The 72,089-nt window shown below is 42.8% G+C and overlaps 2 protein-coding genes and 1 pseudogene across 2 annotated transcripts in view; all 3 read right to left on the reverse strand.

Annotated features, from left to right (window-relative positions):
• Positions 1-1,059: 1,059 nt before the first annotated feature.
• LOC139457921 (sushi, von Willebrand factor type A, EGF and pentraxin domain-containing protein 1-like) lies at positions 1,060-28,363 on the reverse strand. Its single transcript, XM_071239261.1, has 14 exons — positions 28,285-28,363; positions 23,194-23,325; positions 21,109-21,219; positions 20,193-20,387; positions 18,560-18,736; positions 17,291-17,455; positions 15,984-16,160; positions 15,291-15,467; positions 12,066-12,242; positions 10,734-10,910; positions 9,302-9,478; positions 8,135-8,311; positions 2,896-3,075; positions 1,060-1,325 (listed from the first exon to the last, which is right to left on the reverse strand). Exons 1-14 carry the CDS (start codon positions 28,340-28,342, stop codon positions 1,060-1,062), a joined length of 2,346 nt encoding a protein of 781 aa, XP_071095362.1. The 5' UTR covers positions 28,343-28,363.
• Positions 28,364-53,301: 24,938 nt separating this feature from the next.
• On the reverse strand, positions 53,302-64,653 carry LOC139457428 (uncharacterized; annotated as a pseudogene).
• The window catches only part of LOC139458447 (POU domain, class 2, transcription factor 3L-like), a 54,471-nt gene continuing 43,474 nt past the window's right edge, over positions 61,093-72,089 (reverse strand). Inside the window, exons 8-9 of the mRNA XM_071239885.1 lie at positions 69,418-69,487; positions 61,093-68,202 (exon numbers count right to left, since the gene is read on the reverse strand). Of these exons, the coding sequence (XP_071095986.1) occupies positions 67,430-68,202; positions 69,418-69,487 (843 nt within the window). The 3' untranslated portion in view covers positions 61,093-67,429. The remainder of the gene's footprint in view (positions 68,203-69,417; positions 69,488-72,089) is intronic.

Consider the following 72,089-nt stretch of genomic DNA (forward strand, 5'->3'; position numbering starts at 1 on the left):
CGAACCCACAATCATAGGTTTCTGGCGTGCCCAAAGGACGCAACTCTGCACAGCGAATCGCGGCGCCCTAGACGACTGGGCCATCCGTTCCCCCCTTTTGTTGGTATAACATGACTGTCGTTTGTGAAGACAGGTTATTCGGGGATTGACAGACGTTAAGAAGACATACATTATAATATGAAGAGTGGTGAGTGAGTATTGTTTTACTCCGCTTTTATTCCAGCAATATCACAGAGGGGGACACCAGAAATAGGCTTCACACATTGTACCCATGTCGGGAATCGTGACGAGGGAAAGCTTTAGCCACTAGGCTTCACCACCCACCCCCTACTGCCGACCCAAGCCTCTGAGCTGTATGTGATGTCACCCCTCCCCCTACTGCCGACCCAAGCCTCTGAGCTGTATGTGATGTCACACACACACACACCCCCCCCCCCCCCCACCCCCCACCCCCACCCCACCACACCCCTCTACTGCCGACCCAAGTCTCTGAGCTGTATGTGATGTCACACCTCCCCCTACTGCCGACCCAAGCCTCTGAGCTGTATGTGATGTCACACCTCCCCCTACTGCCGACCCAAGCCTCTGAGCTGTATGTGATGTCACACCTCCCCCTACTGCCGACCCTAGGCTCTGAGCTGTATGTGATGTCACACCTCCCCCTACTGCCGACCCAAGTCTCTGAGCTGTATGTGATGTCACACCTCCCCCTACTGCCGACCCAAGTCTCTGAGCTGTATGTGATGTCACACCTCCCCCTACTGCCGACCCTAGGCTCTGAGCTGTATGTGATGTCACACCTCCCCCTACTGCCGACCCAAGCCTCTGAGCTGTATGTGATGTCACCTACCCACCACCCCCCCCCCCCCACCCCTCCACTGCCGACCCAAGCCTCTGAGCTGTATGTGATGTCACCCCCCCACCCCTCCCCTACTTCCGACTCAAGCCCCCACACACACACTCCCCCCACCCCCCACCCCTCACCCCACCCCTCCACTGCCGACCCAAGCCTCTGAGCTGTATGTGATGTCACCCCCCCACCCCTCCCCTACTTCCGACTCAAGCCTCCGAGCTGTATGTTCTGTGCTTCTCGGGGAGTGAGATTGACCGGGCGGGTCTCCTGCTCTCCCAGAAGTCCTTCACGTTCTCCTTCATGTACATGAGATGCTTGTAGAAAGTAGCCAGGTCCAGCAGCAGCATCACGAGCAGCAGGACTCCCATGATGCTGTACGCCACCACGCCGAATCCAACGGAACCGGAAGCCTCGACAGCTACAGGTTCAAATTTCTTGATGACCCCGATGGCTTCAGCAGCCGATGGCCTCTCTAAATGAAACAAAAACATTCATTTCAATGACGTATGAAACACGTTTGTTTATTGATTATACAAAATGTATATTCTTTATAAACGGTCCACTTATTAAACGTGACCAACAGCAGCCAAAACATTTGTTTACACTGCTTGTATGCGTGTGAGTCTGCTGGATGGACGTCGTTTGAACAGTGTATAGGTTTGTTTGTTTGTTTGTTTGTTTGTTTGTTTTGTTTTTTGTTTAACGCCGCACTCACCATTATTCGTGCTATGTGACGGCGGTTTGAAATAATCGAGTCTGGACCAGACAATCCAGTGATAGACAGACATATGAGCGTCGATCTACGCAAATACATATGGATACGATGACATGCATCAACAAAGTCAGCGAGTCTGACCACCAGATCCCGTTAGTCGCCTCTTAGGACAAAGATGGTTTGCTGAAAGCAAATTCCAACCCAGGATCGTCACAGGTCAACATGTCGCATATCTCAGTCGCTTCCTACTTCTATGAAACTTACGAGCACAGTATGGCGCTGTCTAACCAAGAGAATAAGCAGCCATTAGAACCCAGGATTAGCGGATCCCTAGGTAAGGGAGGCTACTCTTCATTAGGTCAACCGGAAACACACACTTAAACTACGCTGTTGTACTCACTGGTCAATAGGTAAAAAGTTACGATGCGGCACTAACGAATACTCACTAACTGACTCACCCTTTCTCACTCACACACTCACCCTTTCTCACTCACTGACTCACCTTTTTTTCACTTACTGTCTCACCCTTTCTCACTCTCTGACTCACCCTTTATCAGTCACTGACTCACCCTTTCTCACTCACACACTCACCCTTTCTCACTCACACACTCACCTTTTCTCACTCACACACTCATCCTTTCTCATTCACTGACTCACCCTTTCTCACTCACACACTCACCTTTTCTCACTCACACACTCATCCTTTCTCATTCACTGACTCACCCTTTCACACTCACACACTCACCCTTTCTCACTCACACACTCACCTTTTCTTACTCACACACTCATCCTTTCTCACTCACTGACTCACCCTTTCTCACTCACTGAATCACCCTTTCTCACTTACTGACTCACCCTTTCTCACTCACTGACTCACCCTTTCTCACTCACTGACTCACCCTTTCTCACTCACTGACTCACCCTTTCTCACTCACTGACTCACCCTTTCTCACTCACTGACTCACCCTTTATCACTCACTAACTCACCCTTTATCACTCACTGACTCACCCTTTCTCACTTACTGACTCACCCTTTAGAGTGTCAGAGTGTTCAAGTTTGATTGTTTGTTGTTTAACGCCGCACTCAGCAATATTCCAGCTATATCACGGCGGTCTGTAAATAATCGAGTCTGGACCAGACAATCCAGTGATTATTATCATGAGCATCGATCCACGCAATTGGGATCGATGACATGCATTAACCAAGTCAGCGAGCTTGACCAACCGATCTCTTACGACAAGCATAGTCGCTTTTCATGGCCATCATGAGTTGTTGAAGACCTATTCTACCCCGGATCTTCACGGGAATGTCCTGGGTAAAACCCACCTTTACATTTTAACCTCATCCCATACCACACGCCCTCCTCAGTGCAGACAAGCGTGGTGTTCCCGCCATCTTCGTCGTAACCAAGGTCACAGGAATACGTGGCGGTTGATTGGTATGTAGGCGTATAGTTACCGGTCAGGTGGGCGTGGCCTATTTCCGGTGCTTTGGCACAAGTCACGACTGGAAGTTTAAAATTGTCATCAAATTCTTTATTCGGTGAATGACAAGGGTATCAAAATTGTCTTATAACTTATAAACCTACGGTGTTTTTAAATTTGACGAAGTCTCACTGAAGAATTTATACCTCTAATTTTAATATGCAACCGAGCGCTTTTACACTTAAGACACTGTTGTTCTCCAGATATATTCAACCGCCTTCTTAATGCTAAATAAAGACTCTACATAATACAAACATAATACAGAGAACATTTCTGCTTATCAAATAACACGTACAGTAAACTACGGTTATATCGAACTCAAAGGGACTACTTATTTTAGTTCGTTATAACCGTAGTTCGTTATAAGTACATATACAGCATGACTACAGCAAGTAGTCGGGACCAAAAAGAAAGTTCGCTATATCCGTCAGTTCGTTATAAGCGTGTTCGTTATAACCGTAGTTTACTGTATATCTGAGCGAATTACCTGATAAAGTTGGTAGTTCTGAGCAGAGCAAAGTAGCCAAATACAGTAAACTACGGTTATAATGAACACGCTTATAACGAACTAACGGATATAACGAACTAACTTTTTAGTCCCGACTATATGCTGTAGTTATGCTGTATATATGCTTATAACGTATTACGGTTATAACCAACTAAAATTAGTAGTCCGTTTGAGTTCGTTATAACCGTAGTTTTCTGTATCCAAAATTTGAAATATGACTGGCAGTAAGCCATATATGTCTGAACACAAGCCTGTATTTCCATCTATAGACTCCTATACATGTGAGTTGAATTTATCGATGCTCTAATATATGAGTGAGAGGGCACGGGTGGCCCAGTCGTTGTGCAGAGTTGCGTCCCTTTGGTATGCAAGAAACCTATGATTGTGGGTTCGAATTCCGGTTCGCCCCAATTATGTTTCTAGGTTTGTCAGCACCATACCCGTGCTCGTGGGTTTCACTGAAGTGGTAAAGGTCTGAGACCTGCATCACTTCGGGCTTTCCTCCCACATTAAGCTGACACGCCGCGATATAACTGGAATACTGTTAAAAGCGGCATTAAATCCAACTCACTCACTCACTAATATATGAGTGAATGAGTTGGGTTTAACGCCCCATATGATATGTAAGTGAGTATGGTTTTACGCCGCGTTAAGCAATATCATGACAGAGGACAGCGGGGGACCTCAAAAATAGGCTTCAAACATTGTACCCAATGGGGGAATCGAACCCGGGACTTCGGCATGACGACCGATCACTTTAACCACTAAGCTACCCCACCACCATCTGATATAAAACTACAAGCATGTTGTAAAATATAATAGAAACATACTACTTTCGGACATAATTCTAATGAGGTAGTGAGTGAATATTGCTTAACGCCGCATCAGCAATGTTGGAGCTGGTCGCGGCAAGGAACTCATTCTAAATGTTCTCACATAACGGCGGTGGGGTAGTCTTATGGGTAAAGCTCGTCACCCCGAAGACCCAGGTTCGATTCCCAACATGGGTACAATGTGTGAAGCCCATTTCTGGTGTCCCCAGGGGCGGTCGGGTAGCCTGGTGGTGAAAGCGTTCGCTCGTCACGCCGAAGACCCGGGTTCGATTACCGACATTGGTACAATGTGTGAAGCCCATTTCTGGTGTCCCCTGCCGTGATATTGCTGGAATATTGCTAAAAGCGGCGTAAAACCATACTCACTCACTCACTCCGGTGTCCCCAGCCGTGATGTTGCTGAAATATTGCTAAAAGCAGCGTAAAACCACACTGACTCACTCACTCACTCACTCACTCACTCTGGTGTCCCCCGCCTTGATATTGCTGGAATATTGCTAAAAGCGGCGTAAAACAATACTCACTCACTCGTTCACTCTGGTGTCCCCAGCCGTAATGTTGCTGAAATATTGCTAAAAGCGGCGTAAAACCATACTCACTCACTCGTTCACTCTGGTGTCCCCAGCCGTGATGTTGCTGAAATATTGCTAAAAGCGGCGTAAAACCACACTGACTCACTCACTCACTCACTCACTCACTCTGGTGTCCCCAGCCGTGATGTTGCTGAAATATTGCTAAAAGCGGCGTAAAACAATACTCACTCACTCGTTCACTCTGGTGTCCCCAGCCGTAATGTTGCTGAAATATTGCTAAAAGCGGCGTAAAACCATACTCACTCACTCGTTCACTTTGGTGTCCCCAGCCGTGATGTTGCTGAAATATTGCTAAAAGCGGCGTAAAACCACACTCACTCACTCACTCACTCACTCACTCACTCACTCACTCACTCACTCACTCACTCACTCACTCTGGTGTCCCCCGCCTTGATATTGCTGGAATATTGCTAAAAGCGGCGTAAAACCATACTCACTCACTCGCTCACTCTGGTGCCCCCAGCCGTGAGGTTGCTGAAATATTGCTAAAAGCGGCGTAAAACCATACTCACTCACTCGTTCACTTTGGTGTCCCCAGCCGTGATGTTGCTGAAATATTGCTAAAAGCGGCGTAAAACCACACTCACTCACTCACTCACTCACTCACTCACTCACTCACTCACTCACTCTGGTGTCCCCCGCCTTGATATTGCTGGAATATTGCTAAAAGCGGCGTAAAACCATACTCACTCACTCGCTCACTCTGGTGCCCCCAGCCGTGAGGTTGCTGAAATATTGCTAAAAGCGGCGTAAAACCATACTCACTCACTCGTTCACTCTGGTGTCCCCAGCCGTGATGTTGCTGAAATATTGCTAAAAGCGGCGTAAAACAACATGTGTGTGGCACTAGAGATTACAAAGGAAAGTCACGTATATTTTTTTACTAAAAGGAGAGCAATACAAGGAAACATTCACTGATTTGGTTTATAAGCAGAACCGGTGCAGCGTTCTCAATGTAACACACCTGTCAGGAAATATGACCCGAATGTATTTGATCTCTGGTGCACGTAACACGTTTAGCTTGTTTGACCAGCTACCTTTGTGGGCGCGGCACTGACCTGTCCGACAATGTCAGACGATATAACACATTAGATCTCATCCAGGACACGGCGGGTTCACCACATCGGCAAGTTAAGTTATATATCGTCGCCTCAGAACCAGGATGCCCTATCTCCATTTTTACAAGTTTTGAGTAAATAACATTTAATGATAGAACGATATATATATATATTTATGAGGTAAATGTTCACTCGGTGTACATGTAATAAATAATAAAATAATAAAGTCGTCGCTAGTCCATCATCTTCTATATATCAGTTTCAAACAGTACTTTCGCTGTCTCATGACAGCTCTTCAGTGTAACTGACAATGACATATAATGACGTCATACTTATAAATGACGCAATAGAAAAGTCGTTAATAATTCCAAGACATACTCTCCTGAAACCTAATGAAAAATCTGTGGGCGATCACATTATACCGTTTGTGTCCTCCTTCAATCCTAATAATTGCGATATCATGCCAGTCATAAGGGACAACCTCCCAATTCTACAGCAAAGTGCTAAAATGAAACAAGGACTGAATGAATTTAAAATTATAAAAAGTATCAGGCAACCAGAAGATCCCAAGCAAATTCTTTGTCTATCCAAAAATTCTTGTACAGAGAGTGTACCATGTGTAAGTAGATGTAACACACCAAGATGCGGCACGTGTAACATCATAAGTGAAGGTACTACTCTCCTTTTTGCAAATGGCAAGGGTTTCATTGTGAAAGCCGACATGAACTGCCGCAGCAAAGATGTGGTGTATGTTATGAGATGTTCGGGATGCGGCGAAAACTACATCGGTGAAACCGGCATGGAATTAAAAGATAGAGTCACTGTACACAAACAGCAGATAAGAGATCCTGATGTTCGATGCTTAGGTGTCAGCAAACACATTGATGATTGCGGAAACGGGATATTTACTATTTTTCCGTTTTATAAATTGTATACAAGTAACAAGCAGCTGAGACTGGAAAAAGAACAAATGTTTATCCAATTGATAAAACCCAAATAGAACTCTAGAATGTATTAATAGATTTGTCATTTCATCCGTAAATGTTGCACTGTTACTCTGTGTGTGTGCGTGCGTGCGTGCGTGCGTGCGTGGGTGCGTGGGTGTGTGCGTGGGTGTGTGTGGGTGTGCGTGCGTGCGTGCGTGCGTGTGTGTGTGTGTGTTATAGTATTAAGATTTTAAACCCACCCGCCTGTACCCTTCTTGCAGTTGATGACAATAACCCGTCTGTAGTCAATATTCAGTCATGTTTATAGAATAATTATACAAAGAAGTTAGACACAACGAAGTGTAAAATTGAGAGAATACACATACATATTTTAACAGTTAATGCACGTAAAATGTGTATATCAACCAGTTGTCCAGTACAAGACAACCAAATCCAAACCTCTACCAGACAATATAATGCCCCGCTGTCACGAGGATGGCTGGTAGAAACGTGTAATATGTACAAAGAGAATGATCCCTCGACCCCATCAATGTATTTCTTGTCATAGTCCTCTGACTGTCAAGCACATTTCGTTGGAATGTGAGCATTTTGTGATAATTCAGCATCGTTTTTATACTGTTCAAATTATTTCTGATGTTTTAATACCGTTTCTAACCATGTGAGTGAGTGAGTGAGTTTGGATTTACGCCGCTTTTAGCAATATTCCAGCAGTATCCCGGCGGGGTACACCAGAAATAGGCTTCACACATTGTACCCATGTCGGGATTCAAACCCGGGTCCTCGGCGTGACGAGCGAACGCTTTAACCACTAGGAAACCCGACCGCCCCTCTAACCATGTAATTGATGCAATTTTGAAGGAAATTAAACTGTATGGTAAGATGTAGATTCTTAGTTTTGAATGTCAGTTTTTACTGCTTGCTGTGATAATGGACTTCAGTTTTAGTGATCTTTGTCATCACTTTAATCTTTGTTCTTCCAATGTAACTCCCAATGTTTGTGTGAATGGCCAGGATCCTAAATCGAAGAATATTAGAGACATCCCATCGGGATTGAATAATAACTCATGTCTGCTCCCCATTTATCTGGATGCAAAAATCAACGGTCTGGATGAACGAGGTCCCTGGAAAAGTCCATAACTCACTTGTACAGTTGAGATCCTCACCGCTCCATCTGCCGAACTCCGTGCACACTTTCCTGACGCGGCCACCAGCTTCCTTGTATCCCACAATGCAAGAGTAATTGGCACTGGCCTCATACGCGCTTCCGGTACTGACGTACTTCGCCTTGTTTACATCCGGCGCAGGTCCGCAGTCCACAACTGTAAAGGTATTGGTTGGATGAATCTGCACTCACTCGAAGACGGGTGTTTATTCAGGGTGTGTCAACGTTTTTAGTTGTTTAGGGTTGTTGTTGTTTTTTTGTGGGTTTTTTAATAATTCACATTAGAGTTCCACGATTTTACAACAGACACTACAGGATCACGTTTTCTTTGGACCAGGGTGCCGTTGTACAAAACAACCTTAGCGCTACGACTGTCGTAAGCCCATGTTAATTGTATTGTTTGCTGTTTAACGCTGCACTCAGCAATATTCCAGCTATATGACGGCGGTCTGTAAATAATCGAGTCTGGACCAGACAATCCAGTGATTGATATCAGGAACAAGCACAGTCGCCTTTTATGGCAAGCATGGGTTGCTGAAGACCAATTCTTCCCCGGATCTTCACGGGTCAAGTCCGTGTCAAGGTATGGGAGTTGCGAACACCTTAGCGCTAAGACCGCTTTGTACAACCGCACCCAGGGAGAAGTTGTGAAGATGGTGTACTCTGGATGAGGTGTGATAACCTCACAGGTGGCTGTATTCGGGATTCAGCAGTGCAGTTCACGGGACGCAAACAAAATGCTATTTGATACTCAGATTAAACAGTTATTATTATCTGCAACACTTAAATATCAACTATCAGAAATATGAGAAGATTTTGCATACTAACCATATTCTCTGGGTTGCGCGCAAGGACAATGTGTTCAGAAAATGTCGAGTCAGCAACAGCTTGATTGATTCTCGTCGTTTCCTGAAGACATTGTCCACTCGTACTCAAACCAGCTATTTTGTGTGTTAAATAGACAAATAGTATACATCTCAATGGTTTTCAACACAAATTGGTATTTTACCTTGGAAGGCCTGAAATAGCCACAAACAGAGTTTGTGCTGATTTTGGACAAATGTTATAATTTTCTTTTACATTTGCGCCAAAATAAATATATCGAATGTAGAGCAAATGTAAATCTGTGACGTATAATCACACATACTTTCACAGCTGAAGTCGGCACTCTCCCAGTGACCAGTGTCTGCGCATGTCTTCTTGCTGCTTCCGCCCACCAAGTTATATCCCTGGTTACACGTATAGGTCGCTTCTGATTGGTAGGTGGTTCCCCGCACTGTGACGTCAGCCATCGCTACTTCCGGTGGGCTGTTGCAGTCAATAACTGAAATACATGCATGAACACGTGACACACTGACGCTAGGACGCTATACCCGTAGTTCCTGTAGGGGTCTATGTAGACGTACACACTGACGGTAGGACGCCTTACCTGTAGTTCCTGTAGGGGTCTATGTAGACGTACACACTGACGCTATACCTGTAATTCCTGTAGGGGTCTAAGTAAACGTACACACTGACGCTAGGACGCTATACCTGTAGTTCCTGTAGGGGTCTATGTAGACGTACACGCTGACGCTAGGACGCTATACCTGTAGTTCCTGTAGGGGTCTATGTAGACGTACACACTGACGCTAGGACGCCATACCTGTAGTTCCTGTAGGGGTCTATGTAGACGTACACACTGACGCTAGGACGCCATACCTGTAGTTCCTGTAGGGGTCTATGTAGACGTACACACTGACGCTAGGACGCTTTACCTGTAGTTCCTGTAGGGGTCTATGTAGACGTACATACTGACGCTAGGACACTATACCTGTAGTTCCTGTAGGGGTCTATGTAGACGTACACACTGACGCTAGGACGCTATACCCGTAGTTCCTGTAGGGGTCTATGTAGACGTACACACTGACGCTAGGACGCTATACCCGTAGTTCCTGTAGGGGTCTATGTAGACGTACACGCTGAGGCTAGGACGCTATACCTGTAGTTCCTGTAGGGGTCTATGTAGACGTACACGCTGACGCTAGGACGCCTTACCTGTAGTTCCTGTAGGGGTCTATGAAGACGAACATACTGACGCTAGGACGCTATACCTGTAGTTCCTATAGGGGTCTATGTAGACGTACACGCTAACGCTAGGACGCTATACCTGTAGTTCCTGTAGGGGTCTATGTAGACGTACACACTGACGCTAGGACGCTATACCTGTAGTTCCTGTAGGGGTCTATGTAGACGTACACACTGACGCTAGGACGCTATACCTGTAGTTCCCGTAGGGGTCTATATAGACGTACACGCTGACGCTAGGACGCCATACCTGTAGTTCCTGTAGGGGTCTATGTAGACGTACACACTGACGCCAGGAGGCTATACCTGTAGTTCCTGTAGGGGTCTATGTGGTGGGGGGATCGCCATGCGTCCCTAGTTGTCATGGCTACGGCACGCAACAAGACAGACAGGTAGAACAGGTATTGTCAATCGAAACGGACTCAAAACGAAGCAAAGAAATAAAGAATAAAGTCCGCAAACAATCGAAGATGATTTTAGATTGAACCAGTTAGGTTGATAATGATACCTACTATAACACGTCGGTAGGGCGCCCACCCATTCTGTTGTCTCGTTGCAGGTGATGGTCCAATTGGTCATGGAAGAGTTATATCCCTTGAGACAGCTATACTCTGCAATTGACCGGTAGGTGGTGTTGACGTACACCCTGTCGGTGTTGGGCACACTGGGTGGGATGCTGCAATCCACGGCTGCAGGAGAACGGTTGGCTTGTTATCTTACAAAGTATTTTGCAACTAAAAACACGATTTGTCCTGAATCTATAAACTGAGTAAGAACCACGTGTGGTCCTGGGCTGACCTGCACAATGCCATCTTAGTGTAAAGATTATCGCAAGCCTATGTTAAAGTATAGGAGTTACAATCATCTTAGCGCTAAGTTCGCTTTGTGCAAGTCAGCCCTGTTGTCTAAAGGGCCTTAATTCGCAATGCAGAGTTGCGTCCCTTTGGCGGGCCAGAAACCTATCATCTTGGGTTGGAAACACAGATAACGGTTTCAAAAAAGTGGTAAACGTCCAAGATATGCAACACTTCTGAATTCGCTCCCACATCAATTGACAAGCCATGACACAACTGAAATAATGTTCCAATCGGCCTTAAACAAAAGTCCCCTACACGCTAAGAATTGGGACCCGTGAAGATCCGGGTTAGAATAGGTCTTCAGCAACCCATGATCCGTAAAAGGCGACTATGCTTGTCGTAAAAGGCGACTAACGGGATGGGGTGGTCAGGCTCGCTGACTTGGTTGATACATGTCATCCTATCCCAATTGCGTGGATCGATGCTCATGATATCAATCACAGGATTGTTTGGACGCGATTATTTACATACCTCCGTCATATAGCTGGAATATTGCTGAGTGCAGTGTTAAACAACAAACAAACAAACAAACACTATTACATTGTAGTTGGACGTGAGCATTATATTTAACACTTGTGCCCATATAACACAGATATAGCCCACGTGTATGTCTGTGAGGTCACAAACTTTGAAGTGAGATTCTGAATATATTAACAGGTAATGCCACGTTAATTAATCTTCAGTGAAACGATTGTTTGAACATTTACGGTATATGCCAACAATGTCTGACTATTTTAATCTTAACAACCGTATTTTCTCAATTAAACTCCCGTGAGTATTTTCCTTTCAGACACTCTTTACCCCCGACGTTTAATCGCGAAAATAATAAATTGAAGAAAATTCCGTCCGTTAATCAATACCCTGAGTTTATTCGAGGAAGGTGCTTATTCGAGGGAGGTGTTTAATCGAGGAAATATGTTTAACTCAGTTCAGTTCATGAGTAACATAAGGAGAATGTATTAACGCCGGTAACATCCAAATCATTACCTGTACACACGATATCAGACCCTTGCCAGCGGCTTGTCTGGTCACATGACTTGGTGACGTCACCTCCGGTGCGGTTATAACCTGTTTTGCACGTGTAGGTGGCCTCAGAGAGATAGGTGTCGTTGGTGTTCGTGACGACAGCGTTGGCTACCAATGGCGGAGTACCACAACGTCTGACTGAAGACACAGGTTATATGTTCTGTTAACGCTTTGGTGAGAGTGAGTGAGTGAGTGAGTGAGTGAGCTGGGTTTAACGCCGCTTTTAGCAGTATTCCAGTGATATCACGGCGTGTCAGCTTAATGTGGGGGGAAAGCCCGAAGTGATGCAGGTTTCAGACGTTTACCACTTCGGTGAAACCCACGAGCACGGGTATGGTGCTGACAAACCGAGAAACATAATCGGGGCGAACCGGGATTCGAACCCACAATCATAGGTTTTTGGCGTGCCCAAGGGATGCATCTCTGCACAGCGAATCGCGGCGCCTTAGACGACTGGGCCACCCGTGCCCCCACTTTGGTGAGAGACTAACTACGGTTTGAGGTAAGGTGAAATGGGGTTTAACTTCGCGTTCAAGATTATTGCACTTATAGAGCGACGTGCATGCACGTGCGCGTGTGCAACAGTCCGGACGTATACTAATTTTATAGTGCTAGCCCACCGAGATTCAATGACGCAGTTTAACATGAACACCACACTCAGACACAAAATACTGACTCCGATCAGACCAGTCCTTGTTTTAGCCCCTTAATGTCGAGCGTTAGGCAGGGCAACAAAAAGTACCATATTTTAACGTATTTTGGAATGACGCGGGCGGAGGACAAACCACGAACCTTCCGCTCTCCGTGCAGAGCTCCACCCACTACGCCACGGAGGCGGTGAATATTGTTGGGAACTGGTCAGACATAGTCATGACGTCACAGGTTTTGTTTTCCTTCGCTCTTCTATCACCCGATTGTACATACGGCCGTTGTGCGATGTTATGGTGACGCGTGTCTATATTTAGTATGCTAATGACATGAGTCCTTTTCCAGACTTAGTGCGAACCCTTCCGTTGCCATCCTCTATATCCCAAGGGTTCACATTTCACATAATCTACACTAAGCCCTGGTTCTCGCAATCTCAAATTACCCGCCCTTGATATCAATTTGCCAATTTGATTGGCTACGCTACTAGCTCTAACGTACCAATCAGAATGCGAGTTACAAACCATGTGGGGTTGGCCAGTCCCATTGATTATGATGGAGTCTGCGAGAAAAAAAACGTTGAAAAACTGACTGACACACAAAAGAAAGCCCTAAAAAATCCTTGGATGGAAAGGGTGTCTCCAAGACCCGTGAAGATTCCGGGGTAGAACAGGTCTTCAGCAACCCATACTTGCCGTAAAAGGCGACTAACGGGATCGGGTGGTCAGGCAATTAGGATCGATGACATGCATCAGCCAAGTCAGCGGGCCTGACCACCCGATCCCGTTATTCGCCTCTTACGACAAGCATAATCGCCTTGTACGGCAAGCATGGGTTGCTGAAGACCTATTCCACCCCGGATCTTCACGGGTCTTGTCCTCTGGTCCTGCTGTACCCAGGTGACACTTTTGTTTTATGAGGTTCAAGATTAGGTTACATCAGTGGCTTTAATTATACTTTATTCTTTAGTGAATACGACACATCAAATTATACAGCTTATCATGACGTTACATTATACGACATATGACGTCGTTATCCCTTGTAATAGGTGAGGTGAGGTGAAATGGGGTTTACGTCGCGTCCAAGATTATTGCACTTATATAGTGACGTGCATGCACGTGTGTGTGTGTGTGTGTGTGTGTGTGTGGCTGCTTGTACTGGTCCGCACTGATGCCGATTTATAGCGATAGCACACTGAGATACCATGCCGCAGTTTAACATGAATACCCCACTCAGACACAGTATACTCCGAGCAGACCAGTCCTTGTTTCAGCCCCTGATGCCGAGCACCAGACAGGGTAACAACAAGTACCATCTGTTAACGTCTTTTGGTATGACGCGGCTGGGGATCGAAATCGGACCTTCCGCTCTCCGGGCGGACGCTCTACCACTAGACCACGGAGGCGGTCATCCCTTGTAATGAAGAATATTATATACTTCAGTGTGAACTGAGTTGAGAAATGTGATATTTTTATTGCAGTGAACATAACAGTTGATATTTAACTGCAGTGAACAAAACACTGACGGAACTATTGTCATACAAGACATTTCTCATTTAATTCGTCAAGCGAAAAAGGTTCGTTTCGCAAAGCGCCATTTTTGTTACTTGACCAGCGTGTATTCTTTCGCTTTCTTTATTATCCATTTTTTCTTAATCCTTTTCAGCTCCCCTTTAGAAAACCGCAGTGATCACCACCGCTGTCCTAGAAAACCACAATTTGTCGAATGATGTCAACAATCTTCAGCTTTGACGTCGTTTCTAGTGTGACGTCATTCCGACCTTGCGTAAGATTCGAATGACGTCATCAATGCCGCCTTGACGACGAAACCAATACACTGGTTTGCGAGAACACACTCCGGCGCAGTGGTGACTCAGCGGTACTATGCTGGCTGGCTGCCGGCAGCATGGAACTCTGGGTAGGAGAGTGGTGAGAGAAGAGACATTTGCACTAGTGCACCTACGATTTTTAAGACTTCGGTTATTTCTAAACCTGTGGGAAATAAAGCCGATTATTTCTTCTTAGATACGGGGCGGTCGGGTAGCCTAGTGGTTAAAGCGTTCGCTCGTCACGCCGAAGACCCGGGTTCGATTCCCGACATGGGTACAATGTGTGAAGCCCATTTCTGGTGTCCCCCGCCGTGATCTTGCTGGAATATTGCTAAAAGCGGCGTAAAACCAAACTCACTCACTCACTCACTCACTCTTAGATACGGGGCGGTGGGGTAACCCAGTGGTCAAAGAGTTCGCTTGTCACGCCGAAGATCCGTGTTCGGTTTGTAAAACGGGTTCAATGTGTGAGGCCCATTTCTAGGGTCTATTGCCGTAATATTGCTGGAATTTTGCTGAAGCTTCGTAAAACCATACTCACTCATATTGCTTCAGCAAAATTCCAGCAATATCAGGTGTATCACTGGTTCAGAATGTGGTGACCTAAATATTAAATGTTGACCTAGACCTTTCGTTTCTAATGGTCGTACTATAGTACCCACTTTCAGATTATATGTGTTGCGAAATGTCCGTGTTGTCTACTTGGCGCTTACCTTCACATTGCAGATCGTTCCCGTCCCACGCCCCCGTCTCCATGCAAACCTTGACGCCATGTCCACCCGTCTGTTCATACCCAACCACACAGTTGTATGCGGCTTCTGATTGGTAGATGTGGAGCTGGGCCGACCACTCAGTGTTCTCCACGTCAATAGGAGGCCCGCAGCTTACAGCTGCAAGGAATATGATTGGTCTCTGGTTTTACACGTGGTATCAGTAAATCTCGGCCATTTTGTGTTATCTCTCGGTCATATAGCGACGGATAGTGTTTGCAGTTGTCACAGTGCCTCAGCCATATCGCCACTGGTATTATTGTTAATAGTCACAATTGTTTACATCAGAATCATTTTCACAGGACATGAATATGGTTTAAATTTAGCTTAATCATCTGTCATCACCTACCATTTATTCAGAAAAAAGTGATAAGTACAGTGAAATGTTAAGTTAGGAAGTTAGGATTCTTCCCTTACCATACAGTTACATCGTCTAAAACGTTCACAATGTTCAGGGGCGGTTTCGTAGCCTAGTGGTTAAAGCGTTCGCTCGTCACGCCGAAGACCCGGGTTCGATTCCCGACATGTCCACCGCCGTGATATTGCTGGAATATTTCTAAAAGCGGCGTAAAACCATACTCACTCACTCACAATGTTCACACTCTGCTTCCCATTCAGTAGGTCAAGGACACTCACCTTCACAAACAAGGTCCGATCCCGTCCACGACGCGTTCTCCGCGCAAACCTTTAACGCCTCTCCCCCAACAGGGTTATGTCCCTTTGAACATGTGTACATCGCCTCTGACCGATAGGTGGTGTTGACATTCACCACTCCCGTGTTGTTCAAGGTCGGGGGGTCACCACAGGATATTACTAAAATAGTAGGCAGAATTGGGAGAAACTCTACTGTGTTTTGAGAGTTGAGGTAGTCTTACAACAGATTCCATGCCTCTTATTTAAATAGGGGGGCACGGGTGGTCCAGTCGCCTAAGGTGCCGCGATTCGCTGTGCAGAGTTGCGTCCCTTGGACACGCCAGAAACCTATGGTTGTTGTTTCGAATCCCGGTTGGCCCCGTTTATGTTTCTAGGTTTGTCAGCACCATACCCGTGCTCGTGGGTTTCACCGAAGTGGTAATCGTCTGAGACCTGCATCACTTCGGACTTTCCTCACACATTAAGCTGACGTGCCGTGATATAACTGGAATACTGTTTAAAGCGGCGTTAATCTTAACTCACTCACTCACTATTGTAATATGAAACCAAGTGCAAGGTTTTGTGTTAAAAGGCATGTTGATTCTGAGGTATCGAATGGAATTAGATACCTGATTTTGACCAGTCAGAATCAAGATTTCTCCAGTGTCATGGTAGAATTGAAATAACTATTGTCGTTGAAACGTCAAATGAAAACATTAATTTATCCAAAAAAGGCAATCAAATGGATTCCTGAATTCGCAATGTCACTTACGAAAAACGTCATTACATTTCGTTTTTCTCTTTTCGTATTCACCTCAACTTCCCTGGATAACGTTTTCAGGGTGAGTGAGTGTGTTGGGTTTAAGGCCGCTTTTAACAGTATTCCAGTTATATCACGGCGTGCCAGCCTAATGTTGGAGGAAAGCCCTAAGTGATGCAGGTCTCAGATGGTTCCACTTTGGTGAAACCTCCGGGGCGAACCGGGATTCGAACCCACGATCATAGGTTGCTGACGTGCCCAAGGGACGCAACTCTGCACAGCGAATTGCGGCGCCTCAGACAACTAGGCCAACCGTGCCCCCTGCGTTGCCAGTGTAATATACAACAGAAATTGTTTTTTCATTGAAAATATGAAAATATCTTTTGAGGTGCAAAGCATCATTTGATACCTGTGCTTCCTGGAATAACACGTTCGTTATTTTATATCTTTAAGACCAATCTGATATATTTTATCATATGACCAAAAAAATAAAATATATGTGTTATCAAGTCCTCAATTTCATTGTATTTCTGAATGTAAGAAATCTCACGTGTACACTCGAGATCCGGCCCCGTCCAATTGCCGTAGACGGAGCACAGTTTGACAGCTGATGGCGTCCTGTCCTTGTACCCCGTGTCACACGTGTACGTCGCCTCCACGAGGTTGAAGGTCACGACGGTGTGTTGGTAGGGGGGCGGGTCGCCGCAGGTCACTCCTGGGGAGAGAGAAGACACGAGGTGAAGGTCAGGTGAACTGGGGGTTTAACGTCGCGTCCAAGATTATTGCACTTATAAAGCGACGTGCATGCACGTGTGTGTGTGACTGCTTGTAACAGTCGTACGCGTTGTACTTGCCGATTTATAGTGCTAGCTCACTGAGATACCATGCTGCAGTTTAACATGAATACCCCACTAAGACACAGTATACTGACTCCGAGCCGACCAGTCCTTGTTTTAGCCTCTTTATGCCGAGCGCCAGACAGGGTAACAATAAGTACCATCTTTTAACGTCATTTGATATGACGCGGCCGGGATCGAACCCCGGACCTTCTCCGGGCGGGCGCTCTACCACTAGACTGCGGAGGTGGTCAGAGAAGACACGAAACGTTAGTAGAACAAGCACTGCAGGTGCAATTCGCAAACGCAAACTGTGAATATCAAAGTCTGGTTGCGCAACTTGTTGATAGGTATAAGACATCGCATACGTTATCCCAATATTTGGATACAGAGGGTTGCAACAAGTCTTAAATTCTGATTAAATTAAAGTAAGGTTTGGGTATCTTCTACACAGTGCCCATTTTGTTGGAGTGAGTGAGTTGGGTTTAACGCCGCTTTTTACAGTATTCCAGTTATATCACGGCGTGACAGCTTAAAGTTCGAGGAAAGCCCCAAGTGATGCAGGTCTCAGACGTTTACCACTTCGGTGAAACCCACGAGCACGGGTATGGTGCTGACAAACCTAGAAACATAATCGGGGCGAACCGGGATTCGAAACCACAATCATAGGTTTCTGGCGTGTCCAAGGGACGCAACTCTGCACAGCGAATCGTGGCGCCTTAGACGACTGGGCCACCCCTCCGTTTTGTTGGATGGAGTGGGCGTGGCATGGCCTGATAAACACACACAATAAACACACACCTCGTGTTTAACTGGTTCTGTAGGTATCTTACGCCGCAAAACTCGCTAAATGACGTTATTGCACCAGCGAAACAAAGAGAATATGTGTCGATAAGCCGACTTTCCCCCGTGCGAAATAATATATTAACCACTGGGCTACCCACTGCACCCTTAAAGAAACTGAAAGTCAAATCAATCCTTACTTTCACACACGAGGTCGTCGCCCGACCACATCTTGTTGGAGTCACATGTTCTGACGTCATTTCCGGCTGCAGCCTCGTACCCAAGTTCGCAGGTGTACACTACTGAGTTGTTGTAGTCAAAGGAAGATCCTTCCCATGATGCATGCGCAAGAGTTGGAGGAGATGTACATTCTATCACTGTAAATAGTTTACAATACGTGACTTTTTTGACGCCGATATAAAAAGTATTTTCAAGCGTCTCAACTCAACGCTGAAACTTTCACTACTTCTGCAATAAATGACCCGGATATGGTGCAGACCAACGATCCTAATCGTTGTTAGGTCAAATTGTTAGATTCAAATCAACGATAAACGGATCCTGACAGAAGGGGCGAAACAGCTGAGTCAACTTAGTCCTTTGGGGCACCTGTGTGTGTGCGTGTGTGTGTGTGTGTGTGTGTGTTTGTGTGTGTGTGCCTGCTTGTACTAGTCCGGACTGATGCCGATTTTTATAGTGATAGCTCACGAAGATACCATGCAATTTAACATGAATATCCCACTCAGGCGTCAGACACAGAATACTGACTCCGACCCGACCAGTCCTTGTTTTAGCCCCTTAATGCCGAGCGTCAGACAGGGTAACAACAAGTACCATCTTTAAACGTATTTTGATATGACGCGGCCGGGGATCAAACCCCGGACCTTCTCTCCATTAGACCACGAAACGGTCACTTGAGAGACGGATTAAAGTTCAATTTAGACTTGAGAGAGGAACTTAAATCCGTTTTAGACTTAAGGCGGGGCGTTAAATCCGGTTTAGACTTGGGGCAGGGATTTTAAGTCCGGTTTAGACTTGAGACAGGGACTTAAATCCGGTTTAGACTTGAGGCAGGGTCTTAAATCCGGTTTAGACTTGAGGCGGGGATTTGAATCCGGTTTAGACTTGAGACGGGGATTTAAGTCCGGTTTAGACTTGAGACAGGGATTTAAGTCCGGTTTAGACTTGAGACAGGGATTTAAGTCCGGTTTAGACTTGAGACAGGGATTTAAGTCCGGTTTAGACTTGAGACAGGGACTTATGGTTAAGTCGGCGGTCTGGTTTATACAGGTTCCATTATACATCAGCTTCATTGAGTTCTAGTTCGCTCTTCAGGTCATATGTTTTAGTAAAGAAAGATAACTTCTTTGAGTGGCATTTAGAAGTTGGAATGGTAACTTAGTCAAAATGTTATGGATGAGCAACTTCTTTATTACAATTGGGCGGCGTTTCGGTGTAGATTCTAACACCGTATTCAAACACATGATGTACAAACTAGGTTTGAGCATGATATATACACATAACATACATCTATCTATCATGCTCATACCTAGTTTGTACATCGTTTGCTTGATAACGGTGTTAGAATCCACACCGAAACGTCGCCCAATTGTGATAAAGAAGTTGCTCATCCATAACAATTTTGACTTAGTTAAAGAAAGATAACTTTTCGAAAAATGGAATTACCATTACATATTGGTTTGTTAAGGTTGTCTGAAACCTACTTCAAGGCTAAACACATTTCCACAATTGTCCTGCCAGTGTTCGTGATCTCTGTGCTGTGCCTAAAGAACGTGGAGGCTATTCTGAACACGATCAAGGTTGTCACATACGTACGTATACAATCGGGGAAGGTGACCCTGCGAGCGTACTTCCACCGCGCAGTCTCGTTGCACACCAACGCAGGGTTAGAGCCGACGTTGTAGTAGCCTTCGTCGCATTCGTAGTTGACGGTGTCGAGGAAGAAGTATTTACTCTTTATAGGGACCGTGTGCGCATGATCAAAGCTAGGTGCATCTGAGCATTCCAATCCTAGAAATTGGATAAAAATAAATCGGTTAAACGTTGGTACTGACGCCTTCTCATTGTCTCGAAGTAACGTATATGCCGAGGACTAATATATATTCCCAGAAATATAGTTATCATATTCAAAAATATATATATAAATTTTTTTTAAAAACATATACAGTAAACTACGTTTATAACGAACACGCTTATAACGAACAGACCGACATAACGAACTTATTTTTTTGTCCCGGCCATTTGTTGTATATATGCTGTATATATGCTTATAACGAACTACGGTTATTACGAACTAAATTTAGAGGTCCCTTTGAGTTCGTTATTACCGTAGTTTACTGTAATCCAAATGGAGCCCAGAACAATGATGGGGAAAATCTAGACTTGCCAAATCATTCTAGATCAAGTTCTAAATCCATTATCTAGGGTCTTGGAGATAGACTACGAAAGACAATATACCCCAAGAGGGTATTTCTATAGGACATCATGTCGCAATAACCTCACGATCCTTACTTCCGCTTATACCTCCGTATCAACCGCGTTATTTTCGATCATACAGCGTGACTGGCCCAGACGTATTACACGGAGTATTGAATGATATACAGACAGTTTGTACGGAGCAGTAGATTGGCAACTTACGGTCTCTGCAGTGCGCCCTGACAGATCGGTTGAAACACTGTGTTATAAAGGAGAGTGCAGACAGTTTGTACGGAGCAGTAGATTGACAACTTACGGTCTCTGTGGTCGCAGGTTGTGCTGCAGTCTGCCCTGATCGCCGGGATGCTGCATTGGCCCTGTAGGGCCAAACTTCGACACTCACACCTCGTGTCGTTCGAACTTGTGGCTATGAAATCAGAATAATGATTTTTTTTCACAACTATTTTCTTCTCAAAAATCAAACACATTGTGATGTTATGTTTGAAACCAGTGCGTCTAAACGTATTTGTCCCTCGTCCTTAAATTGAGGGTAATGTCCTCGTAACTCTCCATTCCTTAAAAAATAATGGAGATGAGGCCCATTATTTTTCAGGAATGGAGAGCTACGAGGATATTCCCTACTTAAAACACATATCTGCTCTTACACTTTGGGGGGCACGGGTGGCCCAGTCGTCTATCGCGCCGCGATTCGCTGCGCAGAGTTGCGTCCCTTGGGCACGCCAGAAACCTATGATTGTGGGTTCGAATCCCGATTCGCCCCGATTATGTTTCTAGGTTTGTCAGCACCATACCTGTGGTCGTGGGTTTCACCGAAGTTGTAAACGTCTGAGACCTGCATCACTTGGGGCTTTCCTCCAACATTAAACTGACACGCCGCGATATGACTGGAATACTGTTAAAAGCCCATCTCACTCACTCATTCACTCTTACACTCAAACATTCTATAAAAGAGCCATAAAACATGCAGTGTGAAGATCAGCGCGCGAGGGGGCACCTGCAACAACAGCAGAAAACACAATCAACTCTCCATTCCTGAAAAATGAGGGAGCGCTTACACAATAGGATGACGTCACAGATGTGTTTTTTACATTAAGTATCGACGTATTTTAAGATTACTTCTACCTCGCATCATCTTACCGGGGCAAGGGAGTTGACTGACTGTAATTGTCAAGTTTCCACCCTTGCCGAACGACGCTGGACTTTCTGGGTTCGATCGTAGTGCCACTAGTGGCTATTACGAGTTATGTCCCTTCTATGTCCCTCCTCTTTGACCAATCAGATTCCACCCCTCATATTACTTGTATTTGTTTCAAACAAAATGTCGAGACGATCTGATCGATAATCGAGATGTAAACTGATTAAAACGGGTCATATTTCGCGAAGCGCATCAAATCACGTGAGTTCCTTGATGAAAGCGGGAAAAGATTTAGAAAATATCCGCTGACGCTAAGTTCATGGTACACATGCCTTCCAAATTCCCCAATCGACCGAAATCTGCACGGCAGATTACGAAGCTGATGTCGCTTTCGTAACCAGATTTTGATTGGATTATACATAGACTCGTTAGTCCAGCCAAAATATAACACCGGAATTCCAACCTAGTTCGGCAAGGGTCGAAATTGGACTTTGATAGTCAGTTAACTCCCTTGCCTCGGGAAGATGACCTCGCTTCTACACCTCTGTATATGAGGATGCGTTCGTTTATGCGTGCTACCATCCGGGGCTGAATATTTCTATGCATGTTTATGCTCAGGAAATATGCCCTACGTATGTGAAGATGTCAACGACTACATCTACAATGTGACTGCGTATATACAGATGTCAACGACTACATCTACAATGTGACTACGTATATAAGGTGTCAACGACTACATCTACAATGTCACTACGTATGTGAAGATGTCAACGACAACATCTACAATGTCACTACGTATGTCCAGATGTCAACAACTACATCTACAATGTGACTACGTATGTACAGATGTCAACGACTACATCTACAATGTCACTACGTATGTGCAGGTGTCAACGACTACATCTACAATGTGCCCTATATACAAATGTCAACGACTACATCTACAATGTCACTACGTATGTACAGATGTCAACGACTACATCTACAATGTCACTACGTATGTGCAGGTGTCAACGGCTACATGGTCTATAACTTACTGTAGTACATTTGCTTTTTTAAACACGCGCGCACACACGCACATGCACGCACGAACGAACGAACGCAGACACACGCGCGCACATGCGCATACACACAGGCGTACACGTACGCACGAACGCACACACGCAAGCACGCACGCACACGCACCAGTCTCCCCTCCCCGCGTTTGTACACTTCTACGACTGCGTTCTGACTTCGTCTACTCACGGTCACAGGTGCTCGGTTCGTTGCAGGCCTTCTTGCACTGGCACATCGTGTAGGCGGGGGTGATGAGGCACTCGTCCACGCTCGCCCAGTAGTCACACTGGCTGTTGTTGTCCACGCACTCGCCCTTCACTTCTGCAGCACGTGCAATATTTACCCAGCTCGGTTCAATACCACATGTATATCATTCTGACTGTCATAAAACAATACTTATTCTAATCAACTAAAGTTGAATTCAAGACTGGATCGCCATGTCTTGTGCCTTCCGTCTTTGACGACACAAAGATTGTCTTGTGTGGCACTGGGTACCTTCATTTAGGCAAAACTATATACTCACCGCCAAAAGAAACGCGAACTATAGAAACACATAGAGAAGTATGTACGTTGAGAAGATATGTTTCCAATACCTACTTAATGACAAAACTAACAATCTGTCAAGTGTTACCACAGAGTGTCCTTATTCTTATCACGATATGCTGCACGTGATTTCCAAACTTACACGCTAAACCTGCACGAGACAAATGGTGCACCTCGAGTCATGGATCTATGACGTCACATGTGATGCCTTCATCAGCACAGGTTCACACCCATGCATTGAAACAATCTAATACTTAATTGAATAAGAGTAAGTCCTTATGTATCAACCAAGATGTATGGTATTTGCGTTTCTTTTGGCGGTGAGTATATATATATAGACAGCCTCCGTGGTCGGCTCGGAGTCAGTATACTGTCTCTGAGTGGGGTATTCATGTTAAACTGCGGCATGGTATCTCAGTGAGCTAGCACTATAAATCGGCATCAGTCCGGACTAGTACAAGCAGCCACACAAACACGCACATCGCTATATAAGTGCAGTAATCTTGGACGCGACGTTAAACCCAATCTCACCTCACCTATATATTTCTATTCATGGAATCTATAAAATGTAAACAAGAGATTTCCCGACTCACGAGTGTCTACATGTTTTTTATCCCCGGGGATGAAATTCTCTAGTGTCAGGGTGATTCTCCCTTGTGAATTTTTATATTTGAACAATCAATTCAAGGAAACACAACATTTAATTTTTGACAGCATTCAATGCATGCACAAAGGAAGTCTGTCATAGGATAATACACTGATTCAAGTTCGTGTAAATTATCCGAGGATACATTTTCCTATTTCCACTTAAGTATGTTTCACTGGGATGAATTACCCTTAATTTTTGGACATAACCTATCCCAGATTTCCCACACTGAGGTAGGATACTATATTCTAGAGTAAAACTGAACCCCGGATAATATTTAGGTAGGATATAATCCTTGCTTACACAGTACTGTACTAACAAGGGATAAAGTAATTGGCTTACACCGGCTGATGTCCGTTTGCTACAAACCCGTACAGATGAAATGCAAAATAAATATATACCCGAGAGCAACAATTCGTCAAAATGGCATAAAAGTTATTTATTTGTATATACCAACTCATCACCATAATTTCAGACATTGTCATGAAGAGAGAAAAAATGTTGTTTAACAAAGCCTCATGTAATTGTTGGTGTTCATGTTACAAGGGGGTCTGCACTGTAAACTGAATAGCCCTGCACGTGACATTCGTACGTGTTAGGCCACCCTATTGCTGTCTTTTCTGTTATAAAATCCTGTCAAATGAAAAGTTTAAACTGGAAGTGTGTCTTTCTGTATTAGTTATTGAACGGAATATACAATGGGAAACTGTAAAACATTCTCAAATCAATGTTAGCGATGTTCTTGGTATTGCTAGATCATGCAACTGTCAGTCAAATTATTATTTCAGTTGACAGTAACAGTGACAATAAAAACATATTTCAGAATAGAAGTTTTGAGACTATCCCTGTGTGCGACGTCCTTCACTGTTACGTTTATTGCGCAGACCCCCTTGTATCAACAGGCATTGAAACCTAACAATTACGTATTTTTTCTCTCTACTTCATGACAATGTTGGAAATTATGGTGACGAGTTGATATGGACGAATAAATAACTCGAATAAGGCGAATTGTTGCTTTCGGATTTGTATCTACAGTAAAATACGTTTATAACGAACCGACGGATATTACGAACTTAATTTTTGGTCATATAAGTCATAAGTACCGATGAATAATATATAAATAACCAAGTCACTGGTATGATAGTGCAAGCACACGGATATACCATGCCGCAGTTTAACATGGACACCCCGTCCAGACTGACGGATTCCAAGCCGGACACGGAGATACCATGCCGCAGTTTAACATGGATAACCCGTCCAGACTGACTGATTCCAAGCCGGACACGGAGATACCATGCCGCAGTTTAACATGGACACCCCGTCCAGACTGACGGATTCCAAGCTGGACACTGAGATACCATGCCGCAGTTTAACATGGACACAGCGTCCAGACTGACGGATTCTGAGCCGGACAGTCCTTGGTTTTCTGTCGTTTTCCCATCGTTTTTCTTCTCAAACTTATTCCTCTCGCTCGTGAGAGCAATTTGATTAGACAGCCAGACAGAAGCAAAGGGGTCAGGTCCTGGGTATTTATCAACAAAGGATGGAGCTACACTGGATAATCGAGTTCGAAAAACTAGTTATTGCGCCAGAAGCCATTCGTTAACACTCGCCCCTTTCCGTAACCCGCAAGGTGACCCGTCCCCCTATCGATGAATGTTATGTGCGAAAATACGACAAACCAATCAGAATGCGCGTATGATTTCAAGTTCTTTCGTCAAAGAATTCCTCAGAAATGATTTTTGATTTCACATATGTCTTGCATCTAACAAATATACCCAAGACACAGTTGAATGTGTTCAACCATACTGTATAATTCCGCACGTCCCAATGTGCTTTAAATTGCATCTAAAATATATATAATACAAGGGGAAATATATGTTAACCATTACGCAACGAGTTGACAATTGTTTTAGGTATGCCCGTTTGCGCTAAGACGGAACCTGGTCGCAAAAATGGCCATGAGAGGGGCACGAGTCGCTATTCGGATTGTCCCGGAATTGCACCAGTTGGTCACGGATGGCCAGAACCGTGATGATACTTCGCTGTAAGCGATATAAAGTTGGGAGAGTTCGAGTTAAGAATGTGTTGTGTTTGACTGCTCCATGCCACCCCGTGTGCACGGAGTACTTGTAGGCCGCCAACACCAGGTCGTTCACTGTACCAGTTCCCACTCCATAGTAATGGCTGTTTCAGCGGGGATAATACAGGTTTTGACAGTGCTTGCAGTTGTGTGGTAAGTGAACACTGCAGCCGTAACGCATTGACATGTTTATATCTGTTTACATCTGCATACATTTGTTTACATCTTTTGCATCTGAATACATTTGTTTACATCTGAAAACATCTGTTTACATTTGAATACATCTGTTTACATCTGAATACATTTGTTTACATCTGAAAACATCTGTTTACATCTGAATACATTTGTTTACATCTGAATACATTTGTTTACATCTGAAAACATCTGTTTACATCTGAATACATTTGTTTACATCTTTTGCATCTGAATACATTTGTTTACATCTGAAAACATCTGTTTACATTTGAATACATCTGTTTACATCTGAATACATTTGTTTACATCTGAAAACATCTGTTTACATCTGAATACATTTGTTTACATCTGAATACATTTTATTTATCTGAATATATGTCTTCATCTGAATACATTTGTTTACATCTGAATACATTTGTTCACATCTAAATACATTTGAATATATTTGTTTACATCTGAATACATTTGAATACATTTGTTTACATCTCAATACATCTCAAAACATTTGTTTACATCTCAATACAATTGTTTACATCTCAATACATTTGTTTACATCTCAATACATTTGTTTACATCTGAATAAATCTGTTTACATCTTTTACATCTGAATATATTTGGTTACATCCGTGTTCACCTGCATATATATCTTTACATCGGAATACGTTTGTTCACATCTATTTACATTTGTTTATATCTGATTACATATGTTTTCATCTGTTAACGTCTGTTCACATCTGTTTACAACTTCCTTGAAGTCGGTTGAGTGAAAACATCCTTCTTAACCCCGTGTCCCCTCTTAGAATGTTGATTACGTTTTAACGTTTTTATCCAAAAGTAATCATAAATATTCAGAGACGTACTGAATAAAATAATCATTGAATACACAGACTTCAGCATATCCTCATCTCACAAGTTTTATATTATTATAAAAGTTGAATTTCCGCATCTCTGGTACTGTGGTGTTCAGGGCGAGTGTTCGAACTGGCGGGGGGAATCTTTCACAACTTAAGGTCGGAAGTAAAACTTGGATTGTTTGGCCGAATGACAAATAGGAATAGTGAATATGGTTTTACGCCACTTTTAGCAATATTCCAGCAATATCACGGTGGGATACATCAGAAATGGGCTTCACACATTGTACCCTAAATATTCAGAGACGTACTGAATAAAATAATCATTGAATACACAGACTTCAGCATATCCTCATCTCACAAGTTTTATATTATTATAAAAGTTGAATTTCCGCATCTCTGGTACTGTGGTGTTCAGGGCGAGTGTTCGAACTGGCGGGGGGAATCTTTCACAACTTAAGGTCGGAAGTAAAACTTGGATTGTTTGGCCGAATGACAAATAGGAATAGTGAATATGGTTTTACGCCACTTTTAGCAATATTCCAGCAATATCACGGTGGGATACATCAGAAATGGGCTTCACACATTGTACCCTTGGGAATCGAACCCGGGTCTTCGGCGTGACGAGCGAACGCTTTAACCACACGGCTACCCGACCGCCTTTACGAATAGGAAAAGGACTTTTAAACAAAACGTCCTCATCAGGGTTTGTCACTGTCCCACAGGGTGTCTGTGTAAGACACTGTACTCAAGTTATACAGCATAGTAAAGAATGTGTGAAGATTTGATGGTAAAAAGAACCAGAACTACAATAATAAAAATATACCGATGCTTTTAGTGTGTATGTTTTGTCAATTTAGTTGCTATTTGTTTTAAGAGAGAACGATACAGTCACAGATATCAAAATGTCGCTATTTCAGAAATGCGTAAATAGCCATGGACGCTTGTCACAAATCACTTACCATGGATAGACGAGAGTAGGAATACCACAAGAAGAGCGAACTCCTTTCCTGACGTCATTTCTTATTCAGATTATGTTTCACAATCCAAAAGAAGTCATGTTTATCTGAAATATTTAATAACAAAATAACTGGTTATATGACATTTCTTTACAATTTCCAGCAGAAAAACATATCTTTGCTGCTTCAGCATCAGGTACTATCTATCTAACCATAGACCCGTGAAGATCCGGGATAGAATAGGTCTTCAGCAATCCATGCTTGCCGTAAAAGGCGACTATGCTTGTCGTTAGAGGCGACTAACGGGATCGGGTGGTCAGGCTCGCTGACTTGGTTGATGCATGTCATCGTATACCAAATTAATGTACGTGGATAGATGATCATGATGTCAATCACTGGATTGTCTGGTCTAAACTTGCACTTTGTCTCCCTTCCCCGTAGCATTATCCGCTGATAAAAACGTCCAAATTTGTATCCTTGTTTTGGCAGCTTTCTCCTATGTGAAGCTGATACGCTGTGATAAACCAGCTACAACACTGTTGACAGCGACGTTCAAAGCCAACATAATTCCATCACAGTTGGGCCGACTCCGTGGGGTTTTAGTTAGACACTAAAATCACTGGTTCGATACCCGGCCGCGTCAAGTCCAAACGACGTTAAAAGATGGTACTTGTTGTTACCCTGCCTGCCGCTCGGCTTTAGGGGATGGAACAAGGACTGATTCTCTCTCTCTCTCTCTCTCTCTCTCTCTCTCTCTCTCTCTCTCTCTCTCTCTCTCTCTCTCTCTCTCTCTCTCTCTTTCTCTCTCTCTCTCTCTCTCTCTCTCTCTCTCAGTCATAGTCGACCAGTCCCCTTAATATATTATTCCCCTTATGCGCCAGGCAGGGTAACAACAAGTACCATCTCATCTTTTAACATGGTCTGGATCGAACCACCGACCTCCTGCTCTCTGTGCAGACGCTCTATCCAGTACACCACGTGGCGCTGCTTAAAACAAGTACCTGATCTGTAACGTAAAAGATTTAGCCAAACACTCCCGTACAATAAAACAAACTTATAAAAGAAATGATGACTTGAGCCTCATGCACTCCTCTATATTCTTACCCATATTGGAAGATAAACAAAGTAAAAAGTTTGAAGTAAGAAGTGCCTCACCTGCAGGGCGCGTCAACCGTAACAACATCCACATCAATGTTAACGCTTGTCCTCTTGCAGAAGGCTGAACGCTACCAGTGCTACACCGAGCACAATACAGGGAAACTATTAACACTAAACACGTCATGCTCGGGCATACAGTCATGGGTGTGTGTGGTTGGGTGTGGGGGTGTATATGGGAGGGGGGGGGGGGGGGGGGTAGGTGTGCGTTGGGGGTGGTCCTGTGGATAACGTGTTCGCTCGTCACATAGAAATACCCCGGTTCGGACTCACTGATCCAACGTTTACGCCTGCAAATGTTACCTCGCTACGGATATGTAAATTAGCCCAAAGGATATCGCGTCCGCTTCTCACCTATATGTATGTCCAGGTTCGACTCCCAACGCGCCAATACATAGTGATTTAAAGGGCGCGGGTGGACAAGTCGCCCGAAGGTCTAAATTCTAATCGTTGTGCAGAGTTGCCTCCCTTAGTTGTTATCTGTTAGGGTATCCTGGTGGTTGGTTCGAGTCCCCGACTGACTCCGACTAAGATCCTTGGTACGTCACGTCAACAGCTGTCAATGTGGCCTTCACATACGAAGTAATCGTACATTGTGTCATTTGGACTCGCGGATGAATTTTGTGACTCCCGTCTCTATCGAAAATTGTGACCATCAAGAATGCATGTCTCGTAAGCAATCATGAAATCAGAACGGCTTGTTTGTTCGGGCCATATTTATTAACAGAAACGTTCATGTGCTGCGAAACAAGCAGTGTCTTATAAAAGGGGCGGTCGGGTAGCCTAATGGTTAAAGCGTTCGTTCGTCACGCCAAAGACCTGGGTTCGATTCCCGACTTGGGTACAGTGTGTGTAGCCCATTTCTGGTGTCCCCCGCTGTGATATTGCTGGAATATTGCTAAAAGCGGCGTAAAACCATACTCACTCACTCACTCTTATAAAACGTTTAATATATTTCTCCCACTCTGGCAACCGCCTTCGTGGTCTTCGTGTGCCCCGAGAGCGGAAGGTCGGGGGTTCGATCCGCACCTCGTCATACCAAAAGACGTTGAAATATGATACTTGTTGTTTCCCTGCCTGGCGCCCGGGCTAAAACAAGGACTGGTCGGCTCGGAGTCAGTATACTATGTCTGAGAGCGGTATTCATGTTAAACTGCGGCATGGTATCTCGGTGGGCTAGCACTATATAATCGGCATCAATCAGGACTGGTATGTACAAGCAGCCACGCACACACACACACACAAGTGCATGCACGTAGATATAAGCGCAATAATCTAAACGCCACGTTAAACCATCGCCTGACAATGGTTAAGGGGTTAAAGCCGTCACTCCGCACGCATGGCCCTGGGGAATCCCCAACAATAGTGCACGCGAGAATACGTTTTTTTCACAACGAGGCAGACCAGAGATCAATCTTAGCTCACAATGACGGAGAATACAGTAGCCGGTTTTGAACTCCGGGCCCGACAACGCCGTAATGACGGTGATCATGTCGCCACTGTCGTTGCCGTGATTAAGACGAATGTGTTGTTTATGTTAAGGCCTCAGAATACCACACTTGTCAAAGCAAGGGTTTAATCAGTTACCCACAACAAGCATTAATTAACGTCATAAACTAACATCGAAGATCGTGTTTGTGTATTATGCTCGACTTGGGCCTGTCCCAGCGTTAAAGTGGCCCGAACTCCGGTTTATCGATACTCGCCACTCCCGTGTTGATGGTGAAAGGTGGGCTAGCATCTCAAAGACCTTGATTTGACATGTTGTTTTTAAAAAGGATGTCCAAAAATATTCTTTGAGGAAATTGACGATGCACTATTGTAACGTCGGTAGTGAATTAAAATTCAAAGTCACATCGGCAATATTTCAGCCATATCGTGACTGTTAAATGTTATACAAAAGAAATACATTTAATCTATAAAATCATGTCGTCAAAGGACAGTATAATAACCAGATTATAACAGATTTATTTATGACTAGTTTGAGAGCATGTAAGAATATACTATCATTCAACAACACATATAAAAAGGAGCTTTAGATCGCCAGCAACTGAAGCAGGATCACTATACAAAGGAGTGAGTGAGTGAGTTGGGTTTAACGCCGCTTTTAACAGTATTCAAGTTATATCACGGCGTGTCAGCTTAATGTGGGAGGAAAGCCCGAAATCATGCAGGTCTCAGACGTTTATCACTTCGGTGAAACCCTGGAGCACGGGTATGGTGCTGACAAACCTAGAAACATAATCAGTGCGAAGCGGGATTCGAACCCACAATCATAGGTTTCTGGCGCGACCAAGGGACGCAACTCTGCACAGCGAATCGCGGCGCCTTAGACAACTGGGCCACCCGTGACCCCTATATACAAAGGACCGTGTACTTTTGCTACCTGCATGGACCCCAGGAGGGTTTATATCATCCCTTCAGTTGTTTGCGATGGCTGCCAAATTTAGTCAAACATTAAAACAGCACATATTCTACGATTAAAAACGTGGTAGAAATAAAACTACTTTGAATGACGTGGTCTTACATACCCTCTCGGGGGAACAATCAGTTGACACTACTCCAGCCCCTTCGAGGAGCCACTAGCAATCTCGGTTATCAAATTTATTCTACCAATTACAGAAAAGTCCTTGACTATATGCAAAACATATTAATCAAAATGTATGAAACAAATCAAAATATTAATTTCTTTTTGAAAAACGATGATTAAATGAAAACTTAAATTAAAAAGATCGTTGAAGGACGAAACTTTGACATATTGGTCCCTTGTGATAGAAAAATCGACACAGTCAAGCAGGATATTCCCGACTTTGATTCTTTCACCACAAGGCGGGCAGGGGCGGTCGGGTAGCCTAGTGGTTAAAGCGCTCGTCACGCGGAAGATCCGGGTTCGATTCCCGACATGGGTACAATGTGTGTAGCCCATTTCTGGTGTCCCCCGCCGTGATATTGCTGGAATATTGCTTAAAGCGGCGTAAAACCATACTCACTCACTCATCACTAGGGATACAGAATGGAGGATCTTCACCTTTCAATAAATATTCCAGAGTGTAACGAGGATGGCCAATACGACCTCGTCGCATTATGACCTCTTCAAATCTGGCTTGACAACCCAAGTTGGTGTAACCTGTAGCTGGCTTTATTGCATGTAATTTATTTATACCTACTTGGGTGTCCCACTTCTTTCTAACGTAACATCTGATTACAAGTTTGTAATCATTGTAAGCAGTGGTGTCACAGATTTATTTAGTCCTACTTTTCCAGCAGCATCGGCCTTTGTGTTAACAATGATTCCAACATGGCTGGGCAACCAACAGAAAAGATGTCGCATTGGCCAGTAGCAAGATCATTATATGATTCAAGAACTTTGTTTAAAAGTGAATGTTTGCACGACTTATTTTAATTATCTGAAGACAAGGTTGGTTGGTTGTTGGTTGGTTTGTTGTTTAAAGCCGCACTCAGCAATATTACAGCTATATGACGGCGGTCTGTAAATAATCGAGTCTGGACCAGACAATCCAGTGATTGCTATCATGAGCATCGATCCGCGCAATTGGGATCGATCACATGCATCAACCAAGTCAGCTAGCCTGACCACCCGATCCCGTTAGTCGCCTCTTACGACAAGCATAGTCGCCTATTACGACAAACATAGTCGCCTATTACGACAAACATAGTCGCCTATTACGACAAACATAGTCGCCTATTACGGATACTTGAAACGGAACCGGAATGCTATAGTGATGAACCCAGCAATTTGGTCTCTTTAAAATTGGCTCACAATTATATACATTCTAAGGGACCGACTATATGAACTTCGTTGATGGGTATCTTTGATATCTTATCTTGAAAATCAATAAATTTGCTCTTTTCAGCATAAATTAATAACATTTAAAACATGTTAGGGGTCATGTGGTTGCAAGTTCATTTCCTACCCTAGTCTTCATCGAACCAATATATTTTTACATAAATGTATTCTGCCACAGATTACTTTTCACAAACTGTTGCAGGAATGAGTGATGGTTAAATAGACATAATCAAATTTAACGACAGTTCTTTCAATAATTTTCCATTACATAAAAAAACTAGGTAGACTCTCCTTTGACCCTCAACTAATACGTTTTTGCTCGTGTGGTACTTTATACATATTGTTCATAATTGTTTGATAAAAAAATTTCCATGATCATCATTATGATTAAAATGCATTAAAATCTTAAGGCGCTTGGACACTCATCGTCGGTCATCCACTGTATTACATCTCCATTCTATCATGATGAATACCGCTAAAAATTACCATTTATTATGACAAAATCATTTGCGAAATTTGGAACAAGATCCAAACCATATTACGGAGAGGGGCGTCTAAATCGGCTCTACATGGTGTACCCATGTGGTGAATTGGTGAGACGAGTCAAGGCTCTAACCTCGCTAGACAAACCCACCGCCAATGGCTTTGTCGGTTAAGATTATTTATATAAACAAATGTCAAATCAGGTTAGAAGTGTTGTATATTTCATGCAGGTGTTCACCAGAATAGTCACGTGATGTCATGGTTACGAATTAGCCAATCGGGAAACACTTCCGTGCACGAGTTTTTCCTGCGCGTAATTCAGACACTATGGATCGAAGCAGACGACGCTTACTTTATCAAATGCACCGGTGCATGTTAAATTAATATCGACAAGCTGTTTAGAATTCATTTAAAATCGAGATTACGATGGGCATAGACCCCTATTTCTCATGTTTATAGTATTCACGCTCTACTTTGAACGCTGCGTTTAAAACTTTGGTATGTCATGTGCATTATGAAGACTTTTCACAAGAAACATTTTTCAACTTGATTTCCTGCCCTGCCGCATGTTTTCGCTCTGGAGAGGACGTTGAACAAAACAAGGTAAGTGCAGCAATATGTAATTAAACAATCTGTTGGTGAACGTATGATTATGTAAACGAATAATCGCTGTGGCTGTAAGGATTCGCAGATGATGTGACGTTATATTTGATACAAAACAGCACCAGGGCACCAGGTCGGTAAGAGCGTTTCTCTGTCACTGTGTGCGTGCACATCGGATGTAGGGTAGATTGTCCCATGTTCTTAATGAATGAAGCATATTATTTAATGTAAGTATACAGCATGTACATAAAATATATTGATTCTAAATTCTGTTTATGTTCTTACACCTGCCCAGAAATACATAGAAATTGTGGACAATAATTTGTGGCCAGTAATGTGTAGACATTTTCCAGACAATAACTATATATTTCAAGACGACAATGCGCCCGTTCAAAGGGCAAATATTGTGAAAAAATTCATCGCCGACATTGCCATAAACACGATGAGCTAGACTTTATTCGTGGCCTTTATGAATCTATTCCACGCCGGATATCTAAAGTTCTGACTATGAAAGGGCATCTTACTAAGTAATAAGGTATGTAGATATTTTTTTCATAAATAAATTACGCTCTGTAAAAGCGAGTCGATATGTAAACAAACGGCGGCCATTTTGGATCGTACGAATATAACTGGCACGGCACTGTATGTCGTTGGTGTTTTCAGCTTGACCTGCATTATGACGGGAAGACCAAGGATGGGTTTCACACATTTTACACAATTTGGGTACAAGACCGGATTTTCGTCAGAGGAGCGTGCGTTTTGACATGGTTTCTCCATACAACACCAGTGATGTAAACAACAGAAAACCGTATATTTGCCGTCATAACGGCTTCCTGAACACAATTATGCAGTGTTAATATATTTGGGGGTTTTTAGATAATGAATGAATGAATGAATAAGTATGATTTTTACGCCGCTTTTAGCAATATTCCAGCAATATCACGGCGGAGGACACCAGAAATAGGCTTCACACATTGTACCCATGTCGGGATTCGAACACGCGCGTGCACACTATATACACACACCGAATTATTGCTTGCAATATTTTTGTCCAGCTCTGCTATGAAAGTGTAGTAGCATCAATTCATGCTGTTTTCTTCGTGAAACCTTCAAACTGTTGGTTTAATATCAATAAAACTTAAAACGAGTTTAGGTCCGTCCATTCAGCAGTCTTACTCCGACGAGGGTAGTTGTTCGGTCCGCTGTAAGCAACCGCAAACTTAGTACCAGTGTCTAAATAGGGAGGGATGAGGTTAGGTGTCACTTTTTCCTTCGGAATTGTTATCAATAAATCTTCACAAGGTGAGCCTTTGCTAAACCATTGACCGACATCTACATGTATACAAAGATTAAGAGAACGAATTTAGATTCAATATATATGGCAATTGGTTTGTTTGGAATTTTGTTCTGTCAAAGATTAATCTAAAATAATTGATGTATATTGTAATGAAATTTGAAATTGCCGAGACTACTGTCGATGCATTAAATGGCCTGAAGAGTAAAGCTAGATTGTTTTTATATTTTAATGTATAGAACTCGAATAGAACTTTGTTACTGATCGTGATATAAAGATTAATTAGTTGTCAAGGTCATCGGTTGTTTTGCAGTTTGTACATTGATCACTGTGGTGTTTAGATCTGCAATGGATCTGTGAATTCTTGAACTTATTTTGTATAAATGGGTCGAGTAAGAAAGAAATGTGCTATTTAGAAATACTTTTAGTGTGAAGGGATTTATGTCAATCTAGATCCCTTAGACAATGCAGATAGACATTATCGTTTTTAATTTTATGGTTATTGAAATGAATTGGTCTTTTAACGTGTCAGTATCAGTTGAGGCGCCCCATTTTTTTATTAGGATGAGTGTATCCTTTTTAGCTGCAGCTAAGACGCATTACTTCTATAATAATATGCTAGATGTTTTGCGAAACGACCGTAGCCATAAAATTATAGTAAAGTTACCTTAAGGAAATCGTAGGCTATTTTCGAAACTATCGTAGCCCTAAGATATCGTAAGATTGTCATAAATCTAAGTTAGCCCCATACCTGTCGTAAGTTTATGTTATCTTCATCCAAGATGGCGGCATATTTTGCCATAGATCTTTTCAAACAAATAATCTGCTTTACGTTCAAAGATTGACATTTCATTTTGTTAAACTGTGCGATTCAAATTGACACTTCGAAAAAACACGAAGAACGCATTGAAGATATCACGTTACAAATGTTCTTAATCGCGACAGCGATCCACATAACTATGGAGTCGATAGCTTACTATATATTTCTTTCCGAGTCCATGCTGAAGAAGTGTGAAACAACATACTTTTTCGATAATTTGGGAAAGATTAAAACGGAAGGTGTCGGCAGGCTAGGCTCTGTAGTAATGATCATGACCTTATTGATAACCCAGGAGCAGGTAATCTTATTGATTTAACAAGGAAATACACGTGATCATATATGCGTATAGTATATTTGGGTAAAGAGTCTATATATTTTTTTCTAGCAAAAGTAATTGTGTTTGGTTTCGTTTTCAAAACAACACCTAGGTTATCTATATTACTGAAAGACAAATATGTGTGATACAAGTGATTAAATAGTATATGTTGAATAATTGCATTCTTTAAAAACAGGTGCATGATTAACGCCATAGATGTATTCCATTATATATAGCAATTTAGTAATATTTTGAGAGCAAAAGTTCAGCACATATTTTCGTATCGTACTTTCGAGAATGGCGATTTGAAAAATCAAGTATAAAATGGGTTCCCATGCTCATTTATGTCGTTAAGAGGTAACATATTATGAGCAGTATCCATTTACTTTCCAATATATTTTCGCAGTATGTGTTTACTGAATGGAATTTACTGAACAATATAAAAGAGACATTTTCACCACAATAATCTTTGAATTTTGCATTCAATGGACCGATTTTAAAATAACAAATGTTATATAAGTGTACATTTCCCGTTTTATGTTTAGAAAATATAGATACTTGAGAGCATTCAGACAATAAAATGATTTTAAAGGATAGGGTCACCGGACAAGGGCCAGTAAATGACCCTCAGCAATGCTGTCAGACAAACCAAACGCCACCGAGCTACGTTGGGAATACATTTCACACATTTACAATGTAGTTATTTCTCTCCACAGCCCGATTTAAATTAAATCAGACAAATCTGTTTATTAGCTCTACTTAATTTAAAAGGATAGAAAAGGACTACATTATTATAGGTAAGTTTACGTTAACTCGTGGCGTGTTCCATGAGACAACATAACTTGACAATTCCTAAACTATCTCCGTTTGTGAACGAAAGTGTCACTTTCAAATTTTGATAAGAATTATGCATCTAGACAGGTTTTAAAAAAATACATAATCTAAATACAAATAGCTTTATATTGTATTTGAGTCCTTTGTTTATTCGTGAAATATATATGATATGTAAATAACGAAAGAAACTTACATTGTCATTGTAATTCTCTCGTGGGTGCGCTACTTCCTGAACAAGTTTTGTTTTGAGTGTTGCCAGGTATAATGTTAGTGATTTCTCTATAAACTTGACTTTTGACATAAACACATAAACAAGCAGTATTGTGAAACTGACCCAGCATACATTAAGTAACACCAGACCTGAACGTACATCTTAAATGCTGAACGCCTGCTGTCCGATCATAGGTCTCGTCATTGTCGTTTAGAATAACGACCCTTAATCACTTTCGTCCTTGACTTTGTACTAATGTGTTTACATAAAGCTCTGCTCTCTCGCGAGAGGATCATGCGAATCCCTTCTCAGTGAAACAGTGAACTTCAAGTATCTTCCTTGCACATTATTTCAATTCTAATTACTATTATGTGGTAACACTACACTAATTGATTATAACATTTATTGGGTTTGAGGGCGGTCGGGTAGCCTAGTGGTTAAAGCGTTCGCTCGTCACGCCAAAGACCCGGGTTCGATTCCCAACATGGGTACAATGTGTGAAGCCCATTTCTGGTGTCCCCCGCCGTGATATTGCTCACTCACTCACTATTGGGTTTGAAAAATGCCTTTGCACAGCACAGCACAGCGTTCGCTCGTCACGCCGAAGACCCGGGTTCGATTTCCGACATGGGTACAATGTGTGTCCCCCGCCGTAATGTGGCTGGAAGATTGCTAAAAGCGGCATAAAACCATACTTACTCACTCACTTTGCATGGCATACGAATGCTATTTGTGTTCGGGTAGTCATGGTATCATTTATCATAAGAACTAAACGTCTAGATATTGGACATATGTAGCATTGAACGGACTGTCACTCAAAAAGTTGCGTGTGGCCTGACAATGTGATTATGAATTCCGGGTCACTCCTCCATGTTGTTGTTATTGTCTGGGACATCACTGGAAAACACCCCGCTTTATTAATCTCTAACACAAATGAGTTCTCTTAAACTTCAGCTTGGAGGGAACATACACAATTTAAAATTGTTAAAAAAGAACCACAAGAAAGCATTCATTTTGCTCTTAGACAAGCGTTTTCTTTTATTATAAAGCAAAGTGAAAAAAAACAAAATGAAAACTATTTAAAACATCAAAACGAAATCACAGTTAGTCTACACTGAAATCATTTTGTCATTCAGAAATCGATTATGAATATACCTGTACATTGCGTGTAGATCTAATGTTATATTTACTGAACCATGCGATATTCTAATATATGCGGCTAAATGACATCTTTCTCACTGTAATGCACTTACTCAACTAAATGCACATTATTTTCTTGGAATATCAAACCTTTAAACAGCTATGAAAAGCACATTCGTCAACATACCAAAATTGAAAAAAACGGCCACAAATATTCTAACAGTGTTAGTCTGGTGATAAACGGTCTCATTCACTCGTTGGTCGCGGTTGTAATCTTCTCATTCGTGATATACTGGTCTACTTTCTAGTTCTGTCAAAGGGAATATATTATTATTTCGAAACTGAAACCAAGTGTATCCATTATACGACCACAACATTAGATCAGCTGTTTGACGTGACGTCATCCACGTCACAACACGCGAGGTCAAATCACGCGCACCTGTCAAGACGACAAAATCACAGCGGCGGGAAATCACCGACCGTCTATTTAGCCTACGCAAATAAAATTGAAGATTGTCACGTCATTGAACGAAATAGAGTAAAGCGTTTACTCACTGCTGACTTTTCAGATAACATATCAAATAAGAGTTGAAGACTTGCAATAGATCATCATACGTTAATCGAGAGTAGTCTACATAAAAAAAAATGTAAATTCAATATTAATTGGATTTTATATCCATGGCAGAATGTTGGAAATACGAGCAGTCGTCCAATGATAATATATTCCATTTTCTGAGGAGATTTGTAATGTGTATTTTATTATGTATATACATACATAATTGATTATCAGTTATCTTGTACAATGACAGCATGTACCATGACTCGCTGAAAATACTATTTAAGCAAACCAATCATAGCCCCATTATCATAGTTTCAACGAAAGGGAAAACAAATCGACATCGAACCTTACAGCACATCGTACCCATAAGCGGTTCACCCAAATGCAAAAAAGGTATTGCTGTAATCATCTTAGCCCGTGAAGATCCGGGGTGGAATAGGTCTTCAGCAACCCATGCTTACCGTAATAGGTGACAATACTTGTCGTAAGAGACGACTAACGGGATCGGGTGGTCAGGCTCGCTGACTTGGTTGATACATGTCATCGTATTCCCAATTGTGTGGATCGATGCTCGTGATGTCAATCACTGGATTGTCTGGTCCAGGCTGGAATATTTACAGACCGCCGTCATATAGCTTGAATATTTCTGAGTACGGCGGTAAGCAACAAACAAACAACATTTTAGAAGTTATGTCGCTGTATTCAATAGTTGTTTTATGTTTGTGTCACGTGTACCGTCGACAGAAACGAGGGCCGAGCTACCACATGTGAAAGCGACCTTGACACAATTTGTTTACAATATAGCGTCGACTAACGTTAGATGTCGTGGCCCCACTTTTGAAATTCTTTGCCATAAAATGTGAAACGGTTAGGGCAATTCATTCACACGGTCAGGTAGTTAGAGCAATAACACACGACTCTAAGTCATTTCATATGAAAAAAAGCAGCAGTTATTTGTCGAAACGGGCTAGCATGTAGGACAACTGGTAGACAAGAAATCGCGGCACTGCTATGATGCGAACGTGCCCTGTCGGTCACTTCCGGCTTGCCCATTCGAATGTTTACGTTTTGATCATGGACTTGCTGGCCATAAATATACACTATACGACCATAATATTAACAATCATAGCTATCATTCCACGTCTTAGGTTTGGATATTTTCTGTAAATCAGCATCATAAACAGAAAGACAATCTGCAATATCGCTTCGTCTCTTGTCCAGTGCTAAATCGAGGCGTGAAGATCCAGTGTAGAATAGGTCTTCAGGAACCCATGCTTGCCATAAAAGGCGACTATTGGGATCGGCTGGTCAGGCTCGCTGACTTGGTTGATGCATGTCATCGATCCCAATTGCGTGGATCGATGCTCGTGATATTAATCACTGGACTGTCCTGTCCGGACGCGATTTTTTACAGACTGCCGTCATGTAGCTGGAATATTGTTGAAGGCGGCGTTAAACAACAAACAAACAAGCACTTCATATAATGAGTTGATTTCTAAAGTTATAGCCCCAGTTGTGACGCTCCACTTCATATACTGAGTTGCTCTCTAGTGTTTCAGGGGCGGTCGGGTAGCCAAGTGGTTAAAGCGTTCGCTCATCACGCCGAAGACCCGGGTTCGAATCCCGACATGGGTACAATGTGTGAAGCCCATTTCTGGTGTCCCCCGCCCTGATATTGCCGGAATATTGCTTAAAGTGGCGTAAAACCAAACTCACTCACTCACTCACTCACTCTAGTGTTTCAGCTGCAGTTGCCATGCACCACTTCATATAATGAGTTGATCTCTAATGTTTCAGGTCCAGTTGTGAGCACAACTTCATATTAGTTGGTGTCTAATGTTTATGGTCCAGTTGTGATGCTCCACATAAAACATCATCTAACCACCATCAACCTTCAAGACTTAATTCAAGATACTATTATCCGACACCACTAAAGTTTCTTATTCTGCCTCACCTCCTGGCTACAGGGGCGGTCGGGTAGCCTAGTGGTTAAAGCGTTCGCTCTTCACACCGAAGACCCGGTTTCGAATCCCGACATGGGTACAATGTGTGAAGCCCATTTCTGGTGTCCCCCGCAGTGATATTGCTGGAATATTGCTAAAAGCGGCGTATAACCAAACTCACTCACTCACTCCTGGCTACAGCCTCCGGCTCCCAGCTCAAGGGTCCCAAGCGACCAGCCACCATTGTTACTCAGCGCCCACGGACACACACCCCTCAACTCGGCTTTTTCAAACGACTCTTATTTTTTCTACTGCCACTCTTTTTTCTTATGGATTCATCTTTTTCTGCATGGGTAAATATGACATCCCCCTATTATCCACATCCATTTTCTCCACCCCCGATAATAATGATTTCCAAGGCCTCCCGCCCACCCAAGACATAAACATCATACCCCCAATTTTGAACAAGACCTGGGATCAATCACTCCCTCCCAACCCATCACTAAACACACGCACGCACGCACGCACGCACGCACGCACGCACGCACGCGCGCACACACACACACACACTTTGCCTCTAAAAATCTAATATTAACTTTAAACATGTCAACATTTGCGGCCGCGGCTTCAAAATTACTTTTCCTGACCAAACCTCACTAAATACAGCTTACAGATCCCCTATCATCCACGGGTTAAACATAAATTGGTAAACCACTCGCTGGCAGTCACAAATACAGCGAGTTATATATATAGACAGCAAAGACACCACGCAAGACATCCAGGAACGTATACAATTAGCCAACCAAATCCACACACAACCGCAAACTATAGATTTTAAAGCAAACAACAGAAAACAATCATCACCAGACAGAACAGTCACACAAACAGTTTTCATCATCTTCAAAACAACAACACTCCCAACTCACATCACCTAAAATTTAAAGTCCACCCTATCAGAAAGAAACCCACATAATGTCAACACTGTCATTTTCGGCCATAAATCAATCAACTGCAAAAACCTCCCCCTATGTCCCAAGTGTGGGTCCCAAAATCATGCCATTCAAGAATGCACTTGGGACCCTACTGCATAAATTGCCAAGCCAAAGGCCAAACATCCAACCAAAATAATATCCTAAAACTCAACACAAATATTAAAAAATCAGACCTCCCCAAACCAGAGACCATCCCCTCATACAATTACACAGCTGATGATCAAGAAGACAACTTTTACCCACTCACGGACCAAACCCTAGACACATGGTTCAGCTCAGTTCACCCCTCCTACCGGCCAACCCAAACAACAAAGACCTCCACACAAAACTCGCCATCGAGCCCAAACACACTCATCCCCAGTCACACACACAATAGTCTCAGCCTACATCCTATGCAATGCAGACAGGCTCCCAAACACACACACACACACTGCAAACACCACCCCACAAAAACTACACAGCAACATGAACAAAATAGTTCAGTTTATAGTTGCCGCAAACCCTTTGAAACTACCCACTGCAAACAAATTACACAATCTGGCTACCAAGTCCCCCCCATGAACTTGAAGACCTCAATGCCCAAAATAAAACCCAACCACTATTAATAGCTTTACAGGAAACACACACACAGACTAGTTTTCCCGACAGAATCATTTTTTCAATATTATGGTTTAAACTCGGTGCTACTTTACTCCATATAGTTTCTACAGTCACGGTGACTTTGACTGAATGTAAGCATGTCCTTCTACCATTGTAGGTTATACCTAGACGACCAAGGTGCCTGGACATGGGTTACACATTGCAACTGTCCGTGGTCATGTGGGCTCCATTCTGAGAAAGCCATGCTATGCTGGACTTTCTCTGTGAAGAATGTGGTCAGTAGATATAGGGGTGTATTTTGCTGGTCCGAATGTTCCGAGTAGTGGAGAAAGTATAACCTTCCGCATTCATGGTGAAGTGTAAGAATGAGTTGCGGGTGCTGTCCACACCCAATGATACCCCAGTTACCGTAGAAAGGCAGTTGTAATGTCAGCTGAGGTCGTCTGGAAGTCTGATGTCCAGAGCACATGCACTGATAGATATTAAAAAGCTCTCAGCTTCAGGTTAAAACGAATAGATACGCTGTCTCCGTTTGACCTTTGATTTAGCATAATAGTCAGTGCAACGATTTGGAGTTATGGACCTCTGTGGTGTGTACCCGTTTCGGCAAGTAACTTTTGTACAGGTTTATAACGATTTACGTATCACTACCAAAGGAGCATTGTCAAAACAAAATCAAGATTCTATAGTCTATGTTGAAATGTACCATCTCCAGTAACGATGATTTAGTCTTTTAATATTTTAGATCCAATTCAGACGTGCAAAATCCTATGTGAATAACTATTTGACTATTGTGCTAAATTCAGCTCCAGTTATGATGCTCTACTTTATATTAGTTGGTTTCTAATGTTTCAGGTCCAGTTGTGACTACCACTTCCTATAATGACTTGGTCTCAAATGTTTCAGGTTCAGTTGTGAGCATCACTTCATATAATGAGTTGGTCTCTAATGTTTCAGCTCCAGTTGTGATGCTCCACTTCATATAATGAGTTGGTCTCTAATGTTTCAGCTCCAGTTGTGACGTGTCACTTCATATCAGTTGGTCTCAGATGTTTCAATTCCAGTTGTGAGCACCACTGCATATTTTCAGTTGGTTTCTAATGTTTCAGGTCCAGTATTGATGCTCCACTTTATATTAGTTGTTCTTTGATGTTTCAGGTCCAGTTATGAGCACCAATTTATATTAGTTGGTCTCTGATGTTTCAGGTCCGTTTGTGAGCACCACTTCATATTATTTGGTCTCAGATGTTTCAGCTCCAGTTGTAAACACTACTTCATATAATCAGTTGGGTTCTTATGTTTCAGCTCCAATATTGATTATTTTTCCCGACAGAATCATTTTTTTCAATATTATGGTGTAAATTCAGTGCCACTTTAACTCCAAAGTGTTTCTTTAATCACGGTGACTTAGACTGAATGTAAACAATGTCCTTCTACAATTGTAGGTTATACCTAGACGACCAAGGTGCCTGGACATTGGTTACACATTGCAACTGTCCGTGGTCATGTGGGCTCCATTCTGAGAAAGCCATGCTATGCTGGACTTTCTCTGTGAAGAATGTGGTCAGTAGATATAGGGGTGTATTTTGCTGGTCCGAATGTTCCGAGTAGTGGAGAAAGTATAACCTTCCGCATTCATGGTGAAGTGGTCTCAGATGTTTCAGCTCCAGTTGTGACGTGTCACTTCATATCAGTTGGTCTCTAATGTTTCAGCTCCAGTTGTGAGCACCACTGCATATAATCATTTTTATTCTAATGTTTCAGCTCCAGTATTGATGCTCCACTTGATATTAGTTTGTCTTTAATGTTTCAGGTCCAGTTCTGAGCCCCACTTTATATTAGTTAGTCTCTGATGTTTCAGGTCCAGTTTGTGAGCACCACTTCATATTAGTTGGTCTCAAATGTTTCAGCTCCAGTTGTGAGTACCACTTCATATAATCAGTTGGGTTCTTATGTTTCAGCTCCAGTATTGATGCTCCACTTTATATTAGTTGGTCTTTAATGTGGTCTCAGATGTTTCAGCTCCAGTCGTGAACACTACTTCATATAATCAGTTGGTTTCTAATGTTTCAGCTCAAGTACTGAGCACCAGTTAATATTAGTTGGTCTCACACACGCACACACACACACACACACACACACACACACAGATTATTTTTCCCGACAGAATCATTTTTTCAATATTATGGTTTAACTCGGCACTACTTCAACTCCATATAGTTTATATAGTCACGGTGACTTTGACTGAATGTTAGCATGTCCTTCTACAATTGTAGGTTATACCTAGACGACCAAGGTGCCTGGACATGGGTTACACATTGCAACTGTCCGTGGTCATGTGGGCTCCATTCTGAGAAAGCCATGCTATGCTGGACTCCAGTTTTGAGCACCACTTTATATAATCATTCGGGTTCTTATGCTTCAGCTCCAGTATTGATGCTCCACTTTATATTAGTTGGTCTCAGATGTTTCAGGTCCGTTTGTGAGTACCACTTCATATAATCAGTTGGTTTCTAATGTTTCAGGTCCAGTATTGATGCTCCACTTGATATTAGTTGGTCTTTAATGTTTCAGGTCCAGTTCTGAGCACCACTTTATATTAGTTGGTCTCTGATGTTTCAGGTCTGTGTGAGAGCACCACTTGATATTAGTTGGTCTCAGATGTTTCAGCTCCAGTTTTGAGCACCACTTTATATAATCAGTTGAGTTCTTATGTTTCAGCTCCAGTATTGATGCTCCACTTTATATTAGTTGGTCTCTGATGTTTCAGGTCCGTTTGTGAGTACCACTTCATATAATCATTTGGTTTCTAATGTTTCAGGTCCAGTATTGATGCTCCACTTGATATTAGTTGGTCTTTAATGTTTCGGGTCCAGTTCTGAGCACCACTTTATATTAGTTGGTCTCTGATGTTTCAGGTCTGTTTGTGAGCACCACTTCAAATTATTTCATCTCAGATGTTTCAGCTCCAATTCTGAACACTACTTCATATAATCAGTTGGGTTCTTATGTTTCAGGTCCAGTATTGATGCTCCACTTTATATTAGTTGGTCTCTGGTGTTTCAGGTCCGTTTGTGAGCACCACTTCAAATTATTTGCTCTGAGATGTTTCAGCTCCAATTCTGAACACTACTTCATATAATCAGTTGGGTTCTTATGTTTCAGCTCAAGTATTGATTATTTTTCCCGGCAGAATCATTTTTTCAATATTATGGTGTAAATTCGGTGCCACTTTAACTCCATATTGTTTCTTTAGTCACGGTGACTTAGACTGAATGTAAGCATGACCTTCTACAATTGTATGTTATACCTAGACGACCAAGGTGCCTGGACATGGGTTACACATTGCAACTGTCCGTGGTCATGTGGGCTCCATTCTGAGAAAGCCATGCTATGCTGGACTTTCTCTGTGAAGAATGTGGTCAGTAGATATAGGGGTGTATTTTGCTCAGTGAAACGATTTGGAGTTATGGACCCCTGTGGTTTGTACCCGTTTCGGCAAGTAACTTTTGTACAGGTTTATAACGATTTACGTATCACTACCAAAGGAGCATTGTCAAAACAAAATCAAGATTCTATTGTCTATATTGAAATGTACCATCTCCAGTAACGATGATTTAGTCTTTTAATTTTAGATCCAATTCAGACGTGCAAAATCCTATGTGAATAACTATTTGACTATTGTGCTAAATTCAGCTCCAGTTATGATGCTCTACTTTATATTAGTTGGTTTCTAATGTTTCAGGTCCAGTTGTGACTACCACTTCCTATAATGACTTGGTCTCAAATGCTTCAGGTTCAGTTGTGAGCATCACTTCATATAATGAGTTGGTCTCTAATGTTTCAGCTCCAGTTGTGATGCTCCACTTCATATCAGTTGCTCTCTGATGCTTCAGCTCCAGTATTGATGCTCCACTTGATATTAGTTGGTCTCAAATGTTTCAGGTCCAGTTCTGAGCACCACTTTATATTAGTTGGTCTTTAATGTTTCAGGTCCAGTTCTGAGCACCACTTTATATTAGTTGGTCTCTGATGTTTCAGGTCCGTTTGTGAGCACCACTTCATATTTGTTGGTCTCAGATGTTTCAGCTCCAGTTTTGAGCACCGCTTTATATAATCAGTTGAGTTCTTATGTTTCAGCTCCAGTATTGATGCTCCACTTGATATTAGTTGGTCTCTGATGTTTCAGGTCCGTTTGTGAGTACCACTTCATATAATCAGTTGGTTTCTAATGTTTCAGGTCCAGTATTGATGCTCCACTTGATATTAGTTGGTCTTTAATGTTTCGGGTCCAGTTCTGAGCACCACTTTATATTAGTTGGTCTCTGATGTTTCAGGTCTGTTTGTGAGCACCACTTGATATTAGTTGGTCTCAGATGTTTCAGCTCCAGTTGTTAGCACCACTATATATAATTATTTGGGTTCTTATGTTTCAGCTCCAGTATTGATGCTCCACTTTATATTAGTTGGTCTCTGATGTTTCAGGTCCGTTTGTGAGCACCACTTCAAATTATTTGGTCTCAGATGTTTCAGCTCCAATTCTGAACACTACTTCATATAATCAGTTGGGTTCTTATGTTTCAGCTCAAGTATTGATTATTTTTCCCGGCAGAATCATTTTTTCAATATTATGGTGTAAATTCGGTGCCACTTTAACTCCATATTGTTTCTTTAGTCACGGTGACTTAGACTGAATGTAAGCATGACCTTCTACAATTGTATGTTATACCTAGACGACCAAGGTGCCTGGACATGGGTTACACATTGCAACTGTCCGTGGTCATGTGGGCTCCATTCTGAGAAAGCCATGCTATGCTGGACTTTCTCTGTGAAGAATGTGGTCAGTAGATATAGGGGTGTATTTTGCTGGTCCGAATGTTCCGAGTAGTGGAGAAAGTATAACCTTCCGCATTCATGGTGAAGTGTAAGAATGAGTTGCGGGTGCTGTCCACACCCAATGATACCCCAGTTACCGTAGAAAGGCAGTTGTAATGTCAGCTGAGGTCGTCTGGAAGTCTGATGTCCAGAGCACATGCACTGATAGATATTAAAAAGCTCTCAGCTTCAGGTTAAAATGAATAGATGCGCTGTCTCCGTTTGGCCTTTGATTTTGCATAATAGTCAGTGAAACGATTTGGAGTTATGGACCCCTGTGGTTTGTACCCGTTTCGGCAAGTAACTTTTGTACAGGTTTATAACGATTTACATATCACTACCAAAGGAGCATTGTCAAAACAAAATCAAGATTCTATTGTCTATATTGAAATGTACCATCTCCAGTAACGATGATTTAGTCTTTTAATGTTTTAGATCCAATTCAGACGTGCAAAATCCTATCTGAATGACTATTTGACTATTGTGCTAAATTCAGCTCCAGTTATGATGCTCTACTTTATATTAGTTGGTCTCTAATGTTTCAGGTCTAGTTGTGACTACCACTTCCTATAATGACTTGGTCTCAAATTAGTTGGTCTTTAATGTTTCGGGTCCAGTTCTGAGCACCACTTCATATTAGTTGGTCTCTGATGTTTCAGGTCTGTTTGTGAGCACCACTTCATATTAGTTGGTCTCAAATGTTTCAGCTCCAGTTGTGAGCACCACTTCATAAAATCAGTTGGTTTCTAATGCTTCAGCTCCAGTATTGATGCTCTACTTTATATTAGTTGTGACTACCAATCCTTATAATGACTTGGTCTCAAATGTTTCAGGTTCAGTTGTGAGCATCACTTCATATAATGAGTTGGTCTCTAATGTTTCAGCTCCAGTTGTGATGCTCCACTTCATACAATGAGTTGGTATCTAATGTTTCAGGTCCAGTTCTGAGCACCACTCCCTATAATGAGTTGGTGTCTAATGTTTTAGGTCCAGTTGTGAGAACCACTTCTTATAATGAGTTTGTCTCTAAAGTTTCAGCTTCAATTATGATGCACCACTTCATATAATGAGTTGGTCTCTAATGTTTCATGTCCAGTTTTGAGAACCACTTCTTATTAGTTAGTCCCGAGTGTCCAGTTGTGATGCTCCGCTTCATATGATGATTTGGTCTCTAATATTTCAGCTCCACTTGTGATGCTCCACTTCATATGTTGAGTTGGTCTCTTATGTTTCAGCTCCCCTTGTGATGCTCCACTTCATATGATGAGTTGGTCTCTTATGTTTCAGCTCCTTTTGTGATGCTCCACTTCATATAATGAATGGGTCTCTAATGTTTTAGCTCCATTTGTGATGCTCCACTTCATATAATGAGTTGGTCTCTAATGTTTCAGCTCCAATTGTGATGCTCCACTTCATATAATGAGTTGGTCTCTAATGTTTCAGGTTCGTTTGTGAACACCACTTCTTATTAATCGGTCTCAAATGTTTCAGGTCCGTTTGTAAGCACCACTTCATATAAATCGGTCTCAAATGTTTCAGGTCCAGTTTTTATGCACCACTTCATATAATGAGTTGGTCTCTAGTGTTTTAGCTCCGATTGTGATGCGCCACTTCATGGAGTTGGCCTCGAATGTTTCAGCTCGATACGCCACTTTAACCAGACTGAATCTTTTTCATTATTATGGTTCAACCTGGGGCAATTTTAGCTCCATATAGTTTTGATATAGTTATAGTGACTTTGTACTTTTAGTGTTTTAGCTCCGATTGTGATGCGCCACTTCATCCAGTTGGCCTCGAATTTTTCAGCTCGATACGCCACTTTAACCAGACTGAATCTTTTTCATTATTATGGTTCAACCTGGGGCAAGTTTAGCTCCATATAGTTTTGATATAGTTATAGTGACTTTGTACTTTTAGTGTTTTAGCTCCAGTTGTGACGCGCTAGGATAGAACTGCTATACATCCATGAGCTTATCATTCTGTACAGCATTTATAGTTCAGGTCGATATTCCCTACAACTCGGAACACTCTAGAAGTCCTAGTCAAAAGGGGCTGTTGGAGAGGGGTAGGGGAAGGCTCCATGTGCTGTGTGTCGGGAGCCACGTCAGCGTGAACCCAGGGGAGAACTGGGTTACATAGACTGTCAGCAAGTCTCATGTAGCTAGAATATTGTTGAGTGCGGCGTTAAACAACAAACAAATATTGATCATTAATCATCATTTGTCACCATGCATTTGGTGTCGTGGCCAGCCCGTCTAGCGTAAGAGCCAGCGCAGAACCATTAACTGGGATGCTGATAAAACCACAACCCATGTGTAAAAAGCTTTGAAATTCCTCCAACATTTGAGAGATTTACCCCGTCGCACCCGCATCACGCATTCATGCAAGTGGCTTTTGACATTCAATGTGTTCAGTGTAGTACAGTGGAATATCTGCTTCGGACTTCATTGCGTCATTGTTGTGACACCCAGGCGAAATGAACGTTTTATTTGTTGTGGGGCCGAAAGTGAGTCTAATTTTTACAGAGGTCTGTATTGGGAATATTCTAACAGAGGATAACAAATGTAAATAGAAACACGATTCAAAGAAGTATTATTATGAATCATAGTATATTCGGCACAATTGATATCGCCTTGTATTACAAATGCTGATTAGTCAAAGTCCTGTCTCGACAGATTCCACTGTGCACGGTAATATTGTTTGTGTGAAGGAAATATGTCCATAATAGCAGTAAGGTAGCCCAGTGTCTCAATCAAGTTTTGGCACGTCGCGCCGAAACGGCCGAGTTCGATTCCTTACATCTGGCTAATGTTTCGTATGAAGCCCATTCCTACAGTCCTCCGCCGCGGGGGGCGGTCAGGTAGCCTAGTGGTTAAAGCGTTCGCTCGTCACGCCGAAGATCGGGGTTCGAATCCAGACATGGGTACAATGTGTAATGCCCATTTCTGGTGTCCCCCACCGTGATATTGCTGGAATATTGGTAAAAGCGGCGTAAAACCAAACTCACTCACTCACTCACTCACCCCTCCGCCGCGAAGCTTATAACACCATACCCATGCATTTAGTGCACACACAGAACTCAAACTATGGGGTACATAATAACAAAGACATTTATTTGATAACATAATAATAAACATATAATATATCCATTGTAATTAAAAAGGTGTTTTGGGTACACTTGCTTCAAGTAGCCACGGCACCAGCAAATATTAACACACTCGGGGTACTGTGGTTACTGATCAACCAAGCCACCGCGTCCGACCACCCAATCCATGGACGTCACCTGTTACGACAAGGACAGGTTACTTGAGGCAACGCCTACTTCGGACTCCCCGGCATCGGGTGGTCAGGCTCGCTGACTTGGTTGAAGCATGTCATCGATCCCAATTGCGTGGATCGATGCTCATGATGTCAATCACTGGACTGTCTGGTCCAGACTCGAGTATTAAGTCCTGTCTCGACAGATTCCACTGTGCACGTTAATATTTTATGTGTGAAGTAAATATGTCCATAATAGCCCAGTGTCTCAATCAAGTTTTGGCACGTCGCGTCGAAACGGCCGAGTTCGATTCCTTACATCTTGCTAATGTTTCGTATGAAGCCCATTCCTACAGTCCTCCGCCGCGAAGCGTAGAACACCATACCCATGCATTTAGTGCACACACAGAACTCAAACTATGGGGTACATAATAACAAAGACATTTATTTGATGACATAACATTTTTAATATATCCATTGTAATTAAAAAGGTGTTTTGGGTACACTTGCTTCAAGTAGCCACGGCACCAGCAAATATTAACACACTCGGGGTACTGTGGTTACTGATCAACCAAGCCACCGCGTCCGACCACCCAATCTCCTCTAACGACACGCACATGTTACTAGAGGCAATGTCTACTTCGGACTCCTCGGGATTGGGTGGTCAGGCTCGCTGACTTGGTTGATACATGTCATCATATACCAATTGCGTGGATTAATGCTCATGATATCAATCACTGGACTGTCTGGTCCAGACACGAGTATTAACAGACCGCCGTCATATAGTTGGAATATTGCTGAGTGCGGCGTTAAACAACAAACAAGCAAAACAAACAAACTTCGGACTTCCCATGGGGTGACATCTCTATTTAAGGCCATTGAAACATTTTTGTGTGTTTTTCAACGCTGCTCTCAACAATACTCCAGCTAAATGACGATGGGTGTGTAAATAATCGAGTCTGCACCAGACAATTCTGTGTTTGACATCGTGAGCATCGATCACGCATGTGGGATACGATGACATGCATCCTATTGGTCGCCTGCCTACAAATAAATGAATGGATCACTGGAAAACTTGGTTGATGCATGTCATCGATCCCAATTGCGTGGATCGATGCTAATGATGTCAATCACTGGACTGTCTGGTCCAGACTCGATTATTTGCAGACTGCCGTCATATAGCTGGAATATTGCTGAGCGCGGGGTAAAACAACAAACAAAACACATATCGGCGAAAATATGCAGTGTAATATCTTTTTTATATTTGCACAGTGTGCAATAACTGGTTCCCGAAGTTGATTGGTCAGTTAAACAACAATATATTTTCATTGGACATTGGATATTTTCATTCCATTCATTCACAAATCCACGCCAAATGCTTTACGTACTACAATCTCACTGATTCGAGATATAACAGTTTCATATCAACAACATGACTTCACATTACTCTTTTTTTTCATTTATTTCACATATGATTTTCTTTTTACAGTAAAACCCAAAACTACGTCTGCGTCGTTTGTAAACAAACATCGATGACCATTTGACACCTGTCAAAGTAAATGACTTCGTGAAAGCGGACGGAAATCTGACTGACATGAAGAGTTATTCGTATAATTCAACCTCTGAACACATTTAATGTCTTTCTTGTCAAAACTGCATATGGCCGGATAGAAGTTCTAAGATTCAGAGGGGGCACGGGTGGCCCAGTCGTCTAAGGCGCCGCGATTCGCTGTGCAGAGTTGCGTCCCTTGGGTACACCAGAATCCTATGATTGTGGGTTCGAATCCCGGTTCGCCCCGATTATGTTTCTAGGTTTGTCAGCACCATACCCGTGCTCATGGGTTTCACCGAAGTGGTAAACGTCTGAGACCTGCATCACTTTGGGCTTTCCTCCCACATTAAGCTGACAGGCCGCGATATAACTGGAATACTGTTAAAAGCGGCGTTAAACACAACTCACTCACTCACTCTAAGATTCAGACTGCGAGTGTTGCCAGAAATTGTTTCTCGTGCGCCATTATCAACACCACAAAGTCCGGGTTTCCGTCAGTGTTAGAGGACTTGCTGTTTGACGAATTTTTCGACGACCCGAATCCAAAATCCACCCTTAGTACAGGTTTGCCTTTTGACTATGACATCGATAAGAATCTTAACTGCAACTGAAAATGAAAACAACTTGACAAGTTGACAGGAACTTAGTTCACAAAATGTATACAGGTAAGAAAAACACGAAAATTAAGACTAGATCTACTCACACTTTCATCAATGATATCAGAATGTAAACAAACTCATTATGCAACAACTTTTAGACATTCTCAAAGACAATATGAAGATCTATTATTGGGTAGAATTGTGTAACGTTGTGTGAAGAAATAGGCTGACTGACGTCCAGGCACCATGAGGGTAAATGACACAGACGGCTCAGAATTCGAACTGTCTACTATGAAGGGGACCAAGGGTAGCATAGAGCGTTACCTTAGCGACATGATTACCAACGTCTGCTCGCGAAATCGATGCACTTTCCTGTCTCCGATATTGAACTAAATAAACTTCGTGAATGCGGACAGCTTGTCACCAAGTCTCCAGATACCGTGTTAGTCTATCAACAGTTATTCGACCATTATGAATCACATCAAAATTTGTCATCCAAAACTGGCTCCCACAGGAGATATGCTTGGGTGAGATCAAATGATATCTACATTGTAAATCTCGCTGCAATGAAAGCGCATCACAATGTTTGCATAAAATGTGTGAAACCTATTTCTGGTGTCCCCCGACGCGATATTGCTGGAATATTGCTAAAACCGGCGTAGAACCATACTCACTCCTCCATAATGGTGAAATATGGTCATGTCATAGAATATCATCTATAAGTTCTTACCTGAAATGTGCGGGGGGCCAAAATGTTTGTGTTCACTTTTCCTTTAATTGAGTCTGTCATTTTCTTGTTGTTTCTTGATTGTTCAAATGTAGCAGCAATGGCAGGACGAACATGTAGTTTCCGGGCGACATCGCATCTGGGAAGTAGCTGTTGCGGTTTATCTCCCTGTGTAATTGTTCTTCTACTTGCGAATTTAATGTGCCTTTCATTTCGGGAACAAACGGCATAAGCCTTAGCAGTTCCTCTTCCGATTTTGTATTTCCTTCATGAAATCTATCAAAGAAACAGAACGTTTCCTTTGAGGGTAGCAATTCAGTGTCGGAGTCCAGAGCATTGACTGGAGCTACTGTTAGCCATTCTTTCAGGTTAGGAATACTCTTAGAAAATATCCCCTCTTTAACTTTCTGTATGTTTTCAGCAGTTGCTTCGGCCAAGCGTTCCTCGTTGGGAGAGAACATGTTCTTCCGCCGCTTGTTTCCATGGCGTGACATCATAGGGGCTAGTCACTTATGATGACTGGCGATTGTCTTGACATAGGTCGATGTGGTCTCTCGCGCATTCAGGCCTCAGATTGTTTGTGTGTTTGTTTGCTTGTTTAACGCCGCGATCCCAGCTATATGACGGCGGTCTGTAAATAATCGAGTCTGGACCAGACAATCCATTGATGGGCGTCATGAGCATCGCTTCACGCAATTGAGATACGATGACATGCATCCAGACCACCCGATCCCGTTAGTCGCTTCTTACGACAAGCATAGTCGCCTTTTACGGCAAGCAAGGGTTGCTTAAGACTTATTCTACCCCGGATCTTCACGGGTCCTCAGAATACGTTTGAATGCATACACTATTCTATGGGGGCAGGACGCTGATACACATCCACCTGATCGAACATTAACAAGGTCATAAGTAAAGCAAAATGGAGTGATGGAACACATTTGATTTAACCTTGCTTTTAACAGTAGTTATTTTGCATCACTTGGCGTAGCGCGTGAATGCGGGAACACACACAGAGCGCACACTTACATACTCTAAATTCATGTTTCTATTGATAGTAAGTCAAATTCATCATTTTTCATTGCCATAGTATGGCGTAATTACCAGATGGGTTGAAAATGACTTGAAGGGTGGTTTCCTTTTCATCTTTAGACCATCTCAAATTTGGTCACTTTGGCGTCTACTTCCATCTTTTTGCGCCAGTACATCCAGAACCTACATGATATGATATAGAACATAGGAAAATAGAAAAATAGGAGCTTGCGTTTCCATATAAGGATCGTACACCATCCGCTTCCGATCAGTTTCAGAACCAGCAGGTATAATCTCTTACGGAACACGGCAGCAACTCAGCAAGAGTCAATATGCGCAACACAAATGAACGAAGAAGCGCAATTCATACAACGTACCCTTTCAACCATCATCGCGAATCTTACTGTTCGTTATTCATGCATTGTTGTCTTCTCAGTCGAGATTTTGGAAAACGAAATAATTAAAGAGTAATTGTGTTTAGCGTTGTATTTTGAACAGCACGGCACCGAACAAAACAATAGGCTGCGCTGCGTCCCAGCCCTAGTACAGTTCCACTGTGAAGGTAACATTGAGTGAGTGAGTGAGTATAGTTTTACGCCGCTTTTAGCAATATTCCAGCAATATCACGGCGGGGGACACCAGAAATGGGCTTCACACATTATACCCATGTCGGGAATCGAACCCGGGTCTTCGGCGTGGCGAGCGAACGCTTTAACCACCAGGCTACCCGACCGCCCCAGGTAAATTGACCCAGTGCTCCCAGATTACAGCATGTCCTAAGTTTAGTAAATATGACAGTTTCCATGTCTGCCCTTCCCAACAGATGTTGGCTGTTTAATGTTACAGTCAAAAATATTCCAGCTATTTGTGAAAATAATCAAATCTAGGATAGGTTGGTTGGTTGGTTGTTTAACACTGCACTCAGCAGTATTTCAGCTATATGATGGCCATCTGTAAATAATCAAGTCTGGACCCGACAACCCAGTGATTAATATCATGAGCATCGATCTACGCAATTGGGATCGATGACATGAATCAACCAAGTCAGCGAGCCTGACCACCCGATCCCGTTAGTCACCTCCTACGACAAGCATAGTCACCTATTACGACAAGCATGGGTTGCTGGAGACCTATTCTAGGCCGGTTCTTCACGGGTTGTAATAAGTAATATTACAGTTATATGCCAACCTATCAAGTAAGGGAGTCTGAAGAGGAATTCTTGGTATAAGCAACAGTGTAACATGGTAATCAAGCAACTGTGAGCAATCTCGTTAAAATCAGATCTAAGTTCACGCTACCGCTAAACAAAGATCTGAGGACACCCCATTACGGGTCACGTCACACTGACCTTGCGCAACTTTGACCGACCAATTGTATGACTGACAAGAAGTGGACATTAGCCAATCAGAAGGCAGCTTTCTCGTGATTATGGCACTAATTTCAAATTGGCGACTACGCTTCAAAACATATTTTGACAAATTCTTGATTAAAAATTTGAATTCTACCCCGGATCTTCACGGGTCGTAGGATAGGTAAACCAGTGGTTGACATTATGGTCAATGAGCCACGTCTTCTGGGTATACAATCAACCAATTTACTGAACTCAGACAAATAAACCTAATCAACCTGATCATTAAGAGTGAGTGAGTTGGGATTTTAGCAATATTCCAGCAATATCATGGCACCAGACTTCATACATTGTATCCATGTGGGAAACCGAGCCCAGGTCTCCAGCATGAAGAGCAAATGCTTATAACTCCTAGGCTACCCCACCGCCCACTCATAAAGAAATGCTCTACATCTGAATCAAATGTGTGCAAGGCAAAAACAATGTCAATTCAAGAATAATTGTAAGACTATATTCCTGCCACCAGATGTTCATCCGCCTGTGTCCGTGAGGTATCCAGGAGTGAGTGAGTGAGTATTGTTTTTACGCCGCTTTTAGCAATATTCCAGGAATATCACGGCGGGGGAAACCAGAAATGGGCTTCACACATTGTACCCATGTCTGGAATCGAACCCGGGTCTTCGGCGTGACGAGCGAATGCTTTAACCATTAGGCTACCCGACCGGCCACGGTGTCCAGGAACTGATATAACCTCTAGGAAATAAAATAGTTTAAAGCCATTCCTGAATTGGGTTGTGTGCCCTTTCTCTGCTCCCTCAGCAAATTAAACTTTAAAAAGCTGTTATTCGTTTCTGTCAACACCCATCACGTGTGATAGAGATTTTGTCAGCAACCATCACACTTGGTACAGATTCTGTCAGCAACCATCACACTTGGTACAGATTCTGTCAACACCCATCACACTTGGTACAGATTCTGTATACAACCATCACACTTGGTACAGATTCTGTCAACAACCATCACACTTGGTACAGATTCTGTCAACAACCATCACACTTGGTACAGATTGTCAACACCCATCACACTTGGTACAGATTCTGTCAACAACCATCACACTTGGTACAGATTCTGTCAACACTCATCACACTTGGTACAGATTCTGTCAACAACCATCACACTTGGTACAGATTCTGTCAACAACCATCACACTTGGTACAGATTCTGTCAACAACCATCACACTTGGTACAGATTCTGTCAACAACCATCACACTTGGTACAGATTGTCAACACCCATCACACTTGGTACAGATTCTGTCAACAACCATCACACTTGGTACAGATTCTGTCAACACTCATCACACTTGGTACAGATTCTGTCAACAACCATCACACTTGGTACAGATTCTGTCAACACCCATCACACTTGGTACAGATTCTGTCAACAACCATCACACTTGGTACAGATTCTGTCAACAACCATCACACTTGGTACAGATTCTGTCAACACCCATCACACTTGGTACAGATTCTGTCAACAACCATCACACTTGGTACAGATTCTGTTAACAACCATCACACTTGGTACAGATTCTGTCAACAACCATCACACTTGGTACAGATTCTGTCAACACCCATCACACTTGGTACAGATTCTGTCAACAACCATCACACTTGGTACAGATTCTGTCAACAACCATCACACTTGGTACAGATTCTGTCAACACCCATCACACTTGGAACAGATTCTGTCAACACCCATCACACTTGGTACAGATTCTGTCAACACCTATCACACTTGGTACAGATTCTGTCAACACTCATCACACTTGGTACAGATTCTGTCAACAACCATCACACTTGGTACAGATTCTGTCAACACCCATCACACTTGGTACAGATTCTGTCAACAACCATCACACTTGGTACAGATTCTGTCAACAACCATCACACTTGGTACAGATTCTGTCAACAACCATCACACTTGGTACAGATTCTGTCAACACCCATCACACTTGGTACAGATTCTGTCAACAACCATCACACTTGGTACAGATTCTGTCAACAACCATAACCCTTGGTACAGATTCTGCCAACAACCATCAGACTTGGTACAGATTCTGTCAACAACCATCACACTTGGTACAGATTCTGTCAACACCCATCACACCTGGTACAGATTCTGTCAACACCCATCACACTTGGTACAGATTCTGTCAACAACCATCACACTTGGTACAGATTCTGTCAACAACCATCACACTTGGTACAGATTCTGTTAACAACCATCACACTTGGTACAGATTCTGTCAACAACCATCACACTTGGTACAGATTCTGTCAACACCCATCACACTTGGTACAGATTCTGTCAACACCTATCACACTTGGTACAGATTCTGTCAACACTCATCACACTTGGTACAGATTCTGTCAACAACCATCACACTTGGTACAGATTCTGTCAACACCCATCACACTTGGTACAGATTCTGTCAACAACCATCACACTTGGTACAGATTCTGTCAACAACCATCACACTTGGTACAGATTCTGTCAACAACCATCACACTTGGTACAGATTCTGTCAACACCCATCACACTTGGTACAGATTCTGTCAACAACCATCACACTTGGTACAGATTCTGTCAACAACCATAACCCTTGGTACAGATTCTGCCAACAACCATCAGACTTGGTACAGATTCTGTCAACAACCATCACACTTGGTACAGATTCTGTCAACACCCATCACACCTGGTACAGATTCTGTCAACACCCATCACACTTGGTACAGATTCTGTCAACAACCATCACACTTGGTACAGATTCTGTCAACAACCATCACACTTGGTACAGATTCTGTTAACAACCATCACACTTGGTACAGATTCTGTCAACAACCATCACACTTGGTACAGATTCTGTCAACACCCATCACACTTGGTACAGATTCTGTCAACACCTATCACACTTGGTACAGATTCTGTCAACACTCATCACACTTGGTACAGATTCTGTCAACAACCATCACACTTGGTACAGATTCTGTCAACACCCATCACACTTGGTACAGATTCTGTCAACAACCATCACACTTGGTACAGATTCTGTCAACAACCATCACACTTGGTACAGATTCTGTCAACAACCATCACACTTGGTACAGATTCTGTCAACACCCATCACACTTGGTACAGATTCTGTCAACAACCATCACACTTGGTACAGATTCTGTCAACAACCATAACCCTTGGTACAGATTCTGCCAACAACCATCAGACTTGGTACAGATTCTGTCAACAACCATCACACTTGGTACAGATTCTGTCAACAACCATCACACTTGGTACAGATTCTGTCAACAACCATCACACTTGGTACAGATTCTGTCAATAACCATCACACTTGGTACAGATTCTGTCAACACCCATCACACCTGGTACAGATTCTGTCAACAGCCATCACACGTGGTACAGATTCTGTCAACAACCATCACACTTGGTACAGATTCTGTCAACAACCATCACACTTGGTACAGATTCTGTCAACACCCATCACACTTGGTACAGATTCTGTCAACAACCATCACACTTGGTACAGATTCTGTCAACAACCATCACACTTGGTACAGATTCTGTCGACACCCATCACACTTGGTACAGATTCTGTCAACAAACATCATTCTTGGTACAGATTCTGTCAACAAACATCACACTTGGTACAGATTCTGTCAACACCCATCACACTTGGTACAGATTCTGTATACAACCATCACACTTGGTACAGATTCTGTCAACACCCATCACACTTGGTACAGATTCTGTCAACAACCATCACACTTGGTACAGATTCTGTCAACAACCATCACACTTGGTACAGATTCTGTCAACACCCATCACACTTGGTACAGATTCTGTCAACAACCCTCACACTTGGTACAGATTCTGTCAACAACCATCACACTTGGTACAGATTCTGTCAACATCCATAACACTTGGTACAGATTCTGTCAACAACCATCACACTTGGTACAGATTCTGTCAACAACCATCACACTTGGTACGGATTCTGTCAACACCCATCACACTTGGTACAGATTCTGTCAACACCTATCACACTTGGTACAGATTCTGTCAACACTCATCACACTTGGTACAGATTCTGTCAACACCCATCACACTTGGTACAGATTCTGTCAACAACCATCACACTTGGTACAGATTCTGTCAACAACCATCACACTTGGTACGGATTCTGTCAACAACCATCACACTTGGTACAGATTCTGTCAACAACCATCACACTTGGTACAGATTCTGTCAACAACCATCACACTTGGTACAGATTCTGTCAACAACCATCACACTTGGTACAGATTCTGTCAACAAACATCATACTTGGTACGGATTCTGTCAACACCCATCACACTTGGTACAGATTCTGTCAACAACCATCACACTTGGTACAGATTCTGTCAACAACCATCACACTTGGTACAGATTCTGTCAACACCCATCACACTGACAATTGAGGTTGAATTCATCGCCTACAGTATTTACAGTAACGCGTAAAGGACATAAGCATAAAATACCAGCAAAGATAGATATAAATATCACACAAACAATGACAACAAAAAAGTTCCGTACTAAAATATAGCTTTTATTTTGGTTTTGATACAGGACCTATCACAAGGCATCTAAAGTATCAAAATGTCTACACATACACAGGTACAGCGGTTATCCCCCCTTAATCTGTAGAGCGTTATGGATTTAGCTACAGGTGGCAGCACAATACAAACAATTTACAAGTGGCTGCATTCCACCTGTACCAGTGAATAAATGAATTATACATACAAGTTATATATCTCAGTATTGCCTGTAGGGGAAGCTGATTAAATGGGTTTATGGTAGGCCATTACAGGAACCCTTTCACCTTATTACCTTTGTGAAACGCACAAACAATAGCATGGCTACCGTAGCAGTGTCCTTTCATAACAAATTTATCAGTGTTGATATATTTCATATCAAAAGACACCAGGATGAGATTCTATTCATCATCCCAAATCATTCTTCCAACTTTATTAGTCTGTAAACAGTAATAACCAGTGTATTTAAGGTAAAATGCTTATGTGGCAGAGCGATTTGTGATGTCATTTGATAGTGACGTCATGGTAACCAATGAGGTCACAATGGTCTTCAAAGCATTGTGATGCAATTTCATTGCAGTGCTATCTCTAGGAGATATTGCTTGATTTCACCAAGCAATATCTCCTGTTTTGGGTGATAAATTAAACACTCTTCCATGAGATGACTTTGTCATAGTCAAGCGTGAAGGATTATGTTAGATGACATCACTTTTCAACTCGAAAATCAAGTGGTAGTCTTAAGTTTAATGTAGAACAGATCGCTCCTGCTAAGTAGATATAGTTCCTCCAGTTTGACATGGGTTCTAGTCGGACCGGCTAGTTCGGCCACACAGTGAAGTGGATGTGTAGGAGGACAATCATATATTCTCGGTTGGTATCTGCATACATTCGCATTATCTTAGAAAAACAAACCCTAAAAATCTGTTTCAAAAATAAATATTTGTAGAAAAAAAATAAAGTGCGAAATCACAAAATATCTTTAACAATTAATATGCAACAAATGTTCAATCAATCCATCCCCTGCAAAAGAATGGTATGGGAGAAAGACAAAAAATTATTTGAATAAAATTTCCGAAGATGAAATGGTTGGTCCTATAGTGACTCAACTGCTATCCAGATAGGTCACAGGAGCTAGTACCATGGTGCCATTTACACAGTGGGGCTACTTTAACACAAGCCTCTACCAGTTGCAAGAGGACTAGGAATTACACAAAGTCACTGCTAGTTCTGTATGGAATGCATTCATGTTTCAAGGGACGTCATTGAGAGATAGCGAGATTTTACGAGTGCTTCCAGCAATGTTGATTGTGAACTCGGATCAGTGTGGGAGACAAAGGTTTGTTGGTTGGTTTGTTGTTTAAAGCCGCACTCAGCAATATTGCAGCTATATGACGGCGGTCTGTAAATTATCGAGTCTGGACCAGACAATCCAGTGATTAATTTCATGAGCATCGATCTACGCAATTGAGATACGATGACATGCATCAACCAAGTCAGCAAGCCTGACCACCCAATCCTGTTATTCGCCTTTTATGACAAGCAGAGTCGCCTTTTACAGCAAACATGGATTGCTGAAGACCTATTCTACCCCGGATCTTCACGGGTTGTAGTAAGTAATATTACAGTTATATGCCAACCTATCAAGTAAGGGAGTCTGAAGAGGAATTCTTGATATAAGCAACAGCGTAACATGGTCATGAAGCAACTGTGTGAGCTATCTCGATAAAATCAGATCTTAGTTCTCGCTACCGCTAAACAAAGATCTCAGGACACCCCATTACGTGTCACGTCAGACTGACCTTGCACGAACTTTGACTGACCAATGGAATGACTGACAAGAAGTCGACATTAGCCAATCAGAAGACAGCTTTCTTGTGCTTTACGGCAATAATTTCAAATTGGCGACTATGCTTCGAAACATATTTTGACAAATTCTTGATTAAAAATTTGAAACCTGAACACAAGAATGGCTAACAGAAGGTCTTGATTGTATAGATTCAGTCGTACGGGTGTAACTATCGTTCGGAATACCCCGTGTTAAAGTTTTCAAGGTTGCATGAATAGAAATCACATTCCCACTGTCACTTTCATGATCTGGTAAGCGACGACGCTCTGATTGGTCGGATGAAAGGTCGTTCTGACATGACCCGTAATGGGATGTCCTCAGATCTTTGTTTAGCAGTAGCGAGAACTAAGATATGATTTTAATGCAATTGCTGTGTCAGTAGTCAATGAAGGTCCTCTATCCAATTCAAACTTCGCCTCCACTGCACCCAACCCAGTAGAACGCTGGACAGATGCTAAGATCTACACTGCTCCTTCTACACTGTTGTTGTTAGTGGGTGAGTGAGTTGGGTTCAACTCCGCTTTAAACAGTATTCCAGTTATATCATGCCGTGTCAGCTTAATGTGGGAGGAAAGCCCGAAGTGATGCAGGTCTCAGACGTTTACCACTTCGGTGAATCCAAAGAACACAGGTATGGTGCTGACAAACCTAGAAACATAATCTGGGCAAACCAGGATTCAAACCCACAATCATAGGTAACTGGCCTACCCAAGGGATGCAAGCTCAGCACAGAGATCTGTGGCGCCTTAGACGATGAAGAAGCAGTGTTCCATGTCTTCCTCAACCTAACATAACAATCAGACACCAAACATACAAGATTATTAAAGAAAGACAACTCCGGAAAGTTACCTCGGTTCACTCACCTATGCACCCAATGCGTGAGACTGACATCTTAGTTGGATCACTGACTTTCAAGGGCTATAATCTGACATGACCAAACTGGTCACAGAAAACTGTGTACAAAATTGAAAAACGTGCACCACACAATGCAATGCAGTATATACTATTCAAAAGGAGTTAAGAATCACCCCAAAAAATTTAATGACACATTACTTTAGTCATTTGAATACATCAGGTGTTCTTAACTTCTTTTGAGCAGTATATGTGTCTAGCCCTAGATCCTATGCTATATTATGCTTGCACACAGGAGCTAGGACGACGAGCCTCTACCCAGAGTGTCTACAGCACCCTGGGGTCAAGGAAGCAGTATATATCACACGTAACACATGGCAAACAATCGGATTATTGCTATAGGAATTATGGCAAAATGGCGGTTACCATGGTTACTGGCCAGAGTAAAATAGGTAATTCACAAACATTACAAATACATTCTGAAGAGGTCTGGCCATCAGTCCATAAAATAATCTGTATCCCCGTAGATACCGTGTATCTAAACTGGAAAAAGAAATGTGGTTAATGGCACACGAGTTCCCAACAATTGTCAATTTTTATCAAACAGTATCAAGATTTAACAACTGAACGAATCATTGAGATCATTCCTGACATCAAATATTCACTAGATACATATACAATAACACTTGGTGTCAATTCTTGCAGACTGAAGTGGGTCTTTGTCTGTGACTTTGTTGCAGTTGATGTTACAGTATCAGCAGAATCCTTAGCAGCCTAGTGCAGCAGAAAAAGTGCAGTGTGTCACAGAAATACTGACAAACCAACAGGCCCTTTGGTGGATCCAGAGAGGAGATCCAGGGGGGTCCGCTACCTCCCCCATTTTGAAAACCAAATGTAGTATGTTGAGGGAATTTTGATATTTTGGACCCCTCGCTTTTTAAAAATCCTGGATTGCTCGTCTCCATGGTTTCATCTCAGGAGAAGTTGAAAGAAAACAAATTCGACTTGTTTAAACGGTTCCTTCTGGCCCAAACTCGAACTGTTGCAAACAGTGAAATGTTCGGATTGTGTGGGTATTGTTTTATGCCACTTTTAGCAATATTCCAGCAATATCACGGAGGGGACACCAGATAAGGGCTTCACACAATGTACCATAGGAATCAAACCCAGGTCTTAGGCGTGACAAACAAACACTTTAACCACTAGGCTACCCCACCGCCTCTGTTTGGACTGAAAACAGATACGATTCCTACATTAGTAAAGAATTGTTTACTTGTCCAGTCAACAAAATACTGGTTTATTTGTTCCGCAGTTCTGCTGCTTGTCCATATCTTTCCTCTATTCCTCCAAATGCTGGGTCAATACACCTGAAGCCAAGCAATAAGAAACGTCTGGCCTGATTTCAATGCCAAGTAATCGATCTTTTAAACTTCTAATGCATAAACATGTTAACATATTAATCAAAAGAAGTTCAAGAACGCTAGATATTTTCATATGACTATAGTTAATCTGCAAAACACAGCCTCCCAATTGTAGGCATTCCTTAACTTCTTTTGAGTAGCATAGAAAAACATTCACTGGTCAAAGCAGTCAAATGAAAGAGCAGGCGGTGCACAGGAACAAGAATGTGACCTTCACCCTCAATCGACAATAATGTATACTATTTCCCTTACCACTACTTCTAACAGCACTTTCTTTTAAAGTTATTTAACGATAACAATGCCCAAATTAGGAACAAAGGTGACGTTCAGAAATATGTTCTGAAAACAAAAATTGCTAATCACATAAAAATATTCAGTAGCACTTCCTGAGAACCATTCAATGCCTGAACATGCCTGTCCACTTATCTATAAGAAACAGAAGTTGGTTGGAAGCATGCGTAATGCCAGGAAATAAAGAGGCTATAAGGAGCGTATACACCAGCTGTCAACACGACACAATGCCATGACATAAACACCTACTGGGGCAATACACTTGTATACAATAGATGAGGTATTTCTGTGATTGTCAGACAAAGCTAGAAGTTTCAATCATTATTCTTAATACATTATTTGTAGTGCTCTACAAGCACTGAAGCTGGGCACAACTGCAAGGGTTTGTGTGACAGGAATCTAAGATGACTGGAATCCCTTGTTTTGCATCTGATGAAGCTATATACTTATTTTTCTACAGAAACAAAAAATCCACTTCTTAGTGGCTCCATTTAACTACCCCTGTGATGAAACGAAACGGCTCATTTCGAGGAAAGAAATAATGATGGCTAAACTAATTTTCATAAACAAATAATGAACTCAAAATATATAAGATCTACTTATCCTCTTCCGTATCATGACGAATTACAGGGTTCAGACTAACAGGGTTTGGCTGTATTTCAGGGTTCAGACTAACAGGGTTTAGCTGTTTATAGGGTTCCGATTTACAGGGTTTAGCTGTATCACAGGGTTCAGACTAACAGTTTAGTTGTATTACAGTGTTCAGAAAAACAGGGTTTAGCTTTTTATAGGGTTCAGATTTACAGGGTTTAGCTGTATTTCAAGGTTCAAACTAACAGGTTAGTTACGTAACAGGGTTCAGACTTATCTCAAACCAGGCCCATCTTTGCCTCAGGTCGCTAAGTATTCACTTTCATCTTGCCTCTGTCACTAAAGCCTGCATGGACACAGAAAAACTCTTGTACAAAACACAACCCCATCTCTCCAACACACTCAGCCATCCACGCACAGACCAGCCACTTGGTCACTTCTGTAAGAAACCCAGTACAAAACACAGTCATGATACAAAACAGCAATCTGTATAAAATGTTGTACAAAGAGTCCACAGGGTACTGGCTCCTCCTTCACCACAGAACACAGACTACCAATGTCACACACCATTGTTCACAAAGGGCACCTGCAACTAAGGAATGCATTGACTGGTTCCGTTCAACCAATCACAGGTGACGTTACAACAAAGGGCACCTGCTACCAAACAGAACTCCTCGTATCGAGCTTCATCCTGAGACCAATATTACGCAAAATCTGTACAATTTCTACTGTACAATACATGCACATCAGGGCAACGCTAGTCCGAAATGTACATCTATGAATCGTGTGGTTGTATTATGCAAGGACGGTAGCTCCTTGTAGCCAGGGCAACAGATCCACAACATCTTGCATCCATGGTAACGTTTCCTGTGTTACCATAGGAACCCATCCATACGATGATCCACTTCCCTGTAGAGATCGCATAACCTCCTTTCACTGTCGAAACACCTTGTCACCTTAGAAAACGTTGTACATTGTATTTCAATCACTTCTTATAGTCATAGAAACGGAGACGTTTCTGGATAATCAGGTAACCATGGCAACACCCTGCAGCTACCTGCCACTTGGAAGTTGCCCAGACACAACTTGTGGATTTAGTTGACCAAGCTAATATTACCGAGAATCATTCACGTGTTGAGATTGGCTGGAGGTCATCGTGAGGTAGGATAACACAGAGCAAGTTTACACACATCCAGTACGCAGTGCCAACATCACGTACCACTTCAAAATAGTCCTACTTCCTCAAAGCGTACAATAAGGGCTGGTTTCATGCAAGAATGGTTACCGAAGATTAAATAAAGAGACGAAACTGTTCTTTTTCGAAATGTCCACCCCTGGCTCCGGACTCTATCGTCACGAGGCGTCTTCATCCTGGACTGGCGCACTAAGTATCATGTGACCACCGACAGTGGGAACACCTGCAGCAGCATTGGCCAACACCGTCGCTGCGGAGACAACGATTGGTTGTGACGGTGAGGTAGACGGTGCCGCTGTCACATTGGGAATGACCAGACTTGCCGCAGTGGACATGTTTAAAGGTGCAGTGTTATTCACAAATATATTTTGAGTCTGAGGCGGCGTAACGAGTGTCTGTGTTGGGGAGGAAACGTTAATTCCGGCACTGGTGTTCTGGGTGGTGTTCTGCGGACTGAGCAGACTCTGACTCATGTTGATCCCAGTCATCAGTTGCATCTGAGTCGACGTCAGAGAGGACGGAGGATTAATTCGCTTCTCCTTCTGGCGCCGGTTACAGAACCACACCCGCACCACCTCCTTCTCCATGTTCAAGTTGTCGGCGAGAATCGTGATCTCCTCCGACGACGGTTTGGGATTCTGTAAAAAGCTCTTCTCCAACGCCACACGGACTGATGTGTCGATACTGGTTCGTTTCTTGCGACGCCGACTGATGGATTCCGGGGTGACGGCGCCGCCACTGGCACTGCTTATGGCGGCTGGGTTCTGTGCCATGGCGTCAGCGTCCTGCAACCACTTGTGGAGCAGAGGTTTCAGCTTGCACATGTTCTTGAAGCTGAGGTTGAGAGCCTCGAAGCGGGAGATGGTCGTCTGGCTGAAGTCGTTGCCGTACAGCTTCCCCATCGCCAGTCCCACGTCACCCTGTGTGAACCCTACGGGGACAGAAGAGGACAACTTTCAATATACATTCATCATTGTCTTCTTGTTGTTTTAATCCAACAATACAACAGTGGCCTGTTAGAAATTGAGAATAATGACAGTGATAGAAACTAACATTTTTAGTCCTTATAATGATACCAACAGGTGAGGTGAAATGGGGTTCAACGTAGCGTCCAAGATTATTGCACTTATATAGCGACGTGCATGTACCTGTGTGTGTGTGTGTGTGGCTGCTTGTACTAGTCCTGACTGATGCCGATTTATAGTGCTCGCACACTGAGATACCATGCCGCAGTTTAACATGAATACCCCACTCAGACACAGTATACTGACGCAGACGCAATAGTGTTTCTACTAGGTAGGGTTTGAAGTCCCAATAGTGGTATCTCCATCTGGTGCAGTGTGTAATATTGAATGGCAGATTTGATCTACATAAAAAAGCCTGCAAATGATTTTCAACCAGTGAATAAACTTCAGTCGATCAGCGTTCTGAAAAAAGCGGGGCAAAACACAAAAATGTGTGACAAAAGAGGCCACTAAACTCCCGAAATCATTTTCAGGAAATGAAATTATCAACTAAATTGTATATTTCTATACTTATCCTATCTCAAACTATGCATCCTCTTTCTTCTTTAGGGGCGGTCGGGTAGCCTAGTGGTTAAAGCGTTCGCTCGTCACACTGAAGACCCGGGTTCGATTCCCGACATGGGTACAATGTGTGAAGCCCATTTCTGGTGTCCCCCGCCGTGATATTGCTGGAATATTGCTAAAAGCGGCGTAAAACCATACTCACTCAGTCACTTTCTTCTTTGATCCTATGTGGAAACGTGCTTGAACAGTTTCCGGCTTCTAAAAAACAGTCCTCCCGAACACACCCCAGGTATATTTACCTACTTTTCCTATTTCCCAAAGTTGTATGCCCACCCAACCATCCCCGCTATGCACAGGATTTACATGAGTGACCCATTTGTTTGGAGGTGACCATGGTACTGATGGGGTGTGTTCGGTGGATTGTTCTTAAAAAGCTGGAAACTCTGTTCAAGCACGTTTCCACATAGGATTGAAACAGAAAGAAGATATGCATAGAGTGAGATAGGATTAAGTTTGAAACAAAGTTTTTTTAGGTAGGGGTCGGGGTATGTCTCAAAACATAAGGAACTGTATTTCATAAATTTATCTGACATCAAACTTTTGAGCTGGTCCCTTACCAAGCTCAATCCGTCTCCTCTTGAATGTCTTGGCAAACTGCTCCAACTCCTCCAGGTCGATGTTCTCCTCCTGGAACAGACAAAGAGGAGGAGATGGTGAGGTGAGGTCGGATGGGTGGGGTCTGGGTGAGGTGAGGTCAGGTCAGATGGGTGAGGTGAGTGAGGTCAGATGGGTGAGGTGAGTGAGGTCAGATGGGTGAGGTGAGTGAGGTCAGATGGGTGAGGTGAGGTTAGATGTGAGATGAGGTGGGGTCAGATGGGTGAGGTAAGGTGAGGTGATGTCAGATGGGTGAGGTGAGGTTGGGTCAGATGGGTGAGGTGAGTGAGGTCAGATGGGTGAGGTGAGTGAGGTCAGATGGGTGAGGTGAGTGAGGTCAGATGGGTGAGGTGAGATGGTCAGATGGGTGAGGTGAGGTGGTCAGATGGGTGAGGGGAGGTCAGATGGGTGAGGGGAGGTCAGATAGGTGAGGGGAGTGAGGTCAGATGGGTGAGGTGAGTGAGGTCAGATGGGTGAGGTGAGGTGGTCAGATGGGTGTGAGGTTAGATGAGTGAGATGTGAGGTCAGGTGGGTGAGGTGATGTCAGATTGGTAAGGTGGGGTCAGATGGGTGAGGTGAGGTCAGATGGGTGAGGTTAGGTCAGGTGGGTGAGGGGATGTCAGATTGGTGAGGTGAGGTGGGGTCAGATGGTTGAGGTGAGGTTAGGTCAGATGGGTCAGGTCAGGTCAGATGGGTGAGGTGAGGTGAGGTCAGATGGGTGAGGTGAGGTGAGATCAGATGGGAGAGGTGAGGTCAGGTTAGATGGGTGAGGTGAGTGAGGTCAGATGGGTGAGGTGAGTGAGGTTAGATGGGTGAGGTCAGGTCAGATGGGTGAGGTGAGGTCAGGTCAGATGGGTGAGGTAAGGTGAGGTGATGTCAGATGGGTGAGGTTAGGTGGGGTCAGATGGGTGAGGTGGGGTGGTCAGATGGGTGAGGTGAGTGAGGTCAGATGGGTGAGGTGAGTGAGGTCAGATGGGTGAGGTGAGTGAGGTCAGATGGGTGAGGTGAGATGGTCAGATGGGTGAGGTGAGGTGTCAGATGGGTGAGGTGAGTGGTCAGATGGGTGAGGGGAGGTCAGATAGGTGAGGGGAATGAGGTCAGATGGGTGAGGTGAGTGAGGTCAGATGGGTGAGGTGAGTGAGGTCAGATGGGTGAGGTTAGGTCAGATGGGTGAGGTGAGTCAGGTCAGATGGGTGAGGTGAGTCAGGTCAGATGGGTGAGGTGAGGTTAGGTCAGATGGGTGAGGTGAGTCAGGTCAGATGGGTGAGGTGAGTGAGGTCAGATGGGTGAGGTGAGTGAGGTCAGATGGGTGAGGTGAGTGAGGTCAGATGGGTGAGGTTAGGTCAGATGGGTGAGGTGAGTCAGGTCAGATGGGTGAGGTGAGGTTGGGTCAGACGGGTGAGGTGATGTCAGATTGGTAAGGTGGTGTCAGATGGGTGAGGTGAGGTCAGATGGGTGAGGTTAGGTCAGATGGGTGAGGTTAGGTCAGATGGGTGAGGTGAGTCAGGTCAGATGGGTGAGGTGAGGTCAGATCAGATGGGTGAGGTGAGGAGGTGAAATGGGGTCAAATGTTGCGGTCACGGTTAACGCTCTTATATAGTGATGTGCTCTTGAAACAACATTGATGCATGTATCGCACTCAAAAAGGTTTATTCTTGTAGACTGTCCTGGGTAAAAATATGGCTATTGTATTCAAGAGGTGGAGTTTACACTGACATTAGACTTAGATGAACATGTTAAATATGTATGCGTTCAAGTTATCACTTGATTCCTGATGAAACAAAATGTCTTACGAGAAGGATTGGGGTTTTGGGGGCTTTTTTTGTTTTTGTTTAACGCCGCACTCAGCAATATTCCAGCTATATGATGGCGGTCTGTAAATAATCAAGTCTGGACCAGACAAACCAGTGATTGACATCATGAGCATCGATCCACACAGTTGGGAAACAATGACAAGCATTGGTTGCTGAAGACCTATTCTAACCCGGATCTTCACATTTATTGGCTGAAAAATTGTCATGCGATATAATGAGTGTTTGACAGTGATTGACACTGGCTGTACGTGAAGATCTATTTTGTACACTGTAAAGTAAATATTATGATGTCAAAGCCAGCATGGTCAGTAGCTGTCATTTTGTAGTCATGGATACAGGGGAGATAACAACATGAGATAAAAATCTCTGTTTTAAAAAAAAAATTGTCAATAAATTTCAAAGGGAAACATCATTTGTGAATGAGTTTTTGTGTAGATTTTAGGTTAAATAAATTAAATATTAATGAAACTATACATTTATTTCATCCACATATCTGAAATGCCTGTTGCTTATACTGGTGGTATACCGTATTTGACGTAATAAGCGCCCAGGGCGCTCTCAAAATTGGAAATAAGGGGCCCTTATTAGAATATTATTTTGGTGAAAAAAACAGAGTTGAAAGATAAATTTCGTGATTTATGCTGACAGCCTGAAATGTTTATGTACGACAGATATATTTTTCCAGAATTTAATTGCCAATAATAAAGGGTGCATATATCACACGAGTGCGTATTATATGCTCATAGGGGTCGGAAGGGGAGCTAATTGGGATTGTTGACTAGCCAATATATTAGCAAATCTCGCGGTGGGCGCTTATTATG

The sequence above is a fragment of the Haliotis cracherodii genome, unplaced genomic scaffold (genome assembly GCF_022045235.1).
Source record: "Haliotis cracherodii isolate W230 unplaced genomic scaffold, xgHalCrac1.p SCAF_12, whole genome shotgun sequence".
Taxonomy (NCBI): domain Eukaryota; kingdom Metazoa; phylum Mollusca; class Gastropoda; order Lepetellida; family Haliotidae; genus Haliotis; species Haliotis cracherodii.

Bases quoted from the DNA above. Each gene is read 5' to 3' on its own strand.
- LOC139457921 (XM_071239261.1), bottom strand. From the start codon at position 28,342: ATGACGTCAGGAAAGGAGTTCGCTCTTCTTGTGGTATTCCTACTCTCG. The intron at 21,220-23,193 runs GTGAGTAGACGA...CTGATTTCATAG, and splicing joins CGAACCGAGCACCTGTGACC to CCACAAGTTCGAACGACACG. The intron at 9,479-10,733 runs GTAGGTATCATT...CATGTATTTCAG, and splicing joins CGCCCTACCGACGTGTTATA to TTATTGACTGCAACAGCCCA.